Source organism: Xenopus laevis, chromosome 2L (genome assembly GCF_017654675.1).
Source record: "Xenopus laevis strain J_2021 chromosome 2L, Xenopus_laevis_v10.1, whole genome shotgun sequence".
Taxonomy (NCBI): Eukaryota; Metazoa; Chordata; class Amphibia; order Anura; family Pipidae; genus Xenopus; species Xenopus laevis.
The window spans coordinates 19,995,965-20,068,053 of NC_054373.1; the positions used below are offsets into that span (position 1 = coordinate 19,995,965).

Consider the following 72,089-nt stretch of genomic DNA (forward strand, 5'->3'; position numbering starts at 1 on the left):
GCAATGGATACATAAATCGAGTGCATACATTTACCTGGGGTACAAATGGTACAGCATCCCTGGTGGATGTAAGCAGTATTTTTGCAACTTGAAGAATGTTCCCAGTGTTGCCTCATGAAAATCAAGCTTCTCCCAGTGGTATTGTGCGCATGTAGTAGGGACATTATGGCAACTGGTGGCTCAAAGGTTTCATATGTCAACAAAGAATCAATTTCCTTCTTGCGAGTCCCGCCAGCATGATGGAGTGAGAAATCTATACATTATTAATGATTATTTCTAAAATGGAAAGTAAATGTGTTTGTGCTTAAACCAACAAATTGCCCATAATATAACCAGCTGTGCATAAGTACCCATTTACATAGTGGGAAAGCAACACCTATCTATAATTTCACCATTTTGTTAACCGATTTATTAGTTACACATTCAAATGATACTTTTAGGGAGAATTAATTTGCATTGGGAATCTGATGAAGACTCACAGAAACATCAGTCAAAGGAGAAGGAAACCCTAATTCACTGGAGGGAGCCAATACTGTATGTTAGGCACATTCCGCCGTGGCAAAACTGGGGGGGGGGGTTGTTCGGATTGTAGTATACTGTGCATGGGAATCAACATGAGTGATGCCTAAGAAGTACAGATAAGATTGCAGCACGGCAAGAAAGTTGCAGGTAAAACTTAGTCCCCTTTGTAAAATGTATAATGAAGCAATAGAATTCTTAATGAATCAGATGAAAATTGAGCGTAGGACTGGCCAGATATGGGATGACTTTGACGTAGTTGGCCAGCTTAAATATATTGCAATATATGGACAAACAATCCCTGTTTTGTTTAAAGGGTAAGGCATTTTTTCAGTAGCAGTATGCACAAAATGTCTCTGTCTTAAATATATTGATAATGGGTTGAGTGCAGAGGACTCTTGTATTTGTCAGCATGGCAATGCTATAGATATTCACCAACTCCTAGTTAGCCTTTCTTTGTTCAATAAAGTAAAACCAGGGCACTCCCTTACTTGGTGACTAACATTTGCAGCTGTAAAATGTGAAGGCACAGCTTATTATTGTGTGCTTAGAACATTCTTTCTCCACATAGCTGCATTTATAATATATGTTTTCTGTATACAGTTCTGTGATGATGTTTTAATTAGCACCTGTGGACTTGAGAGAGATAAGAGGATGTAAAACAGAAGTTGATTCAATTTTCAATCTAAGATTTGCAATTTACAGTTTCCTGGGGTCAACTTACTGTTATGGGCCTTTACTGCTGTGGGTTTTGATCTTATAACATAGGTTGAAAAAAATACCTTGTCCATTGAGTTCACCATTTTATTTCCTGTCCTTTCACATTGCAGTGGGCAATGAATTGGATAATCCATCAGGCAGGTTATTGGAACAGGTATATCCTATTAAAAAAAACAAAAAAATAAAAACAAAAAAAACTTACTTCCGCCCTCTGGCCGGCATCTTTTTTCCTCCTGTCACTCTCCTTCCCCGAGGCTCCGGGTTTGAGATTTTGTTCTTGTGAGGTGCCCTGCAGAAGCTGTAGAGAGTAAGGCCATTCACGGCCCTCGGATGTGGTTAGTTGCAATGCTGCTCATTGATGCATGCACCGGTTGGTGTTAGGATGCGACGGAACATGCTTTGGTAAAGGAATTGCAGAGTGAGAAGGGTACAGGAGTAGGTATGCTCCAACAGATCTTTGCTGGTAATATACTGTACTTAACTCGAGTTTTTTTCCAACAATTATTTTTACAGTTTGGTTTGTAAGAATGAGTTCCAGATGCTCTTACTCGGGTGCCAGGGGGTGTGCGGATGAGAGAGGACAAAGATTAAAGTTTGATAGTATCTGCTTTGTTTTGTAGGAGTTGCGGTGCAACTGCTTTGCCAGAAAAGAGATTTTGCACAAAATGCTTAGAGGAAGCAGCAGAGAGTTCATCTGGAAAAATATCAGAATTGATGTTTTGGATGAAAGAATAATTTGATAAATCCATGTCCATCATGTTGGAGAAAGTGACGGATATGGTCCTACATAATCTACAGAAAGTTGAGACCACTGGAACCCAGATTGGACAAGTAGATAATAAAAGACGGCCAAAGTGAAAACAGCTATTACTAGGGTAGCTACCTGCTATCTGTGGATGAAGGAGTTTCCCTCAAAGACGACATGGAGAGACACCAGGACGCTATTCTGAAGAAGGCAAACACTGTAGGAGGCGCATCTTGCAAATCTGCTATAGCAAAAACATCAGTTATCAGATAAGATATGGCTACAGGAATTAGAGGAATCTATCAAAAATGGCGAAGATAGAGAGGCAAACCCTTGGAGATGGTTCTAATTCTATGTGCATCTCAGTCCCAGGTAGAAGAAGTTTATGGTTAAAACACCGACATGCCGATATTCAGTCTAAGCAAAACATATGCTCCTTGCCATTTAAAAAGGGAAGTTGTTGTTTGGCACAGAACCTAAATAATTTCTAAAGTATCAGCTCGGAAATCCTCATTTCTGCTGCAAGATTGCAAATAGAAAAGGAACACGTCAATAAATTCTAGAGCTGCTTTTAAAAAGTGAAAACAGTGAAGGCCAGGGAATTTGTTTACTAGACAGTAGATTGGCAAAACTCAGCCCTTTCAGGCCAAAAGAGGGGACCTTCACTTTGTTTGTGGAAGGAGGAAGATTAGCGGAATTCAGAGTGATGTGGGTTTGAAAAGTGTTAAACTCTTGGCTACTAAATGTCATATCAGAGGGATATCATCTAGAGCTTTTACAAAACAAAAACCACAAGAGCATTTCATTTCATCAGGCAGACCACAGACTTCAGAAGCCCAGAGAGCTTTAGAACTCATTATTGAGGATCCACTGAGCAAAATTCGCGTGTGTATTCTAATATTCTTGTGAAAACAGCCAAAGAATTCAGAGTCATCCTCAATCTGAGATTTTTGCACCCGATGTTAGCGGCGCCATCATTCAAGATAGAAACTCTGAGGTCCATCACACAAAAAGTCGAGGAGATTGGATGTCGAAATTGGATTTAAAAGATGCTCATTTGCACATCCCAGTTTGGAAAAAGCACAGGAAATTCCTCAGGTTCAGAATATTAGATCAGCATTTCTCCCAGCACAGATCCCAGGGTCTTCACCAAAATCCTTGCTCCAGTGGTAGTGAATCTCAGACTGCAAGGAATTCAGATGCAGAGTTTGGGATGGATTATTGACTGGGAAAAGTCATCCCCTGGCCTATTCCAAGTAAGGAATTGTGTAAAATGGACGAGGTGCACTCAAAAATCATTCAATTCAAATTCCTTTAAACATAAATTCAGGCAGATTTGATTGTCCTGAAAACAATTTATAGTCTTCCTAGACAATCTGAAAAACAACCAGGAAAATCCCCTGAAGTAGAAGAGGATCTCTGCATGGATGGCAATTAGGGATGCACCGAATCCAGGATTTGGTTCGGGATTTGGCCAAATCCTTCTGCCCAGCCAAACTGAATCTGAATCCTAATTTGCATATGCAAATTAGGGGTAGGGAGGAAAATCACGTGACTTTTTGTCACAAAACAAAGAACTAAAAAACGTTTTCCCCTTCCCATCCCTAATTTGCCTATGCAAACTAGGATTCGGTTCGGTATTCAGCTGAATCAACCGCAAAGGATTCAGGGGTTCGGCCGAATCCAAAATAGTGGATTCGGTGCATCGCTAATGGCAAAACGGTGTATGTATGTGCTCCCAGTTACTTCTAGTATAGGGCAATTTTGTGACATATTTGGAACCCCCCCATTTCTTTTTCCAATACAGTAAAACCAAAGCCCAGGCGCCGTTTACAATTTGCCTCTGATGTAAAAAGGCACGGCGTACGATTGTGCACCCAGAACTTTCCTTCTTTGCACAACTGCATTTATAATATGTTTTCTGTATACAATTCTGTGAAACTGACCCATTAAGCTACTGATGCTCCAGTGCCAATGTGAGGAAGGTGGAGAAGCTGTAGAGTGTGCCAGCAAGAGAATTATAAAGCCAGGCACCCCCCTATGCTCCCTAACCCTAGTTCTGGCTATGGCTGCAGGTTCGGGGAAAAAAGGGTGCAGAGGAAGCAGGTTATATAAGGTTAACACATATTTGTGCTTTAATAAATACTGGAATATGTAGCCTAATTTGGGGCAGACTTCTGAATAGAATACTGCAACACTTTGCTTCTGCCGTGCCCCTCAACTGTTGAATACCCGCCAACTCCCTCCTTCCCCCACCATGTACCCAGGGTGGAGGGGCCCAAAAAGACCAGGGCCAGTCCGACTCTTTTCCAATTTCATTTATTAACGCACAATGTATACAATATCTTTTCCAATTTTATAATAAATTCGGCCTAGGCAATCAGATGAAGGGTTTGTTCCTGCCACGAACCTTGAAAAACACCATGACAAACAAATATATAACAAATTTAAAACATCACCAGAATTTCATATTCTATACAGCACATCATTAATATACAGCTAATGCACAGAATTTTCCATAATAAATTAAAAAGCGAACTCCACTGCTCTGCTCGTTATTTACAAAATTCGCACATTTTAATTCCCTGGATTTAACAAACCGTGTAACGTACAGAAAATAAAACGTGTGCTACTTACATGTAACAATCAGATTGGATTCACTGTTATTATAGAATATATTTATATATACCTGAGAATCTAGATAAAATAAAAGCCCAATAAACTCATCCTTGGTTCCAATGTGTACAGTATGTTACTGCAGGGTGTCTTCATCTTTTTAAGTCTTCATTGTTTGGATTTGATCTAAAGGTAAATATACAATTGTTTCAATAGCAGTGAATTTGTTTCAGAGTGCGTGTGTTTTTTTTGTAAGTTTTGAAAATGCAAAATAAAAACCATTATAAAAACAGTTGTTTTTCTATATGTAATATAAATCTGGTTAGATATATAATTTTTAGTCATATATCTTACAGCAGAATCTAGCTAGCCATGCACAGGCAAATGAAAGCTACGCTTTGGCTCCTTCAGACTGAGTTGGCAGTTTATTTACCCCTCTATATGAAAATCAGGCAGGTTTGAAGTAGGCATGCACCGAATCCATGATTCAGCCAGGATTCGGGCTTTTCGAACAGGATTTAGCCAAAACAGTGTGCCATGGCCAGACCGAATCCGAATTTGAATATGTAAATAAGGGGTGGGAAGGGAAATCACAAAAAAAGTTTTTCTCCTGTTTCTTTCCCTCTCCCCCTAATTTGCATAGGTATTCAGTTCGGTATTCGGCCGAATCTTTCATGAAGGATTCGGGCAAATCCGAAATAGTGGATTTGGTGCATTCCTAGTTTGAAGATTCCATCAGTTGTGGACTGCATTGGAGTGTTAAAGGGGTTGTTCGCCTTCAAACAACTAGTTGTTTGCAGATAGATCACCAGAAATAACGACTTTTTCCAATGACTTTCTATTTTCTATGTGTGGCCGTTTTTCTAACATTAAGTGTCAAGTGTAATTTATTCACCATCTGAAGTAGATCTGGGAGGGGGGTCGCCGACCTTGTAAACTGTTCTAAATTGATACATTTAGTGGATACATTTCTTATCTTTGTCCCTGCTGAGCAGAATCCCTGGGTTTCATTACAGGCAGCTGTTAAGGTGGCCATAGACGAAAAGATCTGCTCGTTTGCAGACATCGCCAAACGGGCCGATCTTTCCCCGATATGCCACTAACGGGCATGGCTATATCGGGGGTAATCTGAAAATTCGGCCCTATGGCCGAACGATCAGATTATGATGAGAACGCAATGGGCTCCGGCAGGATCGACCAAACGACCGATTTCCGCTGGACGAAAAATGTCGGGAGTCTCCACACATGGTCTGAAATTCGTACGAATCCTCGATTCGTACGATAGGATCTTTGCGTCTATGGCCACCTTTTGACTTGATACAATAGTTGTTAATACTCCAGAGATGCTGCTGAGAAATGTATCAACTAAATGTTGTAAAATTGTAATAGATCAGAGTCTGCGCCAGAATTACTGAGCTGCCAGACTCAAACACTAGAGACAGGAACATTCAACTTTACACTTAGATTTTGGAAAAACACTAAGAAATAAATAATGGAAAGTAATTGAAAAAAGTCTTTATTTCTGGGGAACAATCTTAAAACAACTGAACTGAAAAAAGTGTTTGGAAGGTGAACAACCCCTTTAATGCCGTCCTCTGCCAATAGGCCTGCGTTGGTTCTTATCATGATCTGATCCTCGGCCTAAGGGCAAACGATCAGATCCACCTATGGCCACCTATGTGCTACCCCAACTAAAAAGCCACCTATGTGCTACCTCACCACATCTTAATGTGCATGGCCATCTTTAAGGGTAGGACTACATGGACCGTTTTTTTTTGGCGCAACCCGACGAACTGCGACAAAACGCCTGTGACAAGTCGCATGCGACAAAAATAAGGTAAGTGAATGCATTGTCACAGTGTTGATCTGACACGACTGTCGGATGCAGACGCATCGTCTGCATCAGACAGTCGTGTCGCATCAAATCAACGCTGCGACACCACGTAACATTGCATCAGCTTACGTTATTTTTGTCGCAGCACATTGGATCGCGCCGAAAACGTCTATGTAGTCCAACCCTAAAACAGAAATTCAGGCAGATTGGATTACAATATTACAATGCATAGTCTTCCTAAGCAAGCTGCAAAAACAACCAGGAAAATCCCCTAAAGTATAAAAGTACAAAAGGTGAAAAATTTGCTGGCATTTAATGCGCTCATGCAAAAAAACCCACACATGCCACACACAAAGTAAACACTCATGCCAGACTTTTCAGCTGTAGGATTTCTGCCCAGATGTCAATACACAATTGTAAAATAATAACGGAGTATGTGTGCACTCCCAGTAACGTCTACTAAAGGGCAATCGCTGACTCACGACTCGCTGAAAATGGAGGCTAACTTTTACCAGTGACATGACATTAGTGACATCTACTGGCCTTTTTGGGTATTACCCAAACCAGAAATTTATGAAGATTCATTATGTCACAATCAATGACGTTTTAATGATAGAAATGCATCAGATTAACGGTAGCGTTTGAATCAGCTATTAGATACTGTTCAATACTGTTCAATTATGTCTACCTCCTCCACTAATGAGCAGATTAACTCCTTTTGTCTGTGCAGTTGGTAACTTGCTAGAAATATGAAGCTATTCATGTTGGCATTGTTACAGGGAAATACAAATGAAGTGAAAGTGTAGGAGTAGCTGGTGGCTCAGTAACTACAGGGATGGGATCTTCCTTATGACTTACATTTATGAAGATCCTTCATAGAAGCTATTATTTGGCATGCTCAGTATGCGAAGAGTTAAAGGAAGGCAAACCCTACCCTCAAAGAACAAGTGGAGCCGCCAATGCTTTAACAGCAGGAGTGATGAGGTGGTTCACCTTTAAGTTAACTTTTAGTATGTTATAGAACGGCTAATTCTAAGCAACTTTTCAATTAGCTTTTTTTTTTTACAGTTTTTTTTAAATTATTGGTATGTTTGGCTGCACCGTGAATCCTAGGATCCCAAGGGGCGGCCCTTATATTTTAAAATGGCAATTTTCTATTTATGATTACCTAATGGCACAGACTACTAGAAAAGTACATTATTATGAAAATGGTTTATTTACATGAATCAGGGTTTTACATATGAGCTGTTTTATGCAATGTCTTTTTATAGAGACCTACATTGTTTGGGGGGTATAGTTTTCCTTTAATTGCTTATAAAAGCGTATAACAGTCTGAGAGGTACCAGCATCTGTGTTGTCCCGTGTATCCTTTTTATTAGAATTGGTAGGTCAACTTGTCAGCTTTGGCCATTTCTTCTGGCAGAGAATATGCCACATGTGCAATAACCCTAAGCTTTATGTTAGTCGTTGTAGTTCAGCAATTTATATACGGTCACATGCTTCCCAATTATGAATGCTATCTAAATATGGGAAACCCTGGGAAGATTATCTGAAATACTTGTTAGAGGATCTTCTATACAGTTTGCTTGAGTATTTGGTTACACAACACATATATTCAATAGAAAGTCAACAAAGATGTCATATTGATGACACGAGGATTCAATGGGATGATAGAACTTTACTCACTGTGTGATTTGTTCTGATAGCAGGAGAAATGGAAATAATAATAAAAAAGGAATAAATGAATTGAAAATAAAACGGGGATAAAAAAAGAAAAATGGAAGCAGTTTCATGGTGATAGGAATGAAAGAGCACTGAATAAATACGTACCCTGGAGCCAGTCTACACCTTCTTGGAGGCCTTCTCCTGTAAGCCCATCACTTGCACTGGAAAAAGGTAATAATGAGAGATAAAATGCTTAAATGCAACTAAATAATGTACTGGCACAGGTATAAAATATTACTGTTACGCTTTACTTTACTGTTACACTTTTTTTTGTGACCAAAAGCCCAACCTGCTGCCCTCTAGTGGCCTGGCAATGCACAAGCACTTAAAGGACAACTAAACCCCCAAAAGTCCCCACTGCCCCCGCTCCCTGCCTCCCCCTTAAACAGTCTTACCCCTGAATTGTGTCCACTTTAGCAATAGTGACCGCACATGCAGAGTCAGAGCAGTGGAGCTCACGGGCGCCATCTTCGCGCATTTCGGTATTCTTAGGGTCCCTTCGGTTACTTTCATCAATGCACAGTTGTCTCAATGGGAAGATGGCTCCAACTGCGCATGTGCCAATACTGCTCTCACATTACGAAGAATACCAAAGCGACGAATATGGCGCCCGTGAGCTCCTCTTCACTGACCCTGCATGTGCGGTCACTATTTTGTAGAGTGGACACATTTCAGGGGTAAGACTGTACAGGGGGGGGGGGCAGGGAGGGGGGCCAGTGGGGACTTTTGGTTAAAGAGGGGTTTAGTTCTCCTTTAAGCCTAATCCAAATTCTCAATATATTTCTTAAAGGAACAGTAACAACAAAAATTTAAAGTGCTTTAAATTAATTAAAATATACTTTACTGCACTAGTACAACTGGCATGTTTGCTTCAGTAAGACTACTATAGTTTATATAAACAAGCTACTGTGTAGCCATGGGAGCAGTTATTCAAGGCTGAAAAAGGAGAAAAGGCACAGGATACACAGCAGATAACGGATAAGCCCTGTAGTATACAATGGGATTCTTCAGAACTTATCTGTTATCTACTGTGTATCCTGAGCTTGAATGGCTGCCCCCATGGCTACACAGCAGCTTGTTTATATAAACTATAGTAGTACGTATCTTATCTACTGTGTATACTGTGCTCGAATGGCTGCCCCCATTGCAACACAGCAGCTTGTTTATATAAATTATAGTAGTGTTTCTATAGCATACACTCCAGTTTTACCAGTGCAGGGCAACACTGCAAAAGGAGCTTAAGCTGCACAAACACAATGGAAACTCTTACCAAATGTGCCACGGCTTATCCTTTATGTTCTCCAGGCTCAGCAACTGAGATACTTTTACGGATGACAGCGAGTCTCTTAGGTCCATCTTGTTAGCAAAAAACAGGACTGGCATTCGCCTGTGCTTTATGTCTGCAGAATGGTACAAAAGAACAGCTTTAAATTGTGAGAATGTGAAGAGTGCTGGTAATGTGACTTTAAGGTAGCGGAACATTATTGTCCAAATACATTGATAATGTCTTTGTCCCAACCAGTCAAATGCCTTATAGGACTAACAAAACTGACTCCAGAGGGCAAAACAGTTGGACACACACATGCTCGCGACTTGGTGTTATCCGTATAAGGGATCTTTTCGCAATTCAGATCTTCATACCTTAGGTCTACTAGAAAATCATGTAAATATTAAATAAACCCAATAGGCTGGTTTTGCCTCCAATAAGGATTAATTATATCTTAGTTGGGATCAAGTACAAGGTACTGTTTTATTATTACAGAGAAAAGTTATTTTGATAAAATGGAGTCCATGGGAGACAGCCTTTCTGTATTACAGAATTTTCTGGATAACAGGTATCCGGATAACGAATCCAACAACAGTATATATATATATATATATATATATATATATATATATATATATATATATATATATATATATATATATATATATATATCTATATATATATATCTATATCTATATATATTCCAAAAAAGACCAGCAACAGCGGGATATTCGTGCATCAAATTTAAAGTGTATTCACAGATGTGCATGAATAGCCGACGTGACGTTTCGGTCCACACAGGGACTTTCCTCATGGTAACCATGCTCACATTATATCTCAATATATATATATATCAATCTATCTATCTATATATATATATCTATCTATCTATATCTATATATATATATCCACAAACCGGTGCACTCAAAAATCCTCGTTGGTCACTGCCCAGGTGCTGGTTAGAAATAATACACAAAGCTGCAAAAGAACCGCACTCACAGGACTTGTCCAAAGTGTACAAAAATAGAAAATCTTTATTTCGACGTTTCGGCTCTAAACTCAAGCCTTCCTGAAGACGGCTTGAGTTTAGAGCCGAAACGTCGAAATAAAGATTTTCTATTTTTGTACACTTTGGACAAGTCCTGTTCTTTTGCAGCTTTGTATATCTATATATATATATCTATATATATCTATATATATATCTATATATATATCTATATATATATCTATATATATAAATATTCACAAATGATGCGCACTCCGTTCCTTCATATTCTTATTTATTTTATTCCATGATATATGTTACATTAACGTTTCGGTTGTGGTCTTCAACCTTTGTCAAAATGTTCCCTGCAACTTACTAGCTGCTTTCATATATATAGCACTCACCCCAACCAGTCCCTGCCTATAGCATGTCAATATCAATCATGGCCAAAGAACAACCAGCGCAACAGTAGTTCTGGTCAAATTAACATGGGTACATATTGACTCAGGAAATTAGAGAATTAAAGGGGAAGATCATCTTGAAATGAACATTTAGCTGTCTTTTTTTTTTAATGAAACACAAAATGCTGTCTAGTTGTTAAGCTCACTGGTCATTCTATCTAGAATGCATATTTAATGGAATGCTATTAATTTTTTTGTAATTTGTTTTTATGAGACTAGATTGTTAGGGGTAGTATTACTTTATATGGCTTATACACCTATTCAGTGCTTTTCTATCCTCTGACATTCAAATGTCTGGTAGTTGCTAGGGTCTCGTGGTTAAAATCTGTAATTACAACCCTTACTTTACACTTCCACCTAGTGGTTGAAGGCAAACACTACTCCAAGACAACCTCTTACAAGTGTAAAAGTAAATAGAAATCAAATCAGAATCCCAGGATAGAAACCTCATCAGTGTGTGACTGCTAGACGGTAATTGAACGGTTACCACGTATAAGGAAAAATGGTGCTAGTGGAATGATTGAACCAAATGTTTTTACAGATATGGGACCTGCTATCCAGAATGCGAGGGACTTGGGGTTTTCTTGAGAACGGCTCTTTTAGTAATTTTGATCTCCATACCTTAAGGAAGAACTACACCCCAGTTAATCAAAAACTCCCATCCCCTTCCCTCCATTGGCCTCTCTTCCCTGCTTTCTCCCTCCATAGTACCTTACTTGACATTGGCATATTCATGCAGAGTAGCACAGCGAAGCTTTGGGGTGCCATCTTCAGTATCTTCGGATCCTCTTCTCTTTCTTTGGCAATCTTTGGAGCTTTCTGGCACATGCTCAGTAGGCACGAATACCAGATTGGGCCCAACTGCACATGTTTGATAAAACCTTGTGTCTGTGATAACTTCTGTAAGGAATCCTGAAGATGGCGCACAAGAGCTCCTCTGCATGAATATGCCAACGTTAATGCCAGGGACACTCTTTCAAGTAAGGTGCTATGAAGGGAGAAAGCAATAGAGGGAAGGGGATGGGGTTTTTTGATTAATGGGGTTTAGTTCCCCTTTAAGTCTACTAGAAAATAATTTAACTTTAAATAAGCCCAATTTAAGATGAAGTACAAGGTACTGTTGTATTATTAAAGAGAAAAAGGCAATGATATTTTTAAAAAAATTTAGTATTTGAAGAAAATGGAGTCTATGGGAGACGGAAGGTCTATGTGGAGCTTTCTGCATAATGGGTTTTTGGATAAAGGATCCCATACCTGTACTTTAAAGACCGGTGTCTTTATCAGCCTTAACTACTATGTATACACCTTTTCATCTTCCTCGAAATTGACCTGGTATAATCTGGAAAGCTGGCTAAGCCCCACAGCACCCCAGGTATTTTGTTCATTTAATCACTGCTGATTGCTTCTTGTGAGATAGTTGTCCGTGTGGCTTTGAAATGGTGAGAAACATGTTATAGGTTAAGGCACAATCCCTAGTGTGCAATAGGGTGTCAACAAAAAAGTCAGGGCTACTTGTAGAGTCTATAGTGAAGCTACTATTAGAGCTCTGTGCCACAGCCATTAGCTGACTCAATGGTATCCACTGTGAATGGTCAATACTAATAATGTCAAGGCGAACTTCCCCTTTTATAAGTAGATCTTAACAAGGGGAATGATGGCCTATTTTAATTATAGCGGACGTCTGCTTTATTTGTATAGGTGTGTATAAAAGCAATGGGAAATAATGCAGTAACATGACTGGTTAATGCCATTCCGCTGTGCTCTAAATCTACACCTGGCTGCCTCTCCCTGGGAGTTCATAGTGCTCCTGAATGAAATATGGGCACGTGGGATGGATGGAGTACGGCTCTTACTAGTTAATATTACACATGCACGAGATTAATGGGTTCCTTCTGTGAATCTTTTTTTCATGTCAGTTCTGAACACGGGGAAACAGAGACTGAGATAATAATCAGGCATGGCCAATGCTTTATGTTGAGCAGTGATATAGTGCATAGCAGGAGAGGAGGCATTCTGAGCATACAAATAATATATAAATCATCTGCTGTGTGTTCTATATGCACTTTATTCTCTCTATTGTACCATGTATATGTTACACAGCAGACAATGAGGCTGCCAGGCAAGGGGGGGGGGGTAGAGGTTTGGAGCCACTAGGGGTTACGATTCCTGCCCTAGAACATTCATAGACTATGGGAGGACTATGAGAACATAGAGAAACGGGTTCTAATATCATATACGGTCCTACAGTCACCGATAAGTTTCACAAAGTACTTGAAGCTTGATTTTCAGACACACAGAGTTCCTTGTTGGATACTTATTGGCATAATGACATTTAACAAGTCCCTGGAAGAGACACGGACAGAGTAGGCACCAGCTTTGGGTACCACTAGTAGTGAGCTGGCCAGGAATCTTGTCAATAACAAAACAAGGAAAAGTTGTGCTCACCACTAATTTTTAAAACCATGTGCTCACCACTAAATTTTAAAACTACTTTAAAACAGCTTACTTGCTGCTTTCAAAGTAAAACTCCCAAACTTGGCTGCCCTTTTATTAGACACCAGTGGGATCACCTGACTATAGTTGGGAAGGGTGGGGGCTTGCAGGTAAAACTTAGTCCCTTTGTAAAATGTATAATAAAGCAATAGAATTCTTAATGAATCAGATGAAAATTGAGCGTAGGACTGGCCAGATATGGGATGACTTTGACGTAGTTGGCAAGCTTATATATATTGCAATATATGGACAAACAATCCCCGTTTTGTTTAAAGGGTAAGGCATTATTCAGTAGCAGTATGCACAAAATGTCTCTGTCTTAAATATATTGATAATGGGTTGAGTGCAGAGGACCTCTTTTATTTGTCTACAGGTTTTCAACCCACAACCTGCTACTTCCCAGCCTGAAGTCCTTTTTCATTTTATGACCCACTCAAGGTTTCACTCCCCTTTCATGACATCCCATTATATCACCAGAGGGGGGCATCCCTTCCTGAAGTCTGACCAACTACAAACCGAAACCTGGGGATAATGTCCTTGGTCTGAACCAAGAAATAATTCTTCAGATTATCTGAAGGCCCTAAAACCTTCAAATCACTCGATCTACCATTACCATTTATGAAACTGTGGGCCCTACAACCCTACTGCAGCTTGAATGGCAGCCTCCGTCGCTACATAGCAGACTATGTATATAAACTATATAGAGATCAGGTACAGCTACAAATAACTTTACGTTTTCTGTAAACTAGTTATAGAGCCCCAAATTATGGAAAGGCTGTCTCCCATAGACTCCCTTTTATCCAAACAATACACATTTTTAAAAAGGATTTCCTTTTTAAATAAATAAAACAGTAGCTTGAACTTGAGCCCAACTAAGATATAATTAATCCTTATTGGAAACAAAACCAGCCTATGGGGTTTATTTAATGTTTACATGATTTTCTAATAAACTTAAGGTATGAAGATGCAAATTAGGGAAAGATCTGTTATTTGGAAAACCCCAGGTCGCAAGCATTCTGGATAACAGGTCCCATACCTGTATTTGGAGAGAGGGGGTTATGATGAACAACACTACACTTGAAGTAATCTACTGGCATTTTAACTGAAGCGTAAACCTTTCCAAGATGGACAGTCAAGATTCATGAAAACACAAGTATGTTGACTCCATAAAAAGAAAAAAAAATGCAGGCAGGATCCAAGCAGTGGGCCAGTAATCTGATATTTCATGTACTCATAGGCCAAGCCATATTAATATTATTGTCATTAAAGGGGTTGTTCAGCTTCCAACACTTTTTTCAATTCAGTTGTTTTTAGATTGTTCCCCAGAAATAAAGACTTTTTTCAATTACTTTCCATTATTTATTTTGTATGTTTTTTCCAAAATCTAAGTTTAAAGGTGAATATTTGTGTCTCTGGTGTTTGAGTCTGGCAGCTCAGTAATTCGGGTGCAGACTCTGAACTGTTACTATTTTGCAACATTGAGTTGATCCATTTCTCAGCAGCATCTTTGGAGTATTAGCAACAATTGTATCAATTCTAACAGCTGCCTGTAATGAAACCCAGAGATTCTGCTCAGCAGGGACAAAGATAAGAAATGTATCAACTAAACGTATCCATTTAGAACAGTTTACAGGATCGGCGACCCCCCCTCCCAGAGCTGCTTCAGAAGGAGAGAAATGACACTTTACACTTCAATATTAGAAAAACCGTCACACATAGAAAATAGAAAGTCATTGGAAAAAGTTGTTATTTCTGGTGATCTATCTGAAACCAACTAGTTGTTTGAAGGTGAACAACCCCTTTAAAAAGAAATCTAGGAAAATATAGGATGCCACCCAAGAATATCCTAGATTTCTAATGAATGACATGATCAATAAGAAAGAGAGTAATAAAAATACTCCAGTTGGACAGCCGTGGAGTAAAAATAATTACCGTATATACTCGAGTATAAGCCGAGTTTTTCAGCATCCAAAATGTGCTGCAAGTCTACCTTGGCTTATACTCGGGTCAGGGCAGTAGATGAGATTGCAGTCACTTTTAATCATTCCTATACCAACAGTTCACTTGGGGAGAGACTGCAATATCCCACAATGCCCTCTGTTGGTTATATGAAAGAATAACAGTGCTCCCTCTGTTGGTTATATGAAAGAATAACAGTGCGCACTCTGTTGGTTATATGAAAGAATAACAGTGACTGCAATATCACACAGCACCCTCTGTTGGTTATATGAAAGAATAACAGTGCGCCCTCTGTTGGTTATATGAAAGATTAAAAGTGACTGCAATATCACACAGCGCCCTCTGTTGTTTATATGAAAGAATAACAGTGACTGCAATATCACACAGCGCCCTCTATTGGTTATATGAAGGATTAACAGTGATGGGAATATCACACAGCGCCCTCTGTTGGTTATATGAAAGAATAACAGTGCACCCTCTGTTGGTTATATGAAAGATTAAAAGCGACTGCAATATCACACAGCGCCCTCTGTTGTTTATATGAAAGAATAACAGTGACTGCAATATCACACAGCGCCCTCTATTGGTTATATGAAGGATTAACAGTGATGGGAATATCACACAGCACCCTCTGTTTTTTATATGAAAGATTAACAGTGACTGCAATATCACACAGAGCCCTCTGTTGGTCATATGAAGGATTAACAGTGATGGCAATATCACACAGCACCCTCTGCACATGGTAGTGGGACAGTGGGACAATGCACACAGTAATCCGTTTGGCAATTCTGTCACCATCAACTTTGCAAAGAAGTCCGGTTGATCACTGGGGGGGGGTCGCTTTGGCGGAATGTGCGCTGCTGGGAGACAGGACTTTAGTTGTGTCTAGGCTTATACTAGAGTCAATAAGTTTTCCCAGTTTTCGTAGGTAAAATTAGGTACCTTGGCTTATACTCGGGTCGGCTTATACTCGAGTATATACGGTACTTCATTCTTAATCTGTAAAGGGATTGTTCACATTTGAGTTAACGTTTAATATGATGTAGCGAGTGATAGACAATTTGCAATTGGTTTTCTATTTTTTATTTGTGGTTCATGAGTTATTTAGCTTTTTATTCAGCGGCTCTCCAGTTTGCAATTTTAGCTAGAGTCCAAATTACCCTAGATACCATGCATTGATCTGAATAAGAGACTGGAGTATGAATAAGAGAGGCCTGAATAAAAATACGAGTAATAAAAAAAAGCAATAACAATACATTTGTAGCCTTACAGAGCATTTGTTTTTTAGATGGGGTCAGTGACCTCCATTTGAAAGCTGGAAAGAGGATATAATTAAAAAAAAAAAAACTATACAAAATAAATAATGAAGACCATTTGGAAAGTTGCTTAGAACTGGTCATCCCTTTAAAGTTATTTATACACTGAGAAGATATGTGGGGTATGAATGTGTATGGGGGGAGCATAGAAGAAATTATGACACATTTGATAATAAAGTGGAATAATCGGGATAAAGCAGTCCATTACCAAATACAAAACAAGAAAGAAAAAAAAAAAGTACTTTCCTTTCACTTTTAGTCATGAGGGAAAAAGGGATTTAAACATCAAAGAAACTGACAGAAACAATTTACTTCAGGCTGAAAGTTTTCATCCACTGATGCCCATTACGTGGGTGACCTGAGCTCACTTGTGAGTGTGAGAGTGCCGAGCGTATGGGGTGTGGGTGCAGAATTCAGGAGGAGGAGGTAGTACTGAAGAGAAACAGCCATGAAGCACAGGAAATAAAGGGGTTTGATAGACAGGCAGGCTCAGGTAATGCTTATGTACAACACACCACAATATTTAGCTCTGTCTGTTTCTAGTCATTAGCCTTTGTCACAGAATGAATTTGCTCAGAGGAAGGGCTTTACTGGGCTGATGTACAAGTACCAGGCAGGTAGAGATATGTAAGGGCGGCAATTTGCCACCAATGCTAAAAGAGGTAAGGTGACATGCACCACTGCATTACCCAGCTGTTCACATTAGAGTGGGCAATAAATCGACATTTGGATTCACTGCTACATTTTTAATAATTAGTAATATGCTCAGATTTAATTCTTACAGGGGTGGTCCACCTTTAAAGGAAAACTATACCCCCAAAATGAATACTTAAGCAACAGATAGTTTATATCAAATTGAATGACATATTAAATAATCTTACCAAACTGGAATATATATTTACATAAATATTGCCCTTTTACATCTCTTGCCTTGAACCACCATTTCGTGACTCTATCTGTGCTGCCTCAGAGATCACCTGACCAGAAATACTACAACACTAACTGTAACAGGAAGAAGTGAGGAAGCAAAAGGCAGAACTCTGTCTGTTAATTGGCTCATGTGACCTTACATGTGGTTTGTATGCACAGTGAATCGTACGATCTCAGGGGGCGGCCCTTATTTTTTAAAATGGCAATTTTCTATTTATGATTACCCAATGGCACATACTACTAAAAAAGTATTATTATGATAATGGTTCATTTACATGAAGCAGGGTTTTACACATGAGCTGTTTTACTCAGTATCTTTTAATAGAGACCTACATTGTTTGGGGGGTATAGTTTTCCTTTAAAGGAGAAGGACAGCTATGGAGGCAATTTATTGCCAATAGATTAGCTGCAATAGAGCAAGCTTGAATGCTATATTTATTCTGCAGAATGTTTTACCATACCTGAGTAAACAGCTCTAGATGCGCTCTGTTTGTTTAGGATAGCAGCTGCCATATTATCTTGGTGAGACATCACTTCCTGCCTGAGTCTCTCACTGCTCACTCATAGCTCTGGGCTCAGATTACAGCAGGGAGGGCAGAAGGGAGGGGGAGAGGAGCAAACTGAGCATGCTCAAGCCCTAGCCCTGGAGGTTTATGCTGAAAACAGGAAGTCTGATACAGAAGCCCATGTGTACACAATAGAAGGAAAGAAATGTGTTTCTTTTGACAGAGGACTCAGAGCAACATTACTTTGAGGGTTTACTGGTATATTTAGGTGGACCTTTCTGATAAGGCTTACTTAGTTTTACCTTTCCTTCTCCTTTAAGGTAACTTTTATTATGTTATAGAACGGCCAATTCTTAGCAACTTTTAAATTGGTTTTATTTATTTTTTTTTGTAAGTCTTTATTTTTCAATTTTCAAGGGTACAGAAGAAAATGGGAAGGGGGGGTAATAAGCATATGAGAAGCATAATAGTAGTAAGCAGTAACCATAGTAGCATAGTATGCCGTTGTATACTTTATATAAAAACATGGTATTCAATCTTGCCAGTGCTTATCATATCATCCTATCATCACATACATTTTCATTGCTGTTCCACTAGTCTCTATGCTACTGCTGATTGATAAAGAGGGGGGGGGAGGGGGGGATGTTGTAATAGGGGAAGGGAAAATATGGGGGGGGGGTAAAAGTTGGAAGCAGGTAGTAACATTAGTTATATCTTCACTCTTTATTACATCTGTATTTGTATTTATTTGAATTCATTTGAATTCCCACTGCATGGAACTGTTTGTAATCTTTGTACAGTTTGGTACAATTTGATTATCTCTAATCTGCTTTTTGAAGTATATTCCAGTCTTTCCATGTTTTTTCGAACTTTTTCATAGTACCATTCTTTATAGATGTCATTTCCTCCATTGTCTTTGTGTTTTCCACTTCTCTTATCCAGTCGATTCTCTGCGGTGATTTTGTGGTCTTCCAATATTTTGGGATAACTATTCTGGCTGCTTGTAATAAGTGTAGGATCAGCTTGTCTTGTATTACTTCTCCTGTAAATTGGTTTAAGTTTAGGATTACAGTTTCTATGCAATTGGGGAACATTTGAGGTCTTAATTTGTTAATTACTTTAAATATATCTTTCCAGTATTGAGTTAGTTTTTCGCATGCGTACCAGATATGGCTATGTGTTCCAGTCTGGGTCTCACATCTCCAGCATTTCTCTGATGCCGTATCGTAAATTTTATGAAGTTCACTCGGTGTTCTGTACCATCTGCTTATCAGCTTGTAGTTTGCTTCTTGATTTCTGATTGATCTAGACCCTTTATGGGCAAGTGTCATAATGTTTTTCCAAACTTTATTGTGTAATTTTATCTTGAGTTCTTTTTCCCATTTGGTCTTAAACCCCATCTCATCATCATCACTTTTGTTCTCTATCAGAAGTTTGTAGAATTTTGCAATGGGGTGTACTATTGTATTTTGGTTTAGCATTGTTTCTAGATCTGTTTGGGGTCTCGTTATTTTCTCTATACCGACCGATTTTACGTATTTAGATATCTGGATGTAGTTCCAAAAGTCTCTTGGGTGGGTTCCCCATCTCGAGTGAACTTTGCTCAAGGAAAGTAGTTTCTTTCTTTTAATGAAATCTCTAAGTTTCGTAGGTTTGTCTTTCCATCTTGCCCACCTATCTAACTGTCCTTTCTCGCAACTGGGGGGGAAGCCTGGGTTATCTAACAATTCCAGATCTGGAGAAGGGAATGGTGCCGCTTTATAATTTTTTTGCAGTTGGTTCCACACTTCCAACGTTGCCCCTATTGTGGGGTGTAGTTTTAATGGTTTTGGGATGTCGTCATATTGTACATGAATGGCGTTTCTCAGGAGAATGTGGGACTCGTATTGTTCCACCTCTTTCCATAGTTTAAAATGTTGTTCTTGTTTCCATAGCCACATTCTATGAAGATGGACTGCATAATAATAATGTATCGGGCTAGGTAAGGTTATTCCTCCATCTGGCTTTGTTTTAATTAGATATGCTTGTTTTATTCTAGGTTTCCCTTTTTTCCAGAGAAATTTTGTGAATATTGAGTTCAACATTTTGAAGAATCGTTGTGGTAATTTGATGGGTATCATCTGGAACAAATACAGTATTTTAGGCATTATCATTGTTTTTAATATATTGAGTCTGCCGAACCAAGATATGGTTTTTTGGGACCATTCTTGTAGTAGGGTTTGTATTTCTTTTACTAACGGAATGTGATTTTCTTCATATAATTTATCTGGGTGGGAGGGTAGCTGAATTCCTAGGTATGTTATTGTTCTGGTGTTCCATTTGAATGGAAAGGCTGTTTCCAGTTGTTTAGCTTGCTTTTCTGGTATGTTGACATTTAATATTTCCGACTTGGAGAAGTTTATTTTGAAGTTTGAGACTTCACTGAAATTATTGAATTCTGTTACCACTTTTGGGAGGGTGGTTTCTGGGTTAGTAATCGTTAACAGTAAATCATCAGCAAAGGCCGCTGCTTTATGTTCTTGTGTACCTAGTTTGATGCCTGCTATTTCCTTATTGTGTCTAATAGATGATATTAAGGTCTCCATCGTTAAGATGAACAGTATAGGAGACAGAGGGCACCCCTGCCTCGTTCCATTGGTTATCTCAAAGGGAGGTGACAGTATGCCGTTGACCTTTATTCTGGCAAGAGGGGAGTGATATAGTGCCATAATTTTTGATATTAGCTGGGGGCCGAAACCAAAAGCTTGTAAAGATAATTTTAGGAACGACCAGTCTACTCGATCAAAAGCTTTTTCCGCATCTGTTGTTAGCATTAGTAAAGGGATTTGTTTGCGTATAGAGTATTGCATCAGGTTGATAAGTTTAGTTGAGTTGTCTTTCCCTTCTCTTCCTTTCACAAAGCCTGTTTGTTCAGGGTGGATTAATCTCGGAATGATGGATTGTAATCTGTTGGCGATCATTTTTGCATATAGTTTCTGGTCCAGATTTATTAGTGAGATAGGTCTGTAACTGCCGCATATTGATGGATCTTTGTTCGGTTTGTGCAAAACTGTAATCTGTGCCTCTTGGGCTTGTTTATGGAAGTGTTTCTGATCCGTTATGGAATTAAAATGCTTTAGCAGTGGTGTTACTATAAGTTGTTTAAATTCTTTAAAGAAACCTGCGCTGTATCCATCAGGTCCCGGGCTTTTGTTTGGTGGGGCATCTTTGATTACTTTTAGTAGTTCTTCTACTGAGAAGGGGTCTTCCAGTCGTTTTTGTACCTCCAGCGGTATCTTCGGTATCTGTGACTTTCTTAAATATTTCTCTATTTTTTCTAGTTTGCTATGATTTTGCGGTCCTGGATTTAGATTGTACAGTGAACTATAAAATTCCTGGAAACATTTTGCAATCCCTGGGTAAGTATGGTATATGTTTTGTCTAGCGTCTTTCATTTGTGATATAAAAGTTTTGTTTTTTTGGGCTTTTATTATTTTTGTCAGTAATTTGCTTGGTTTGTTTCCCATTTCATAATACTCTCTCTTACATCTCAAATAAGCTTGTTCCGAAAACCTATCTAATAATTGTTTCAGTAGAACTCTTTTATTCTCTAATTCTCCTTGTATTTTTCTGGATAATGATTCTTTATGGCTGTTTTCTAGGGTTTGTATGTCTTGTAGTAATGTTTTTATTTTTTTTTCATGTTCTTTTTTTAATTTAGAACTCAGTGCAATTAAGTTGCCCCTAGTGACTACTTTTACCGTTTCCCAAAGAGTCGATGGGTCCGTCCCAGGTAAGTCATTGTATTGTAATGTATCTTTTATGAAATCGGAAATGGTATCTCTGTTTTGTTTATTAAGCAACACTCTTTCATTAAATTTCCATATAAACGATTCTTTCATGGTGTCCGGGAGGACAATCTTAGTGATATATGGGGCATGGTCTGAGAGAATTATTGGACCTATCTGTATATCCTTAATCAGATGAAGCCACTTCTGATTTATAAAAAAGTTATCGATTCTCGAGTAACAGTTCCTTGGATAGGAGAAAAATGTATAATCTTGTCTTTTCGGGTTTCTCGTTCTCCATATATCTACCATTGTAAGTTGGTTGAGATATGTTTTCATTTTCTTTATTGCTCTATAGGTGATAGACGATTTTTGCGTGGAACAATCTATTAGTGGATTAAGGGTGGTGTTTAGGTCTCCTCCTAATAGGATGATACCCTCTGCAAACTCTGTCAGATGAGATGTTATTTCTTTCACATATTTTGTTTGGTCATTGTTTGGTACATACATCGAGCATAGGGTGCATAGTATATTGAATAATTTTGCCTTCACCATAACATAGTGACCTTCAGGGTCTGCTTTGGAGTCTACTAGTGAGAATGGTATATCCTTGTGAATTAATATTGCTGTACCTTTTACCTTCTTGTCCGGATTAGTGCTCTGGAAAACCTGCTTATACCATCTATTTTGTAATATTGTCTCATGGTTTCTCTTGATGTGAGTCTCCTGTAAATAGATGATTTTAGCCCCTTGTTTATGGCAGTTATTTAGGATTTGTGCTCTCTTTTTTGGCATGTTGATCCCATTAACATTTTGGGACCATAGTGTTAATATCATATTACGTCCCATATTTACAGTTTGTTATATTGCGATATATACGCATCCTGCTTCCTTGTAGTGGGGTTAGGTAAGGTAACTGTGTATCGTACATTAACTCCAACTTTATAATAACTGGGGAATAACTCATATTCGATTGTAAGAACAATGTCTATGTCTGTTTCTAGTGGGTCGGATCTGCTTCACCGCACTGCTATACTGCGGTCGACCACTGTGGGGGGGGGGGGGGTAGTGGTTTTTGGGCTCAGAAGATTAAATCTGCTAACATGTGGGATATCCCACTGACCTTTCCTGTATTTTATATGTTCTTCGAAGGACATGTTTAACGTAACCATATAGTAAACATGCAGTATTCAAACCTTATAATATATATATATACGTATTCAATAACAACATATTAACATCGTGTAATCATATAGTAAAAGATACTTAAAGTTCTTGAAATGGCAGGTTGGGTCGCTTGTGAAGTCGTGTATTCAGGTGTCCGCCCAGTCCTTGTTCGGGGTTCTTTTGTTTGGTGTGTAGTTTTTGGCTGCTCTGCTGCGTGCTGTCTTTGGTGTTCTTTGTATCTGTGGAACATCTTGCCACACGTTGTCCATCTCTTGGGTATTCCCTATTTGGGTAGTCTCTGCTTCATGCCATCCTGGTATGTGTATTTCTTCTAGTTGAAACTTGTCCAGCATCTCTTTAGTATCCTCTGGGTGGCGAATGGTAGCTTGTTTTCCTTCTTTGCTAGCTGTCAGGCTGAAGGGGAAACCCCACCTGAATTGTATTCCTTTTTGTTTCAGTTGGTCTGTTAGAGGTTTTAGTTGCTTTCTTTTTATCAGTGTAGTTAGTGAGAGGTCTTGTAGGAGGATTATGTTGTTGTCCCCAAATGTAAGTTTTTTCTTCATCCTGGCTTTAACTATAATCTCCTCTTTCAGGGGGAAATCATTTATGCAGCACAAAATGTCTCTTGGTGCCTCTGGAGGTACATTCCGTGGCTTAAACACCCTGTGCGCCCTGTCAATAGGGATCGCAGTGTTGGGATCTCTTTCTAGTACGCCATTAAAGATTTGCAGGAGGGTAGGCACTATCTCCTCTTTTGTTATTGATTCAGGAACCCCCCGCACTCTAATATTATTCCTGCGACTTCTGTTTTGTAAGTCTTCAATATGTCTGTGAAGTTCTGCTATCTCTCTTTCTTGTTTAGATATTACAGTGTTAAGTTGTTTTTGATTACTCACTATTTTCGTTTGGTTTCTTTCCAGTGTGTCGGTTCTGGCGCCCATGCTTTCCAGCTCGTGTCGGATGCCTTGGAGATCCGTTCTAATCTCCTCCGTCATCGAGTGTAGCATTGCTTTAATGTCTTTCTTGGACGGCAATTGTCTTAGGTAAGCTTGCATGTCCATTGTACTGTCCGTGTCACTTTCTGCGTCAGACGAATCTTGCACTTGGTAATCCGCGGCCTCCCTGGTCTCCCTCTCTCCGGGCCTAGCGGGCGCCATCTTGGATTGTAGCGTGTCTCTGTTTTTCTTGCAGAAAAGTGTTGGAATGTCTTTTTGTTGCCCCGACTGCTTCGGGGTCTTGTTGGTTTCTTTAGTCGGTCGGGTGCCGTGTGATTTACCCATGTCCTTGGGTTATTGTCTCGGTCAGTGGGCTATATCTGAGCGGAGCTCACCCTTATGCGACCATGCCCTTGCAGCGCTAGCCACGCCCCCCCTGGTTTTATTTTTTATAGATTTATAATTTGCCTTTTTCTTCTAACTCTTTGCAGCTTTCAAATGGGGGCCGCGCAGTCCTAGCGGCCGCCTGCACTACCTAGCGCCCGCCCGCACTACCACTACTACATCGCGTCCCCAGTGCTCCCCATAGAGTGGCTGGGCGGCATGCCGTCCCCAAAAATGTGCGCCCTAGGGCTGGGCCTATGTGGCCTCGCCACAAATCCGGGCCGGTGAACGCTCCTCCCCATGGAAAACTTTTTCATATGCCTCACAGCAAATTGCAGCTCGTACAGTGAGTTTTAAACAGCACATTCAGTCACAAAGAGATAAAATGTTTGTGAAAAATAGCTTAACATGCTTTGGGGACCATAATCTATTGTTTTCTGGGAAGCAGTGAGGAAAGGTGAACAACCCCTTTAAGCAATTCTTTAAGCAACATTTGATCTTTATTATTTATAGTTTTTGAATTATTTGCCGCCTTCTTCTGACGCTTTCCAGCTTTCAAAAGGGGTCACTGACCCCCTTCTTAAAAAAACAAATGCTACAAAGTTATTGTTACTATTTATTTCTCCTCTTTCAAGTCAGGCCTCTCCTATTCATATCCCAGTCTCTTATACAAATTAATGCATGGTTGCTAGGGTCATTTGGACCCTAGCAACCATATTTCTAAATAATGCAAACTGGAGAGCTGCTGAATAAAAGGCTAAATGGCTCAAAAACAATAAACTAATAAAAATAAAAACCAATTGCAAGTTGTCTCAGAATATCACTCTCTAAATCAGTGATCCCCAACCAGTAGCTTGTGAGCAACATGTTGGTCTCCAACCCCTTGGATGTTGCTCCCAGTGGCCTCAAAGCAGGAGCTTATTTTTCAATTTCAGGCTTGGAGGCAAGTTTTGGTTGTATAAAAACAAGGTGCACTGCCAAACAGAGCCTCAATGTTTGTTGACAATCCACATACGGGCTGCTAAATGGCCAATCACAGCCCTTATTTGACACCCCAGGAACATTCTTCATGCTTGTGTTGCTCCCCAACTCCTTTTACTTCTGAATGTTGCTCACGGGTTCAAAAGGTTGGGGATCCCTGCTCTAAATCATACTAAACGTTCAAATGTTTATATCCAGATACCCATGACCTCCGTGCCCCGCATTACTGAACATGCTAGTTACAGGAGAATATTAGAATTCAAATTAAATTTTTGAGATATACTTCACACTATGGCCCTTTAAGAACGCAAATTCGACTATTCCCCACCGAAAACTTACTGAATTGCTGTTTAAGTCAATGGGAGAGGTCCAGGGATCAATTTTGAGTTGTTTGCAGCCTTCCTGACATTCGAGTTTTGAATCAAGTTTTTACAATTTTAATCAAAATCGATTTGAGTTTTCAGTCGATTCCATTTATCCGAGTATAAAAAATTTGAATTTTTTAATAAATTTCGATTCTCAAAAATTTATGGGAATTTTTAAAAACTCACATGACTTCGAACTTTGATAAATGTGCCTCTTAATATTTTACTTCTCTGTAGTCCCCTCCCATGTTCTATCAGACTTTTTCCCAATCTCTATGCCTTTAAACAATCTCTTAAACCCATTTTGTTAAAGAGGCTTAACCCCCACATAGCTTTCAGTATAGTTCATTTGTCCCCACACCTGCTAAATGTAATATTCAGTGCCACATCTCTCACTTTATTGACTCCTGATCTTGCCCATCCCCACACTTTGTTCCTCATACTCCCTTCTCCTTTAAGCATGTAAACTCAATAGAGCAGGGCCCCCTATACCTACTGAATCAATCAATATTGTGTGCTTAATAAATAAGTGTTAATAACAATAATAATATATAATAATACCACTAGCTGTCACACAGTGTTAAGAGTAACGTGTAAAGATCACAGATTAACTAGCTGTAATTATCATTTTAGTTAGCCAATAAAGGTATCAACCTTACACCACTTTTGTTAGGTTTAATATCAAAAGTTTTACCCTAGATGATTATTTTAATACATACAAAAACAAAACCCCTTTTGTCTCGTATTTGTTGGAAGAAGCGCCACAGAGCTGCTCCGCTGAATTTAGAGGCAAACGTGCTGAGCCGCAGGGAATATTACAGATGGTATTGCAGCTGCAGGACACCATGCGCTTTTATAAAGTGCGGAGCTTACAATGTATGTGTGTAGGTGTAAAACTAATTTGTATTGACTGGAAAAAAAACACAATTATTCATTTTAAAAATAACAGGCTTAGGTTAACTTGGTATGGCCCATTAGAAATCAGGACAGTAAAACGTTGCCAGGTTGAACATATTGCAATACATGGACAAACAATCCCTGTCTTATCGGCTGATTAATTTGCTTTTTGCATAAGTTGTCTTACTATAGCTTCTGTAGAAAAGGTGCATAAACACTATCTGAACTTCCAAACTACAAAAAAAGGTATTTCTTTTTTTATACTACATACCCGATTCCACAGATTAAAAGGAAAGCTAGATAGCTTGTAATGGTTGGGCCTAGTTTACTCACTCCCCTTAGGCTCACAGTGTAATGCAACCCATCCCTGACAATGTTCATTTGGGAACGAATGGATTCTGGGACTCTTGAGAGTCTGTGCATCACCCACTTGAAAGCAGAAGGCCTTCAAGTCCCAAAATCCATCAGGGAGGGGTTGCATTACACTGTGAGCCTAAGGAAGGGAGGGACAATAGTTTGCCAGTGCTCACAGGGACAGTAATGGATTCCTTTCAGTCTGTGGAATCAGATGTACATTTACATTTATTTGTGGAAGTTCAGTGCTTGTACAATTTTGTTACATAAGCCCAACCGAATGAGCCCATATAAAAAGGGGGGGGGATATCATTTCCTTTATAAATTCAGTGATCTAGGCCTCCAGAATTACTTGGAGCACTTCAATAAGCACAGGAAGAAAGCAGTGCTCCAAAGGCCCCTACAAGAAAGGCAATGTTAAGAAATGCTAAACTGGAAACTTAAAGGGATTCTGTCATGATTTTTATGATGTCGTTTTATTTCTAAATTACACTGTTTAGACTGCAAATTATTCACTGTACGATATTAATTTTCATTCCTGAACCAGCAAGTGTATTTTTTTAGTTGTAATATTAGTGTGTAGGTGCATCTCAGGTCATTTTGCCTGGTCATGTGCTTTCAGAAAGAGCCAGCACTTTAGGATGGAACTGCTTTCTGGCAGGCTGTTGTTTCTCCTTAATGTAACTGAACGTGTCACAGTGGGACCTGGATTTTTACTAATGAGTGCTGTTCTTAGATCTACCAGGCAGATGTTAGCTTGTGTTAGGGAGCTGCTATCTGGTTACCTTCCCATTGTTCTGCTGATAGGCTGCAGGGGGGGGGGTAATATCACTCCAACTTGCAGTACAGCAGTAAAGAGTGTCTGAAGTTTATCAGAGCACAAATCAAATGACTGGGGGAAGCTAGGAGACAATATGTCAAGCCCCAAAATTTCAAAATTAAATATAATTTTTTTTGCTCTTTTGAGAAATGTATTTCAGTGCAGAATTCTGCTGGAGCAGCTCTATTAACTGATGCATTTTGAAAAAATATTTTTCCCATGACAGTATCTCTTTAATGTGTAGCAAATATCTCTGGTTCCTGCAAGCAAGAACAAAAATGGGGCACCTACAATGATGTCAACTTGATGTGGAGTAGGCTCCTTTGAAATGGGGGCCCTGCACTGGATGGCTTGCCCTAGGCACCTAAACAACCAGGAGTGCCCTGTGTCTGTGCCCCCCCCCCCTTGGTTCATACAAGGTTACAGGTATATAAATACATTCCTGAATTTCACCCTCATGAACCTTCAGGAGGGTCTTTCAGGTGTATTTAGGAGAATAAATAGTAATTGCCCACCAAATCTCCCCAAACTAACCTTCAGACTGCACCCCATCCCCTTTCACTGCTCCTGACAAGCCCAGGGGGACCAAATAACTACTACTCTGGGGTCTAAGCATCTACCCTATATCAAAGAAGTGGAGTTAACCATCACAGATGAAAAATAATAAAATTAGGAGTAAGTGTGTGGCTACTTTGAATGAAAAGATTGCGTGGTGTAATATATAAGTGGTAAGAGAAAGCCATGATGTCAGGCACTTACGCAGTGCTTTAAAGAGGTGCTTCACCTTTCAGTTAACTTTTAGTATGTTCTAGAATTACTAATTCTAAGCAACTTTTCAATTGGCCTTCATTATTTCTTTTTATAGTTTTTAAATTATTTGCCTTCTTCTGACTCTTTCCAGATATCAAATGGGGGTCACCAAATACTCTGTAATGCTACACATTTATGGTTGCTTCTACTTTTTAATTACGCATCTTTCAATTCAGGCCCTCTCCTATTCATATTCCAGTCTCTTATTCAAATCAATGCATGGTTGCTATGGTCATTTGGACCCTAGCAACCGGATAGCTGAAATTGCAAACTGGAGAGCTGTTGAATAAAAAGCTAAATAACGCAAAAACCATGATTAATAAAAAATGAAAACCAATTGCAAATTGTCGCAGAATATCACTCTCTAAATCAGTGATCCCCAACCAGTAGCTTGTGAGCAACATGTTGGTCTCCAACCCCTTGGATGTTGCTCCCAGTGGCCTCAAAGCAGGAGCTTATTTTTCAATTTCAGGCTTGGAGGCACGTTTTGGTTGTATAAAAACAAGGTGCACTGCCAAACAGAGCCTCAATGTATGTTGACAATCCACATACGGGCTGCTAAATGGCCAATCACAGCCCTTATTTGACACCCCAGGAACATTCTTCATGCTTGTGTTGCTCCCCAACTCCTTTTACTTCTGAATGTTGCTCACGGGTTCAAAAGGTTGGGGATCCCTGCTCTAAATCATACTAAACGTTCAAATGTTTATATCCAGATACCCATGACCTCCGTGCCCTGCATTACTGAACATGCTAGTTACAGGAGAATATTAGGATTCCCGTTTGTCAGGTGCTGAACTTGCATGCGTAGCAGTCACAGCTGAGAAAGCCAAGATTAAAATCAGTCAAGAAAGACTTAAGGTATTTGAACCGCTGACATATATCATTTGAGCTGAGTGCTCTTGAGTCACAACCATCAGCAGCCACACTGACAAGATGAGTTTTTCTAAAATGCCTGATGAGAGGAGAGGAGGTGGGGGGAGATGGAGCAATCTTACCTGCGTGATTTAACAGGGTCTCCAGTTCTTCCTTGGCCACAACCATTCTCAGCTTGTCACTGCTGTCAATGACAAAAATAATAGCCTGCCCTTCCCTGCAGAGTGGGGAGAAGGGGAATAGATTTATCGTTAAGCAAATAATTCACTACAGGAACAGGTTCAGAATAAAGCAGTTTTATCACCACCGTTCCTATTAACCAGCTCACCTCTTGGAACCCCTCGGTAGGAATATTTGGCCTTTATCTGATAATATTACTAGTCTGTTCGCTGTATACACTGGGCAAGGAATAACATTTTATAAATCTTATTTCCTTGAAGTGATACTGATCCAGATTGTTTGATTTTCTGTATTCAAATATTTGTATTCACAGTAACCAATCGGCAATTAGCATCGACTGATCAAAAGTAATAGCAATAAAGCAGAATTCCAATTGGTTGCTAAGAATTCCAGAGTAAAAGTTACTTTAGCTTTGTAAATCTGTCCCAAATTAAAGTCACTCTGATACACACGACAGAAATGAAAGGTTACGAGAATAAAGGGCCACGTGTTATGCCCCCAAATTGCCCCAACTCAGCGGCACTTATAGGCATAACAATAGGGAGAGAGAGAGCAGCTTCCATTGATCATGTTGGGCTTTGGGGGACCAATCCTTCCATAAGATGAAGTACAAATGTAAACAATAATTGTGGGAGATACAACATGGAGCTGGCCACTGCTCATGTATAAACTATAACAAACAAGGGAAAGTTGTGCTCACCGCTTTTTAAAACAATTAAGGAGTGCAAGCTGCACCCGTGCTTAATGGTTTTAATAATTAGTGGTGAGCACAACTTTCCCTTGTTTGTAATATATATATATATATATATATATATATATATATATATATATATATATATATATATATATATATATATATATATATATATATATATATATATTTTTTTTTTTTACAAAGCATCTGGCAGTCTTTTCAGAAGCGATTTTCTTTTCAGTCTTGCAAATGTATTTGACTTATAGCCTTTATGAGAAGGGCAGCCACTTCAATCATTCAGCCTTTGAGATCACCAAGCGAAACTATGGCAGAGTGATATAAATCAGGAGACATTTCACAGAGAGTAAAAGGTATTAGAAACGGGTTAAAACAACGGTGGCCTTTCAAGGACTTCTAAACGTTTCTGTGATCTGATCTGTTTGATAACGGTGTATTGCTCTGATTATTCATATTGCGCTGCTTCTGACATTTTGATGGCTAGGAGCTTAGAAATAGACGTTTATAATGGGCAGGTAAAAACAATTAAATGTCTGGTACATATCCCTTATTGTTTCTGAAAGAGATTAAGCAAAATTAAAATTCAGCAAAATGTGATATTATAACTACTTTCCCTAATTGTAGAGATAAAACAAGGGAATTATCACAGTTTATGATCAATCTATTGCAGAGTTAGATAATAGTTACTTTGGTCTGTGCATATTCTAAGGGAACAGGGAGGGGGTTGAATCAGATGTTAGGGAACATAACAAATGCAGTTGTTAAAGGTAGAATGCTTGAATATATTATTCTGGATATCCAGAATGCTCGGGACCTGGGGTTTTCTGGATAACAGATTTCTGTAATCTGGATCTTCATACCTTAAGTCTACTAGAAAATCATGTAAATATTAAATAAACCCAATAGGCTGGTTTTGCCTCCAATAAGGATTAATTATATCTTAGTTGGGATCAAGTACAAGCTACTGTTTTATTATTACAGAGAAAAGGGAAATCATTTTTAGAAATTTGGATTATTTGGATAATAATGGTAGACGGCCTTTCTGTAATTTGGATCTTTCTGGATAATGGGTTTCCGGATAACAGATCCCATTCCTGTAATACCAACTGGCAAAAATCAGAACATTTTCTGAATGAGCTTAAGTGGTTTCCTCCAGGTACTCCTCTCACACTCCAAAAACATACAGGAAGGGTTAACAGCTTCTGATTACATGGACCCTAATGCTTGTAACTGTGATAAGGCTTTGGATTGCAAGCTCCTCTATGGCAGGGACTTTTGCAAACATCTCTGAAACGTGCATAAAGACGTTGATGTTGTATGTATTGTAGACTGTGGTGAGCAGTGTAATACATACATTAAAGGGGTAGTTCACCATTAAGGTAACTTTTAGTATGTTATGAAATTGCAAATTCTAAGCAACTTTTCAATTGGTTTTCATTATTTTTAGTTATTTGCCTTTTTCTTTTGACTTTTTGCAGCTTTCAACTGGGCGTCGCTGACCCCTTCTAAAAAACAAATGCTCTGTATGGCTACAAATTTATTGTTATTGCTACTTTTTAATCACATCTTTCTATTCAGGCCTCTCCTATTCATATTCCAGTCTCTTATTCAGATCAATGCATGGTTGCTAGGGTAACATGGACCTTAGCTACCAGATTGCTGAAACTGCTGGAGAGCCGCTGAATAAAAAGATAAATAACTCAAAAATCTTAAATAATAAAAAATGAAAACCAACTGCACACTATCTCAGCATATCATTCTCTACATCATACTAAAAGTTATCTCAAAGGTGAGCAACCCCTTTAATTCTCTCGCTAGGAGTTAGTTACGTCATATAAATCCAAACCTGGCCCTCATAATTGTTGTCAGCTTTTCTTTGTAAGCAATGGGTGCTGTGTAGTTCCTGGATAGACTAACATGTGTCTATATGTGCCCTGTAGCTTATTCGTAAAGGACTTTAATGGGACCTTGTAAAACACAGCATAGCAAAACAAGACATAGGGACTTACTTGTAATAATGCTCCCAGAGATTTCGGTATCTCCCCTGTCCGGACATATCAAAAACTGTAAACGACAAGCTGAAAGATAAAAGATAGGGGGGTAAGGTGTTCAAATTTTATGCATAAATTACAGTTTTATCAATACATGGCTTAAGATGTCAACAAATTCATTTGAAAAAAAGAAAAGGGTAAGTTTAGGGTTCAATGAAAAAAAATATTCATGGAATTTGTATGTTCTCCCTATGTCTGTGTTGGTTTCCTCTGGGTTCCATGTTTCATCCTACGAAAAAGGGTAAGTTTAGGGTACGATGAAAAAAAAAAAATATTCATGGAATTTGTATGTTCTCCCTGTGTCTGTGTTGGATTCCTCTGGGTTTCATCCCACGCTTAGAGGCACATGTATCAAGGGTTAAATTTTGAATTCATTTTTTTTTTTTTTTTTAAACTCCCCTAAACTTGAAATTCGACCAATCGAAAATTTATTATAAAAATTTAACTTTTTAAACTCGGGTGAATAGGATCGACCCAAAAACTCAAATCAAATCGAATTTCAAAAACTCGATTCGAGTTTTTTTCGGAGAAAAAAACTGGAATTGAGTTTTTGAAATTCGATTTGATTTGAATTTTTGGGTCGATCCTATTCATGTCAGGAGGGCTGCAAACAAATCCAAATTGACCCCTGGATGTCTCCCATTGTCTTAAACAGCAATTTGGCAGGTTTTAGGTGGCGAATAGTCAAATTAGAGTTCTTAAAGGGCCAGTGTATGATAAATCTCGAAAATTAAATTCGAATTTGACAGTTTTGACCGTCAAAAAAACTTGAAAATTCGTATTTCGAATTTTCAATTCGACCCTTAAACACGCAGGCAGGTTAATGGCTCCTCATAAAATGGACCATAGTGTGTGTTAAAGGCACAGCATCTCTGTAGACACATTTATATTTAATGCACCATTATATGTTGGTGTAATACATATTATATATTTGTAGTCACACAGCATATCAGGCACAGAGTGGAAAAAGAATGTACATGAAAGTGCTATCACTATATAGTTTTCTCCCAGCAACACCTTAATCCAGCATTATCCCTGAAAGTGATGTGAGCTGCGGGCAGGCTGAATGCCGATGAACAATGCCGATCAAAACAAACAAATGAATCCCACTGACATCCATATCATTACTGTACCTTGTAAACTCGCTTTCTAAATTAACCATCTGAGATTCAGGACTATTTCTCTGCTGCTCTCTAACAAGAGCCAACTTTTCAGCAATACGTATAGATTATTCAGATTTGCACTGAAGTTTTCGAAAGAGAGAGAAATTAAATAAATGCATTTGACATGTCTTCAATGTGCTCAGACAAAACAAAGTAGTGCCAACTTGAAACATACGTAGGGAGCACTAGTGACGAAAGCAATTGTGTCCAGGGTCTGGTTATGCTCTATACATAGGGTTGATTGGACATAGAGTGGGCAGTAAGTAGAGAATTCTGTAGTGGACTATCCCAGCTGACAGTCTCTATATTGTGCATCTAAACGATGATCCCAGATTTACGGGGCACACACAGGTCTCTGGTAAAGTGCAAAGCAGGGTGTAGATGTGCACAAAACATGGTGGTTTGCCCTCACGTTTTGCAATGCAATGCATGTACTTTGTAAATGACCCCTTACATCTTAAAGGGATACGGTCAAGGGAAAACTTTTTTTCCCCAAAATACATCAGTTTATAGTGCGGCTCCAGCAGAATTCTGCACTGAAATCCATTTCTCAAAAGAGCAAACTGATTTTTTAATATTTAGTTTTGAAATCTGACATGGGGCTAGACATATTGTCAGTTTCCCAGCTGTCCCCAGTCATGTGACTTGTGCTCTGATAAACTTCAGTCACTCTTTACTGCAAGTTGAAGTGATATAAGCCCCCCCACAGCAACCTAACAACGGGAAGGTAACCAGATAACAGCTCCCTAACACAAAATTACAGCTCCCTGGTAGATCTAAGAACAGCACTCAATAGTAAAAATCCAGGTCCCACTGCAACACCTTCAGTTATATTGAGTAGGAGAGCCTGCCAGAAAGCAGGTTCATCCCAAAGTGCTGGCTCTTTCTGAAAGCACATGACCAGGCAAAATGCCCCCAGATGGCTTCCTACACAACACTATTACAACTAAAAAAAAAAATATATATACTTGCTGGTTCAGGAATGAAATTTTACATAGTAGAGTGAATTATTTGCAATGTAGACAGTGTAATTTAGAAATAAGAACTACATCATAAAAATCATGACAGAATCCCTTTAAAAAGTCTTAATATTCCCAAGCGATTCTGATCATTGTTGGAGGGGCAGTAGGTTACAGTCAGACTGGTTACATGACTGATGGGCATGAACATGGCCGAATGATTTTAACTTTATCTCAAAGATATGTGTAAAGTGGTAGATCTCTCTCTCAGTATTGATGTGTTAACCCACCTGTAGGGTACACCCTATGTACAATACAGCAGTCTCCCCCTAAACCTATAGCACCTAGACCCCTTATAGGCACACTATAAAAGAAAACAGAACCACCAAACCTTAACGTGACGATATAATTTAAATAAACCTGAACTTTTCTACAATCTTTTCTATAATCTATTATAGTAAAGGCCAAAAGGTATGTACTCAAGGGGCATGCAAAGAGCAGCGAATCGTTTTGCATGTGAAATTGAGCTGTTGGCTGCCAGCACCAGAGGAGAATGCACAGAGGGTTGGAGAGAGAAAGCTGATTTGATTGCACAAAAACCTCTAACAATAGCAGCTAATATTGTAAATGCAGCTTAAAGGGGTTGGTCACCCTTGAGATAGTATGATGTAGAGAGGGATATTCTGAGACAATTTGCAATTGGTTTTAATTTTTTATTACTTGTGGTTTTTGAGTTATTTAGCTTTTTATTCAGCAGCTCTACAGTTTTCAATTTCAGCAATCTGGTAGCTAGGGTCCAAATTACCCTAGCAACCATGCATTGATGTGAATAAGAGACTGGGATATGGATAGGAGAGGCCTGAATAGAAGGATGAGTAATAAAAATTAGCAATAACAATGCATTTGTAGCCTTACAGAGCATTTGTTTTTTAGAAGGGGTCAGTGACGCCCATTTAAAAGCTGCAAAGAGTCAGAATAAAAAGGCAAATAATTATAAAACTATAAAAAAGAAATAATGAAACCCAATTGAAAAAGTTGCTTAGAATTGGCCATTCTACAACATATTAAAAGTTGCCTTAAAGGTGAACCACCACTTTAAGACAGTTATCAGAAGGGAAGATGGTTTTCTAGTTTTCGCGGCCCCATTCTTATCATTATTTGGAACGTTCTAGTGCCAAAATGGACAGTGACGTACACCTATGAAAGCTCCAATAGCACATTTAGTGCAAATAACCGATTCCCCTATAATATTGTTTTCATTGTGCTGTTACTAGATCCTATACTGGAGTTTCTTCATCTCACACTTTAACACATGATGATAAGTTGAAGCATGTTGTAAGCTGTAGGCCAGAAACATGTGGAGACCCAAAGTTTAAGAATACTTTAATTGGATAACTCCCCCAACTTAGCCAAGGGATGAGGGATAGGGTGGGTGGCAGGCTATACTATCATAGTCCTCCCCTTTGTTATCATCATGCTAACCCCACCATCACATTCTTTTTGATATTATTGACTGTGATTAGTCAGGTGAAGGTTAAAAAAAAAATGGAGGATTATTCTAAGGGAGGGCTGAGCATTGGTCAGTAAGCAGCAAATCCAAATAGAAAAGGAAGGAGAACTCCAGCAGACTCTCTGCAAAACTTTTATTCCAGGTTGTGGCACCACAACCTGCTGGAGTTCTCCTTCCTTTACTATTTGGATTTACTGACACGGAGTACTTGGCACAGAGCAACTTAATTGGAAGCAGAACATCCAATTCCACAACAGCTGTACAGATCACCAACAACCTTCGCACATCAGTAAGCAGCAGGCTAGGGTTAAGTGTGAGCTATAAAAATGTATCTCAGCCACCACTACTACGCTGTACATCCATAAGGCTGCCCTGACACCCACCTGCCTTACTATCCCAAAGCTGCCACCCTATCCCATGAAAGAGGGAAATGACAAGTAATGGAGTTTCTGTGGGACTAAAAAAATGTAGGGACTATTGATTGCTCAGCATCGGACTGGGGGGGCCCGGGGGCCCACCGGGGCTGCAGCCTCGGAGATCACCATCACCCCCAAGCCCGCCAACCCAGACACAAAGCTCCCTCTAGCCCCCTCCTTGAGCTGAAATACTCCCCCTTCGGCCCCAACACTCTTCTTTTTCTTTCAGCCACGCCATGGGCCAGCGAGGGAGGTCTGAAGCTACTTCCGGCTTAAACTCAAGGACCGAGTCTGGGCTGGTGGGATACACCTGTTTTTTTCTCTGTGTCCCGCCGGCCCAGTCCGACACTGCTATTGCTTATTAGACCCCTCTTAGACAACTCTCACCAGTAAGGATAATTAAAGAAAATGTGTAATCAAAAAACATTTTAATCATCTTTGTTTCATGGTATAAAAATACAGGTATGGGACCTGTTATCCAGAATGCTCAGGACCTGGGGCTTTCTGGATAACGAATCTTTCCATAATTTGGACCTTCCTACCTTAAGTAAATCATGTAAACATGAAATAAACCCAATAGGCTGGTTCTGCTTCCAATAAGGATTAATTATATCTTAGTTTGGACCAATTACAAGCTACTGTTTTATTATTACTAGGGATGCACCGAATCCACTATTTTGGATTCGGCCGAATCCCCGTCTTCCATCTTGGAAGATTCGGCTGAATACCGAACCGAATCCTAAATTGCATATGCAAATTAGGGGCGGGAAAGGAAAGTGGAAAACAATTGGTTTGCTTCCTTGTTTTGTAACAAAAAGTCGCGTGAAATCCCACCCTCCCAACAATTTGCATATGCAGATTTGGATTCGGTTCGCTAGGCAAGAGGATTCGGCCGAATCCGAATCCTGCTGAAAAAGGCAGAATCTTGTCCGAATCACGAACCGAATCCTGGATTCAGTGCATCCCTAATTATTACAGAGAATTTTTATTTTGATAAAATGGAGTCCATGGGAGAAGGCCTTTTCGTAATTCCGATCACGGATAACTGTCCTGAGCTGTCTGATGCTGTATTGATGTACTCAGTGTTGGGGTGCACCTAATCAGTAAATGTTTATCTTCTGATAGGAGCATTACATGGTGGTCTAGATATGGTGGCTCCAAGGGAAAATTACCGAACAGGCATATATTTTGTTTAATAACTTGGTGAACCAATCGCATAGTTATGCACTAAATACGACAAATAAGACAGGAATTCACTGTCTTCAAACATTTATACTGCGTGTTTAGCATCATTTCAGTAAATTGCTTTACAGCGATGCCAAGGCAAACACTAGTGTAATACCCAGCAGGAGATCACAGGGAGACGATCCGAACACTTTTAACGTGTAAATATTGCATTAGTTTCCAGCGTTGCAAAAGAGAAAAACAGGATCTGCTGAAATTATGGTACTCTTGGTCTATTCTTCCCTCTCCATTCAGTAGAAAAGAAGCCCATAGAATTTAGGGATATTATTCAATGAGATTTGATATTATTCAATGAGATTTTGCAAAGGGAGGGGTACTGAAAAATAGAGCAGAATAAAAAGCTTCCAGATCAATACCCAAGCAAACAACAACCAAATTATAATTAAACATTATTAAGACAGCTATAAATGGTAATAAAAGCTGAAAATAAGTCAAGGGTCTGAATATATTTCCAAGGCACTGTAAACATACTCATATATAGATATTAAAGGGGTTGTTCACCTTTAAATGAACCATTAGTATGATGTAGAGAGTGGTGTTCTGAGAAAAATTGCAGTTGGTTTTTATTTTTTGTTTTTGTAGTTTTTGAGTTATTTTGCCATTTATTCATCAGCTCTCCAGTTTGCAATTTCAGCAGTCTAGTTGCTAGGGTTCAAATTACCCTAGCAACCATGCATTGATTTGAATAAGAGACAGGACTATGAATAGGAGAGGGCCTGAATAGAAAGAGAAGTAATAAAAAGTAGCCAAAGCAATAAATGTGTAGCCTTACAGAGCATTTTTTTCGATGGGGTCAGTGACCCCCATTTGAAAGCTAGAAAGAGTCAGAAGAATTAGGCAAATAATTAAAAAACTATAAAAAAAAATTAAATAATGAAGAACAAGTGAAAAGTTGCTTAGAACAGGCCATTCTATAACATACTAAAAGTTAGCTTAAAGGGGTGGTTCACCTTTAGGGCTAGTCCACACGGGGAGATAGCGACGCGTTTGCGGTCGCGGCGACAAAGCGTCGCGACAGTCGCCGCGACCGGCGCAGGCGACAGTTTTGTATGGGCGCCTATGTAAAAACGCCTGTGCTAACCACACGAGGCGATGCGCTTTTCAACAGTCGCCTGAAAAAGCCTGGCGAGGCATTTTCAGGCGACTGTTGAAAAGCGCATCGCCTCGTGTGGTTAGCACAGGCGTTTTTACATAGGCGCCCATACAAAACTGTCGCCTGCGCCGGTCGCGGCGCTTTGCCGCCGCGACCGCAAACGCGTCGCTATCTCCCCGTGTGGAATAGCCCTTAAGGTAACTTTTATTATGTCATAGAATGGTCGATTCTAAGCAATTTTTCAATTGGTTTTCATTATTTATTTTTTATAGTTTTATAGTTATTTGCCTTTTTCTTCTGACTCTCTGCAGCTTTCAAATGGGCGTCGCTTACAGCCTTCTAAAAAACAAATCTACAAATGTATGGGTTATTGCTACTTTTTTATTAATGATCCTTCTATTCAGACCTCTCCTATTCATATTTCTCTTATTCAAATCAATGCATGGTTGCTAGGGTCCTTTGGACCCTAGTTACCAGATTGCTTAGTTTGCATATTGAAGAGCTGCTGAATAAAAAGCTAAATAACTTAAAAAATGAAAACGAATTGCAGATTGTCTTAGAATATCACTCTCTACATCATACTCAAAATTATCTCAAAGATGAACAACCCCTTTAAAGTGATACTGACGTGAAAAAACTACTTTTTAAAATATGAATGTACATTAAAAGTTACCTATAGGTCATGTTGATGGTTTTAGCTGAGAGGTCTGTTTTTGTAAATAATATTTAGTTGATGTTCCTAAACCTGACTGTTTTGCCAAACTGTCTGTCCGATCTCTGTCAGTTAGTTTCTAATGCTAACGGCCTTCTGCTGCACAAATATGGCAGCCCCCTCATAGAAGAGCACGGGGAGTCAGATGGGTACTGTAAAAACCTTTGAGCAAATACTTTATGGCAAAATCATAAGTAGCAAACAAAGCCAATACTATGATAGATGTTTAATTTCAATTCCTTTAAATTAGATTACATACCTAGATGTTTTGAATTTCTCTATGCTGAATCCAATGGTCGGGACTATATCATGGGTCTGCGCCTTTGGAGACATAAGAATGAAATAGCCAAGCATGAGATTCAGATCAGTGTTCTGTAGGTGTAACTCATCAGTACATACAGCAAAAACATCTTTATGGTGTTAAACTTTTGCAGTGATCCCCAACCAGTAGCTCGTGAGCAACATGTTGCTCTCCAACCCTTTGAATGTTGCTCCCAGTGGTCTCAAACCAGGAGCTTATTTTGGAATTCCAGGCTTGGAGGCAAATTTTAGTTTTATAAAAACCAGGTGCACTGCCAACAGAGCCTCAATGTAGGTTGACAATCCACATAGGGGCTACTAAATGGCCAATCTCAGCACTTGTTTGGCAACCCAAGAATAGTTTTCATGCTGGTGTTGCTCCCCAACTCCTTTTACTTCTGAATGTTGCTCACGGGTTCAAAAGGTTGGGGATCCCTGTGTTAAAGGGATCCTGTCATCGGAAAACATGTTTTTTTTCAAAACACATCAGTTAATAGTGCTACTCCAGCAGAATTCTGCACTGAAATCCATTTCTCAAAAGAGCAAACAGACTTTTTATATTCAATTTTGAAATCTGACATGGGGCTAGACATTTTGTCAATTTCCCAGATGCCCCTGGTCATGTGACTTGTGCCTGCACTTTAGGAGAGAAATGCTTTCTGGCAGGCTGCTGTTTTTCCTTCTCAATGTAACTGAATGTGTCTCAGTGGGACATGGGTTTTTACTATTGAGTGTTGTTCTTAGATCTACCAGGCAGCTGTTATCTTGTGTTAGGGAGCTGCTATCTGGTTACCTTCCCATTGTTCTTTTGTTTGGCTGCTGGGGGGAAAATGGGAGGGGGTGATATCACTCCAACTTGCATTACAGCAGTAAAGAGTTATTGACGTTTATCAGAGCACAAGTCACATGACTTGGGGCAGCTGGGAAATTGACAATATGTCTAGCCCCATGTCAGATTTCAAAATTGAATATAAAAAAAATCTGTTTGCTCTTTTGAGAAATGGATTTCAGTGCAGATTTCTGCTGGAGCAGCACTATTAACTGATTCATTTTGAAAAAATGTTTTTTTCCCATGACAGTATCCCTTTAAGGAAGGAATAGGAAGGAAAGAATGTGAATATAAAGAGGGGCTAACCAAAAGTAAAAACAGAGCGAATACCTTATCCCTTCAAATACAGGGTGACGTTTGCTAGATCTATTCATTATTTACTTTCGCAGCCGGTAACATATAGGTGCATGTGTGTATAGTACATTTCTGACATAATATACATTCGGTGTGACAATAAAAGCATGATTTATACATCTATCTGTGAGTCGAAGCAAGAATAAAGTTTAATATGTGTGCTGTCTAGATTCTCCCTTTTTGTAGCTTATATTTGTATATATAAACGCTAAATTAGAATGCACCACTGAGATGGGACCGGAAAATTGTGACAAGACGGATTTTCCTTCATCGCTCTTTTCTCATGGGAGGACAGCATCAAAAATTCTTCTGCAAGCTGTTTGATGGGGGGGGATGAGCGCCGGAGAGCCAGGCACCGCTGTGTAGAAAAGCTTGAAAAAGAACATCAAGCGTCTCCAGAGAATGCAGCATCATAATGCAGTCTGTCCGTATTACAGGAAAGCGCTTTAATTTTTATACAAACTGTGCAAGTTCTGTGCTTCTTATTAAATCAGCAGCAGCGGCTCGGCCACCTTTTCATTGTGTTATGCAACATTACCTGATGCTCTGCCAAGCTTGCCATTACAATAGGAAGAAACACAACAGTTTAGCCAGATTTTCTACAATCTCCATATCTCACAGGGAAATTAGAACCTGGAAAAGTGCAGTAAAAAGGATTAGAATAAAAAAATTGTGTGCCCCAGACATTGTTTGCTTTGCGTATTTGCATTTATGCGTCAAAGTAGGGATTGCCCGACTGCTGGCCATTTGCAGAGGAATTCTTTTTGGACTGTATGTAGGCTAATAACTGCAACAGTTTCTATAATTAATTATAGGACTGGGTCTGTTTAAAGGGATTCTGTCACGGAAAACATGTTTTTTTCAAAATGCATCAGTTAAAAGTGCTGCTCCAGCAGACTTCTGCACTGAAATCCATTTTTTAAAAGTTTTTATTTTTCTATTTAATTTTGAAATCTGTTATGGGGCTAGCCATGTTCTTAGTTCCTATGTGCCCTCAGTCATGTGACTTTACTGTTTACTGATATCATCCCCCTTTCCCCCCAGGAGCCTAGCAACAAAACAATGGGAATGTAATAAGCTAACAGCTCTTTGACACAAGATAACAACTCCCTGACATAAGATAACAGCTCTCTAATATAAGATAAACCCTGACATAAGATAACAGCACCCCGACATAAGATAACAGCGCCCGACAAAGGAGAACAGCGCCCGACATAAGAGAACAGCGCCCGACATAAGAGAACAGCGCCCGACATAAGAGAACAGCGCCCGACATAAGAGAACAGCGCCCGACATAAGAGAACAGCGCCCGACATAAGAGAACAGCGCCCGACATAAGAGAACAGCGCCCGACATAAGAGAACAGCGCCCGACATAAGAGAACAGCGCCCGACATAAGAGAACAGCGCCCGACATAAGAGAACAGCGCCCCACATAAGAGAACAGCGCCCCACATAAGAGAACAGCGCCCCACATAAGAGAACAGCGCCCCACATAAGAGAACAGCGCCCCACATAAGATAACAGCGCCCCACATAAGATAACAGCGCCCCACATAAGATAACAGCGCCCCACATAAGATAACAGCACCCCACATAAGATAACAGCACCCCACATAAGATAACAGCACCCGACATAAGATAACAGCACCCGACATAAGATAACAGCACCCGACATAAAATAACAGCACCCGACATAAAATAACAGCACCCTGACATAAAATAACAGCACCCTGACATAAAATAACAGCACCCTGACATAAAATAACAGCACCCTGACATAAAATAACACCTCTCTGATATAAGGTAACAACCTGACATAGGATAACAGCACCCAACATAAGATAACAGCACCCTGACATAAGGTAACAGCACCCTGGTAGATAGAAATAAAAATTGATACAATAAAACGCTTGACAGAATCCCTTTGTGATTGTAGGATTGGTACCTACAAACAATGTAAGGCACACCCCCATGAACTAAAACCACGTAATTTCTATCCCAAAATGCTGCTTCTCTATCTCCATTCTTGCAGGTATCCATTGCTCCACCCTGGGCAAGTGCATTTTGATGACTTTATTGTGTTTAGCATGATCTCAGCAACCAAACCACGGGTATCTGGGAAAAAATAAGCCAACTAGCAATTAGACTTGGCCTATGTATTGGGTATATAACTAGCAAGGAACTGAACTTCCAAAAACATCTGATAAAAATCCAGTGTGTTTGATTTGGCTGACTGGGAGGAGTCGGCTAACTTTTCACAAGATGTGCCCATGAGGCACTAACATAAGGGAACTAAATCCCCTTACAATTAACCACCCTCGCTAACTACATAAAACAGGATCAAGTTGCCTTATGGTTTTCATATTCCTGCTTGGCCATCTCGGATCCTGGGATCAAAAGTGGCATCACCAAATTTCGTGGCTGCCAACCATGCTGTGCAGCTCTACATTTTGCAAATGGGGCACACCCCAAAGCTTTATTTGATTTCTTGACACAAACACGAGGGACTCGATCCCCTTGCAACTGCCTTGAGTGCTCATGCCTTATCCCCAGAGGATCAAGCTTCTGACTATAGTTATTTTAGAGGTCCGAGAGTACCCATAATATTTTGTTGTGGTTCAACTCTACAGATACAAGAGAACTGTTTTTTATAAAATCCAATTTTTACTTTCTTTAATGAAAAAGAAACCTAGCTCCAATATACTTTATTAAGAATGTGTAACATTTTTATAAGAAACCTGACTGTATGCAGTGAAATTCATTTACTGCTGTGGATAGGAATTGTCAGATGGTCCCTAACTGCTCTGCAGGGAAACAATCATACTTATGAACAGCAGGGGGAGCCCCACCTAACTTCCCAGCCATGCAGAACTCAAGCAGCTTTGTTTGTTTCCCTGTAGAGTAGTCAGCAACTGTGTAGAGATTTGTTCTGGATTTTATTTTTGACTTTACATCCCCTTTACTGTTTCCAACTCCAGTGGCAGGGACAAAGATCATGGAGCCAGATTTAAACAGGTAAACTGGAGGATTATTTTGCTGCAATCACTGGTTCTGCAAAGATGTTTAACAAAGTTACAAGATGGTGACCCCCCCTATGGCCAACTTTGAAAGAATAAATCATTTGTTTGATTAGGCTTGTGGTGCCGTAAATTCATGTTTATGTTTTGTATACAAAATACAGCATTTCTAGCCTTATTCTATTTTAGACTTTACTTCCCCTTTAAGCAAGATTAATACTAAACGAGGCATGCCTGCTTGCGGCACGAAATACCATTCATTCAAGCTGTATGCATAGAGGCGTGTGTGTTTCCTGCAATCCTATATGTCACACCAGAAGGATGTATTGGAGATTGTCACACAAAGTATATGTGAGGTGAGAGGCCTTAGTCCTGCCCTAAGGATGAGCAGAAAACCGAATACATCATATGCCCCTCAACAGAATCAGCATTCCTTTTCATGGAACATTTTCCACCCACGAATGATCATTATATACACAGATTTATTTCCCCCTAAAGTCTTTGGTTGCAGCAGTAAATGGTCTGCATTTAAATTATGCAAACTGATAAATGATAATCCAGAGGAAGAGATTTCTTGCCTTCGTTTTAGGTTTATTCTTATTAAAACAATTAGTGTGACTCTGTGGGATCCAAGCTTAGCCCGCGTTTCAATTGTTCCCAGTGATGCCATTGTGTGAATCTGTGCAATCATTCTCACAGGGTCATCAGTGGAAGCAGTTAAAGCAATAGGAGGCTTCTAGTCTCACTGAGCAGGGTGGAACATTAAAGGGGAACTATTACGAAAATGAAAATTTATTATAAGCTTCATCATACTGAAATAATAAACTTTCTAAATACAATCAGTTAAATAGTCGGCATTGTTTCTGAAATAATCACGTTTATGTTCACTATCCCTTCTCAGCATCTGTTTCTCCTCATTCTGTCTTCATTCAGCAGTTGGGTGTCAGATATTCATTGACAGTTAGATCCAATATATCTTATAGAGGTGGCTTCCTTTCCTAGCAGATGTATTAGAGCTCACTCAAATAACTGATTCCAGTACAAACAAAATATAACGAAATAACTGCACAAATTCTGCATGTAGAGAGACATGATGTCTGGTGATTTTAATAGAGTGAGCTCTAATACATCTTCTAGGCAAAAGGAGCACCCTATAAATTATATTGGATTATTCATCTGTCACCCAACTCCTGAATGAAGACAGAATGAAGACAGAAGGAAGAGAAACAGATGCTGAGAGAGGAATAGTGAAGATAAGCTTGATTATTTCGGAAACAGTACAGAATTTTTAATTGATTGTATTTAGAAAGTTTCTTATTTCAGTATGATGACGCTTATATTAAATTTTCATTTCCGCGATAGTTCCCCTTTAATCCATAGCGGGCATATGGTGCGTAGCGGTGATTGAAGCAGACGAATATATTCGGAGGATTTTGCTTATGCTGGGCAAAGTGTGCAGGAGATAATCCCCTCTCTAAGTGGAATTTTCTAGGTCATAAATGTAATGCAGCGCAGTGGTCCGTAGAATATACCCAGCATAACAGGATCAAGTGGAACATGATAAGGGCACTCACATTGGCAGGTTTCAGTTTGTTGATTATTGTAGTCTTCCCACTGTTGTCTAATCCAAGGCACAAGACATGCACTTCTTTCTTCTTCAGGCCCAGCCATCCTGCCAGCTTGTCAAACAATCCCATGGTGTTCAGCCAACAGCTCTCTTTGTACCTGGCATCAAAAACACAGAAGACGACCGTCAAAACAGTAACCGTAAACCGGGGGTATGAATAAAGGCACAGCCACTAGTTAGGTTTCTCAAAGGCAAAGAGACACTGTCAAGGCTGGAAGGAAGACAGCTTTAAGCTCATTAAAAGAAAAGGCTCTGCCTTCTAATCAGACTGACAGCATCTGGGAAAGCGACATATGCTGCACAATGTGCTCAGTTGGGTTGCCACTGCTAATACAGACTTGTGGATCTACCACCCACACCTATATGCATGCCGATCATTTATAAGGACAATTATACAATCAGTCAGCCAGAAATATTTAAAGGGGTGGTTCACCTTTAAAGGGGAACTCCACAAAAACACAACTTGTGCTTTTTGAAAAGTAGGTCAAAAGAGAGAAAGCATGGCCCATAGGTTTGCAACCTCCCACTGTATCAGTCAGAATTTCCACCATGAAATTAAGATAAAACTTAACCTTCACTCATAATCATTTAAAATAGTATGCCGAAAATCTTAAAGGGAATACATCTATGGTGTTAGGGTCTCCAAGAAGTATGAAGGTTACTCACCACTCAGGGGTGCACAAACCGACGAAACCAATATGGAGCAGGCACTCAATAAGGCAAACTTCCACCAGGCAAATGTTAAAGTGAAAAAGGTTTGTGTCCACAGCCTCACGCGTTTCGTGTCACAAACACTTAATCATAGGCTTGGCCCCGGTCTATGATTAAGTGTTTATGACACGAAAAGCATCAGGCTGCGGACACAATAAACCTTTTTCACTTTTGACATTTGCCTGGTGAAAGTTTGCCTTATTGAGTGCCTGCTCCATATTGGTTTTGTCTGAAAATCTTAAAGGGGTTGTTCACCTTTGAGTAAACTTTTATCATGATGCAGTGAGCCATATTCTGAGACAATTTGCATTTGGTTTTAATTGTTTATTATTTGTGGTTTTTGAGTTATATAGCTTTTTATTCAACAGCTCTCCGGATTGCAATTTAAGAAATCTGGTTGCTAGGGTCCAATGTTGAAATGTCAGTAATGCCAGTATAAAACCACTGCTTTTAGTATATCTGTATAAAACCAGTTGATCTGGGGACTTTGCTCTGCCTTAGAGGAACAGGAATACTAAAAATGATAGTATTTTATAGGAATGACAATATAATGTTCTGGTGCTCAGCACTATTTGGTTCAAGCGATCCCTGCACTGTATACCTGCCACTGACCAAGCAAAACAAAGTTTTGGTACTTTTTATACACCAACTAACTCATGCACAAATAGAGAGTGTGTAAGGAAATAAACAATGGTGCCCATGATGATGAGGACACAACTTTTAAGAGATTTATAGTATAGTAGTGTATATATAGTATTCCAGCCACGGTATTGCTTGTGTCTAATGGCAGGCACAGCTTAAATAAAGGGAAAGCAGGGCCTATGGCTGCTGGAGGGAGCAGAAGATATACTGTAGATGCCTGACCAATAAACTATTTCATGTATCCATTTACTTTATTCTGGAACTTTAGGGTGCCCTGAATTGATCACATAGACCGCAATGCATTCATAAACCATAGGAATTTGCAGCAATACCAAAAAGTGCAGGGCAGTGTGCAAAAACCATGGCAGTTTACGACCATGGTCTGCACTGGGTGCCCTGCAGTTTGTATATGACCCCTTATATCACATCTACTTAATTCCTGTACTGCATGGGCCACAATCAGATCCCCATGGGGAATGTCGTCTTTACTGAAGGAAACAAGTTGACCAATACCAGGGAAATAGACACCTGTCCTCACTAGTATAAAGGGATCTATCAGCAGCAAAAAGGCACACTTTTTGCAAAAAGGGTTTGTTCACCTTTCAGTTAACTTGATGTAGACTAAAGAATAAAATTCTGAGACTTTGCAATTGGTTTTTATTTTATATTATTTTGTGGTTTTGAGTTATTTACTTTTTATTCAACGTCTCTCCAGTTTGCAGTTTCAGCAGTCTGGTTGCTAGGGCCCAAAATACCCTAGCAACCATGCCTCGATTTGAATAGGAGACAGTGATATAAATAGGACAGGCCTGAATAGAATGATAAGTAATAACATGTAGCAATAACAATACCTGTGTAGCCTTACAGAGCATTTGTTTGTGACCCCCATCCCCAAGCTGGAAAAGAGTTAAAAGAATATGGAATAACAAAAACTATACGAAATAAATAATGAAGACCAATTGAAAAGTTGCTTAGAATGAAACATTCTATAACCCCCGAGTTGCAGATCTGAGTAATTAACATTAATGATGTTAAATAAAGTCCTATTCTTAGCAACCTTTATATCGGTCCCAGGGGCACGTTTACTAAGTATCACCAGTAATGTCGTCGCCCAGCGCAAATAGGGTTGTCATCTGGCCAGTATTTTACCGGCCTGGCCTGTAAAAATGATGGCTGATCCCAATGTTATTAATAGGGAAAAAAAGTTAAATATATAGGAAGGCCGGTATTTTCTTCCAGAAAAGGTGGCAACTAGGGATGCACCGAATCCAGGATTCGGTTCGGGATTCGGGGCTTTTTCAGCAGGAATCCTTCTGCCCGCCCGAACCGAATCCGAATTTGCATATGCAAATTAGGGACGGGGAGGGAAATTCCGCAACTTTTTGTCACAAAACAAGGAAGTAAAAACATGTTTTCCCCTTCCCATCGTTTCGGTATTCAGCCAAATCTTTAGTGAAGGATTCGGGAGTTCGGCCGAATCCAAAATAGTGGATTCGGTGCATCCCTAATGGCAACCCTAAGCACAACCGATCAATCAGATCTTTACTTTTATTTTCCATTTTGTAGGTGACTGTTCAGCTCTAATTGCTGATTGGTTGCTATGGGAAACATCCCCGGTGATCTGTATCTCCAATGTTAGCAAACACAACCCTTCCTTTTTTTAACTCCCTCTCAGTCAGCTGCAATTTGAGTTTAGTTGTTACTTAGTTTCTTATTCTGGCCCTCTCCTTGTTTCTCATTGGAGCCACTGTTTCGTTGCTAGGGTAACTTGGTCCCTTAGCAACCAGAGAGCTGCTGGAAAAAACAACCAAACGAAGACCAATAGCAAATGGTCTCAGAACTAGACTCTGAAAGCTCATTAAAAAGCGAACGACCTATTTTTAAAGTACGCTACACCCTAATTCGGTTCATTAAACAATCCCTTCCAAACAATCCTGAGATCATACAACATGAAACAAATAATAAGCGCGTACCACCGAACAGTCCCGCTATTCCCGGGACAATCCCGATATTCTCAACAAAGCTCGCTGTTCCGAATCGCTGTTTATAAGCCCCGAGGTCCTATTTAGATGTGGCTCCTTAACTCCTGCCGGGCAGCGAATCCAGACGTCTCGAACGACATCTCGCGAGATCGTGACGTCACCTGACATGTGTGTATATAAACGCAGTGACGCCGAACATGGCCGCCTTCCGGGAGTGGCGAGCTTCAAAGTTGTTGTCCTGGTAACGAGCAGCGCCTGTATTGGCCAAGGCAAGCAGGGCGGCAGGGTCCCGTACAAGTTGTGTTTTGCCTGTTTGTAGCTCCGATTTTTGCTGGGAAATCTTTTCGTTTTGGTATTATTTGGCAATAATACCTGTCAGCACAAGAGTCCCTGCTCCCATTATTAAAACTCCAAAACGGCAAGAATATAGGAAGGCCGGTATTTTATTCCAGAAAAGGTGGCAGCCCTAAAGTTTGAACACATTTCTGTGGTTTTTATATGTTATTACAGTTTTGCAAATGAAGGTGAATTGCCCTTTAGGCTAAGGGCACACCTGGTGATTCTGGGAGATTTAAGGGCAGTGTCGGACTGGGCCGGCGGGACACCGGGAAAAACCCCGGTGGGCCCCGGGCTCTTGTGGGCCCCGCCGGCCCAGATCCGCTACTTAGTGGGGCGGCGCGACCCCACTTTGTTTGGGGTCACGGTAGAATAGAATGGCTGCGCATGCGCACAAACGCGGCGCCGCGCGCATGCGCACTAGCCCCCTGCAGCACTCCGGAGCGGCAGTGGCGGCTGGAGGGGGCCCTGGGGCAGTAGCCCCGGTGGGCCCCATGCCTTCCAGTCCGACCCTGTTTAAGGGTCACCGGGCGACTAATCAACCCGAACGGCTTCCGCCGGCTATAATGTAAAACCACTTGCAGCATGGCACACGCGGCGCTTCGTTTTCCGAAGTCGCACAAAATTGCCTCACGAGGAAACTTCGGGGCGACTTCGGGATACGAAGCGCCACGTGTGCCATGCGGCAGGCGTTTTTTCATTATAGCCGGCGGAAGACGGGGAAGCCGTTCTGGAAAATTAGTCGCCCCAAAGAAGAGGCGATTAGTTGCCAGGCGACTAAATCACCCCGAAACGCCAGGTGTGCCCTTACCCTAAAGCTGTAAGTCTTTGTTCTTATCTTTTCAAACTGTTACAAAAGTATGTATTCTGGGCTGTCTGCCAAGACCCAATTAAGTTAGAAACTGTATTTGTTTCTAGCTGCTCAGTGCAACAGATCAAAGAGAATCTCGGACTTAGGGTAGGACTACATGGACGTTTTCGCGCAATCCGACACACTGCAACAAAACGCCGACGTCAAATCCCAAGTGAATGCATTGTTGCATGGTGTCGCAGCGTTGATCCGACGCAACACGACTGTCCGACAGTCGCGTCGGATCAGCGCTGCGACTTCATCCAACATTTCCATTACTTACCTTATTTCCGTAGCATGCGATTTGACGCCGGCATTTTAATGCAGCGGGTCGGATCACGCCTAAAAAAGACCATGTAGTCTTCCCCTTATCAGTACAAATCCGTGAGCTGGTTGAGCTGTCAAAAGCGGGACTGTCCCGCTCAAAACGGGACTCTTGGGAGGTATGCCCAATGTTATTAATAGGGAAAAAATAGAAATATACAGGAATGCAACTAGGGTTGCAACCTTTTTAAAAATCTTTTACCGGCTGCTGGGGGGCGGGGACACAAAGGGGCGTGCCGTGATGTCAAAATGGGTGGGGCCACGCCACAGACGCTAGAAGAAGTAAAAGAAAAGGTAAGTTCCAGGGGATTGGGGGCAGGCCGAGGGCTCCTTTTAATCGTATTACAAATTTACCGGCAGCTACATTGCCAGCAAATTTGTAATACCGGCCCCGGCCTTGGCAGGTATTTTACCGGCTAGGCCGGTAAAATACCGTCCGGGTGGCAACCCTAAATGCAACCCTACTCGCAGTACAATTCCTTTAAGCTTTTTTTCTTCAAGGTGGCATTACAGGGACCCTTTCATTTTTCACAATGTATGGGCTGAAAAGCTCTGGTACAATGACTGAAATTGGTCAACGGTTATCTTGGGTTTTTAGGCTCTATACTTCACAGTGGCATCTGCGAGAAACTAGAGCTGGTGTTTTCACAATTTAGGGGCAAATTTAGAAGTGTATGAAATTGAATTTTGTTTTGAGTTGTTTTGGAACGACTGAAAACGAATCGCTCCAATTGCCATCCAGCCGGTGATTTAGATTCTAGCCGATGGGGAGGCAGTTCGGGGAGATTAGTCGCCCAAAGAAGAAGCGATTTATTTCGTGCGACTAATCTCCCCCAGTATCTTTGTGTGCCCCTGCTCTAATAGTACTACTCCAGCAGACTTCTACACTGCAATCCATTTTTCAAATGAGAAAATTGCTTTTTTTATATTTATTTTTGAAATCTGACATATATAGATATATTGTCCGTTTCCCAGGAGCCCCCAGTCGTTTGACTTGTGCTCTAATAAACTTCAAGGAACAGTTCAGTGTAAAAATAAAAACTGGGTAAATAGATAGTCTGTGCAAAATAAACATGTTTCTAATATAGTTAGTCAGGCAAAAAAAACTGGATGTCTAACATAACAGAACATAATCCAACTTCCTGCTTTGCAGTTCTCTCTCTCTTAAATCAGTCAGTGACTTGAATGGGGACCACATGGGACATAACTGTTTAGTGAGTTTGTAATTGATCCTCAGCATTCAGCTCAGATTCAAAAGCAACAGTTATAACACATGGCCCCCTCAAGTCACTGATTGGTTAGTGCCTGGTAACCAATCAGTGGTAACCAAGACAGCTGCAAAACAGGAAGTAGTGTTCTGGCTATTATGTTAGACATCCAGTCACTCCAGCCTTTATACATTACATTTTTGCCTAACTAACTATATTGGAAACAGTTTTTATTTTGCACAGCCTATCTATTTAACTAGCTGTCACTGGGCAATTCCTTTCAGTCACTCTTTACTGCTGCACTGCAAGTTGGAGTGATATCACCCCTTACCTTCCCCCCACCAGCAGCCTAACAACAGAACAATGGGAAGGTAACCAGATAACAGCTCCCTAACACAAGAAAACAGCTCTCTGGTAGATCTAAGAACAACACTCAATAGTAAAATCCAGGTTCCACTGCGACACATTCAGTTACATTGAGTAGGAGAAATAATAGCCTGACAGAAAGCAGTTCCATCCTAAAGTGCTGGCTCCTTCTGAAAGCACATGACCAGGCAAAATGACCTGAGATGCACCTACACACCAATATTACAACCAAAAAAAAATACACTTGCTGGTTCAGAAATTAAATTTTATATTGTAGAGTGAATTATTTACAGTGTAATTTAGAAATAAAAAACAACACCATAAAAATAATGACAGAATCCCGACAGTTAACTTTTAATTTGATGCTGAGTCATATTCTGAGATCATTTGCAATTGGTTTTCATTTTTTATCACTTGTGGTTTTTGAGTAATTTACAAGTGTAACTCCACACTCCATCTGCGAAAAAAGGTGAGTGTTTATTTTAGTAACTTCACATGATGCCGAAATCACACAAAATACAAGGTTTCAGGATGTGTGTAACCCGGTCCCTTCCTCAGGTGTAACTGAACATTAGGATTCGCTGTATAAAGTATAAATACACAACGTCAACATTGGCCCCTGGTGTCCTTTTAAGAAAGTCCATAGAGTAGTCTTTAGTTTATATCAACATTTAGGGGGTTCTTTATCAAAGGTCACGTTTTGTTTTCCCGAAATATTCGAGTTTTTCATGGGTAGTTTTCAGTCAAAAAATAGAATTTTCAGGTTAAAAAAAACCCTGTAATTTTTCGGGTTTCTGTAAAAAAACACAACATTTTCGAGATTTGTTATACCCCAAATCTGGAAATAGCTTGACTCTGAAAATACTCCAATTAAAACCTGTCAAAGTCATGTAGGAGTCAATGGCAGAGGTCCCTTGAACCATCTAAAGATGTTTTAGCCTTCATGGTTAAAAGCCTTCATCAGTATTCACTGATTCAAGTTTTTTCTTAAAACGGAAAACATTTGAGTTGTGAGTTCATTCAAGGTATAAAAAAGCTCACAAACTTCTAAAACTCTACATTTGATTCATGACCCCCTTAAAGGGGTGGTTCACCTTCTGATTCTTTGCAGCTTTCAAATCGGGGTCACTGACCCCATCTAAAAAACAAATGCTCTGTAAGACTACACATTTATAGTTATTGCTACTTTTTATTACTAATCTTTCTATTCAGGCCTCTCCTATAATATTCCAGCAAATCAATGCATCAGTGACCCCCATTTGAAAGCTGGAAAGAATCAGAAGAAGGCAACAAATCGTTCAAAAACTATAGAGAATAAATAATTATTGTTTTATTAATATAGCGCCAACATATTTCATAGCACTGTAAAGTAAATGTGTTTATACAACTAAATCACATGAATTACATACATAGAACATATGGAGTTACATACATCACAATCAATACCGGTACAAAAGGTGAAGAAGGCCCTGTGCAGAAAGAGCTTACAATCTAAAGGGAAGGGAATAATACATCAGGGGTTGGAGTGGGCAAGATCAAAATTAAGTGGGTGAGCGATGTGGTACTGTATGTGGTATTGCATTTGGTAGTTAAGAGTGAGGGTAGGCTTCTCTAAAGAAGTGCGTTTTAAGAGATTTCTTGAAAGCAGAAAGGTTGGGAGAAAGTCGGACAGACAGTGGGAGAGAATTCCAGAGCAGGGGTGCAGCCCTTGCAAAGTCTTGAATGTGAGCATGTGAGGAGGTAATGAGAGAAGAGTTGAGTAGCAGATCAGTAGAGGAGCATAGTAATAATAATGCATAAGAAAATATGAAAATAATGAAGACCAATTGAAAAATTGCTTAGAATTGACCATTCTATAACACACAAAAAGTTAACTTAAAGTTAAATCTCCCCTTTAAACACCTTTTTGATATCCTTAGAGTGTAAATCATAAGTACTAATAAATAGTGTCTGTTTTCTTTCTTTTTTTACTACTTCCTGCTTTGCATCTCTCTTGGTTTCCACTGATTGGTTACCAGGTAGTAACCAATCAGTGACTGGGGGGGGCACATGGGTGAGTTTACAACGATCCTTAGCATATAGCTCAGATTCAAAGCAAACAGTTATGACCCATGTGCCCCCCCTCAAGTCACTGATTGGTTACTACCTGGCAACCAATCAGTGGAAACCAAGAGAGATGCAAAGCAGGAAGTAGTGTTCTGGCTATTATGTGAGACACCCAGTCACTCCAGCCTTTATACATTACATTTTTGCCTAACTAACTAAATTAGAAACATTTTCTATTTTGCACAGCCTATCTATTTAACTAGCTGTCACTGGGCAATTCCTTTCAGTCACTCTTTACTGCTGCACTGCAAGTTGGAGTGATATCACCCCTTACCTTCCCCCCACCAGCAGCCAAACAACAGAACAATGGGAAGGTAACCAGATAACAGCTCCCTAACACAAGAAAACAGCTCTCTGGTAGATCTAAGAACAACACTCAATAGTAAAATCCAGGTTCCACTGCGACACATTCAGTTACATTGAGTAGGAGAAATAATAGCCTGACAGAAAGCAGTTCCATCCTAAAGTGCTGGCTCCTTCTGAAAGCACATGACCAGGCAAAATGACCTGAGATGCACCTACACACCAATATTACAACCAAAAAAAAATACACTTGCTGGTTCAGAAATTAAATTTTATATTGTAGAGTGAATTATTTACAGTGTAATTTAGAAATAAAAAACAACACCATAAAAATAATGACAGAATCCCGACAGTTAACTTTTAATTTGATGCTGAGTCATATTCTGAGATCATTTGCAATTGGTTTTCATTTTTTATCACTTGTGGTTTTTGAGTAATTTACAAGTGTAACTCCACACTCCATCTGCGAAAAAAGGTGAGTGTTTATTTTAGTAACTTCACATGATGCCGAAATCACACAAAATACAAGGTTTCAGGATGTGTGTAACCCGGTCCCTTCCTCAGGTGTAACTGAACATTAGGATTCGCTGTATAAAGTATAAATACACAACGTCAACATTGGCCCCTGGTGTCCTTTTAAGAAAGTCCATAGAGTAGTCTTTAGTTTATATCAACATTTAGGGGTTCTTTATCAAAGGTCACGTTTTGTTTTCCCGAAATATTCGAGTTTTTCATGGGTAGTTTTCAGTCAAAAAATAGAATTTTCAGGTTAAAAAAAACCCTGTAATTTTTCGGGTTTCTGTAAAAAAACACAACATTTTCGAGATTTGTTATACCCCAAATCTGGAAATAGCTTGACTCTGAAAATACTCCAATTAAAACCTGTCAAAGTCATGTAGGAGTCAATGGCAGAGGTCCCTTGAACCATCTAAAGATGTTTTAGCCTTCATGGTTAAAAGCCTTCATCAGTATTCACTGATTCAAATTTTTTCTTAAAACGGAAAACATTTGAGTTGTGAGTTCATTCAAGGTATAAAAAAGCTCACAAACTTCTAAAACTCTACATTTGATTCATGACCCCCTTAAAGGGGTGGTTCACCTTCTGATTCTTTGCAGCTTTCAAATCGGGGTCACTGACCCCATCTAAAAAACAAATGCTCTGTAAGACTACACATTTATAGTTATTGCTACTTTTTATTACTAATCTTTCTATTCAGGCCTCTCCTATAATATTCCAGCAAATCAATGCATCAGTGACCCCCATTTGAAAGCTGGAAAGAATCAGAAGAAGGCAACAAATCGTTCAAAAACTATAGAGAATAAATAATTATTGTTTTATTAATATAGCGCCAACATATTTCATAGCACTGTAAAGTAAATGTGTTTATACAACTAAATCACATGAATTACATACATAGAACATATGGAGTTACATACATCACAATCAATACCGGTACAAAAGGTGAAGAAGGCCCTGTGCAGAAAGAGCTTACAATCTAAAGGGAAGGGAATAATACATCAGGGGTTGGAGTGGGCAAGATCAAAATTAAGTGGGTGAGCGATGTGGTACTGTATGTGGTATTGCATTTGGTAGTTAAGAGTGAGGGTAGGCTTCTCTAAAGAAGTGCGTTTTAAGAGATTTCTTGAAAGCAGAAAGGTTGGGAGAAAGTCGGACAGACAGTGGGAGAGAATTCCAGAGCAGGGGTGCAGCCCTTGCAAAGTCTTGAATGTGAGCATGTGAGGAGGTAATGAGAGAAGAGTTGAGTAGCAGATCAGTAGAGGAGCATAGTAATAATAATGCATAAGAAAATATGAAAATAATGAAGACCAATTGAAAAATTGCTTAGAATTGACCATTCTATAACACACAAAAAGTTAACTTAAAGTTAAATCTCCCCTTTAAACACCTTTTTGATATCCTTAGAGTGTAAATCATAAGTACTAATAAATAGTGTCTGTTTTCTTTCTTTTTTTACTACTTCCTGCTTTGCATCTCTCTTGGTTTCCACTGATTGGTTACCAGGTAGTAACCAATCAGTGACTGGGGGGGGGCACATGGGTGAGTTTACAACGATCCTTAGCATATAGCTCAGATTCAAAGCAAACAGTTATGACCCATGTGCCCCCCCTCAAGTCACTGATTGGTTACTACCTGGCAACCAATCAGTGGAAACCAAGAGAGATGCAAAGCAGGAAGTAGTGTTCTGGCTATTATGTGAGACACCCAGTCACTCCAGCCTTTATACATTACATTTTTGCCTAACTAACTAAATTAGAAACATTTTCTATTTTGCACAGCCTATCTATTTACCCAGTTTTTATACACTATTTATACCAAACAATTCCTAAATGGCAGATCATTACGAGGTAGTGAGATTAGAAACCCTATAGATGTTGGCATGAGCATCAGCCAGATACAGTGTGTCTGTGTTTGCTGGCGTTTCCTACCATCCAACACATAATAATCTCTGCGCATAAACTCTCCTTCATACAGTGGCCTCTTTTGTTTATTTCTAGCTGTCACAGTAATTGTTTGAGCTATAGTTTGAGCCCTCCCCACGTGGAACCTAGTGATTTTTCTTTTTAATATAAAAACATGGATATGTCACTAGGGCCTTAAGGTAGGACATATAAGATCGTGGGGAATTTTCAGCTTACCAAGAACTGTGTTTTTTTTCTGTAGTTCATAAAGCACAAATTATTTGTTTCTGTACGCAGGCTTCTGTTGAGACCTCTGCCAGTACGCTGTATTGTGTGAGCTAACTGTACACAATCTCCTTGCAATTACTTTCCTAAAATGAGTTTGGAGGCTAAAATGCTTTTGTGTTAAGTGCTTGTTAATCATGTATTTATTCTCTGATTGCAGTTCTGTTCCACTCTATGATCTACAGTATGTACTGGACCAGTTTGAGGGCAAGGGTCCAGAGGCCCGTAACTATAGAACTAGCAGACCCTGCGACTGCACGGGGGGCCAGGAGGTATAGGGGCCCCACGAGGCACTAACTCATATGCATTTTCAATAAATATTGGTAAAACAAGTCAACCTCTAAGCATTTTGGGGGCCTGAAAAATTATTTGCTGTGGGGCCCAGTAATATCTAGTTACACCATTGGCTGGTATTAAAGGAGGTCGTTCACCATTATGTTAAATTTTTATTAAATGACCAATTCTCAGCAAGTTTTCATTTGGTCTTCATTTTGTTTAATTATTTGCTTTCCTTTTCTGCCTCTTTCCAGCTCTCAGGTTGGGGTCACTGACACCAGCAGCCAAAAACAAATGTTCTATAAGGCTACAATTTTATTGGTGTTGTTATTTTTTATTACTTATCTTTCTAGTTAGGCCCTCCCCATACATATTCCAGTTTCTCATTCAAACCACCACCTGGTTGCTATGGTAATTTGCACCAAGCATCCAATAGCAGGCAAAACTGCATAGACGCTAAACCAAAAAAAGTATATTAAAGGAGAAGGAAAGGCTAAAATTAAGTAAGCTTTATCAGAAAGGTCTATATAAATACACCAGTAAACCCTCAGAGTAATGCTGCTCTGAGTCCTCTGCCAAAAGAAACACAGCATTTCTTTACTTCTATTGTGTACACATGGGCTTCTGTATCAAACTTCCTGTTTTTAGCTGAAACCTCCAGGGCAAGGCTTGAGCATGCTCAGTTTACTCCTCTCTCCTCCCTCCTCCCATCCCTGCTGTAATCTGAGCTCAGAGCTGTAAGTGAGCAGGGGGAGACTCAGGCAGGAAGTGATGTCACACCAATGTTATATGGCAGCTTCTATCCTAAACAAACAGAGACATTGTCTAGAGCTGTTTACTTAGGTATGGTAAAGCATTCTGCAGAATAAATATAGCATTCTAGCTTGCACTATTGTGGCTAATATGTTGGATATAAACTTGGAGCTTTCCTTCTCCTTTAAAAAACTAAAAACCAACCAAAGACAATTTATGAAGGCCAATTGAGTTTCGGTGCATGTGCAGATGTCGCGAAACAGAAAATTGCTCCAACTGCACATGCACCACTCCACCGGTCTCATACCGAAGATTACCGAAGTGAAGAAGATTGCACCTGTGAACTCCACTGAACAGAATCTGCACGGAGGGGTAAGTAAAGGATTAGGGGCATTTGCCTGAGGTAACACTTAGGCTGGGGGAGGAGGGAGGGGGGTCTATGTAGGGAAGGGTTTTTTTAACGTTTGGATTTGCGTCTCCTTTAAAGAGTCATACACTAACCCCCATATGTAATATAAGGCACTAAGTTTGCCCAGGAGCAGTAACCAAGAGCAACCAATAAGATATTTGCTTTTAAGCAGGTGACCAGTAACTACAACCTGCTAATTGGTTGCTACAGGTTACTGCACCTAGGCAAACTTAGTGCTTTTTCTTGAATGAACCCATAAAGCTTTTTTTTGCAGAATAGTGCTAAGTATAGGGAAATATCTCTCCTAGCGTGCATTTATGGTGTGTCTCATTATAGGCTACCTTCTAGTACAGTGCCGCAATGACAGCATTTCTCATCATAGAATGACAGGTCATTCAGCTCTTCTGGATTCTTGCAGTAGGGTTATAACATAACAAAAGGACTATATATAGTGATAAGAGGGTTATGCTCAGCCTGTCAGAGATTTGGGTTTCTTGGGTAAAGCTAAAAATGCATGCTTGTAGAAATAAAGCAAAAAATAAATTTGCAGTCACAAAACGAAGCTTTATATGTACATTTATGAGACCTGTTATCCAGAATGCTTGGGACCTGGGGTTTTCTGGATAACTGATCTTTCCATAAATTGGATCGTCATACCTTAAATCTAATCATGTACATATTAGATGAACCCAATAGACTGGGTTTGCTTCCAATAAGAATTAATTATATCTTAGTTTGGATCAAGTACAAATTACTGTTTTATTATTACAGAGATAATATTTTTTGGATTAAATTAAGTCTATGGCAGATGGCCTTTCCGTAATTCGGAGCTTCTGGCTAACAAGTTTCCAGATAGCGGATCCCATACCTGTACATGCGTAGATACATGTATAGCAGTGAGGTGAGTCCAGCATAATGCCATGTGTCTCCACAGGCACCTCAATACTTAGTCCTTGCACTAAACCCTGGTTGTGCTTTGCTGAATACAATTTAAAGGAGAAGGAAAGGCTTTGTGCGCGTGGGGGTGCCAAATGTTAGGCACCCCCAAGTGAATGTATTGATTTACCTGAAACCCCGGGCCTGTGCTCCTATCAGCAGAAAACTGCACCTGCCCGGGATTATACCAGTGAGCACCACGGAGCGATCCTCTTCTGGCTTCTTTTTTCTTCAAAGTCCCGAGCCAACGCATGCGCAGTTGAGCGAAATTGCTGACTTTTTAGTTAAAGTTTGGCTTTCTGTTCTACTGCAGCGGCACAAAGAAAGAGGAAGCCGGAAAAGTATAGCTCCGTGGTGCTCACTGGTATAACCCCGGGCCGGTGCAGTTTTCTGCTGATAGGAGCACCGGCTCGAGGTTTCAAGTAAGTCAATGCAATCACTTGGTGGAGCCTAACATTTGACACCCCCACACGCACAAAGCCTTTCCTTCTCCTTTAAGGTAGAGGCACATAGAGAAAAAATAAGACATTCTGTGTGTGTTGTGTCTTTACATTTAACTGACCTAATGAATCACACACTTTTACTACTTGCTTGCATCAACACCTGTATTGCATAGCAGCAAAATGTAAACACAACTCGGGTATTTACCCCTTTAATTCGCATCTGCTCAGGTAACTCATGCACAAGTTATGCTGCATTGTAGTGGTCACCGCAAGTCACCCTAATTCTGGGGAAAACTGCACCTTTATGGGTGGAAAATGGCAATTTGTGTTAATTTTATGATTGGTGCATTCAGAAATAAGCCCTTATATCAGTAACCTTGTATTTTGATATACCTTGTAACTTGCTACAATATCATACACCTCTTTCTTTGTCTCTTTCCACTACTCACATTGCACAGCATATATCAAAGGAAACTCCAGAACCATAAAAACTGTTGCCTCAACATGATGGTATATTAAAGGAGCAGTTCAGTGTAAAAATAAAAACTGGGTGAATAGATAGGCTGTGCAAAATAAAAGATCTTTCCAATATAGTTAGTTAGCCAAAAATGTAATGTATAAAGGCTGGAGTGACTTGATGTGTAACAGAACAGAACACTACTTCTCTTGGTTTCCCCTTGGTTTACTACCAGGCAGTAACCAATCAGTGACTTGAAGGGGGGCCAAATGGGACATAACTGTTCAGTGAGTTTGTAATTGATCCTCAGCATTCAGCTCAGATTCAAAAGCAACAGATATGACCCACGTGCCCCCCCCCTCAAGTCACTGATTGGTTACTAAATGTTTTTTTCATGCACCAGTTAATAGAGCTCCTCCAGCAGGCTTATGCACTGAATACATTTTTCAAGAGAGCAAACTGATTTTTTTATATTTCATTTTGAAATCTGACATGGGGCTAGACATATTGTCAGTTTCCAAGCTGCCCCCAGTCATGTGACTTGTGCTCTGATAAACTCTTTACTGCTGTATTGCAAGTGATATCACCTCCCCCCCCCCCAGTAGCCCATCAGCAGAAGAATGGGAAGGTATCCAGATAACAGCTGCCTGGTAGATATAAGAACATCACTCAATAGTAAAAATTCATGTCCCACTGCAAGACATTCAGTTATGTTGAGTAGGAGAAACAATAGTCTGTCAGAAAGCAGTTCCATAGTGCAGCATTGGCTTTTTCTGAAAGCCCATGACCAGGCAAAATGACCTGAGATAAACCTATACACCAATATTACAACTAAAAAAAATGCATTTGTTGGGTTAGAGATGAAATTTTACATGGTTGAGTGAATTATTTGCAGTGTAAACAGTGTAATTTAGAAAATAAAAACTACATCTTAAAATCATGACAGAATCCCTTTTAAGGACAAACCTACAGACCCTATCTCTTGTATGTAACCCGGGCACTGCCTGTATTACTAAAATCCTCAAATTTACCAGTATCTAAAATGTGTGCTGTTCAATAAACAAATACTTACAAAAAATGTATAGCTATATCCAGGGAGAGAAAGCCCTCGCTGTATAGAGCCCAGCTTACTTTAAAAACAAAAAGAAAAAAAAGGGCGGACCAGTACTGATACAAGAGTGGGGTTGTAAGAGGGGGGTTGTGGGTGCACTCCTAAGGCCATATAAAAAAAAATATTTAAATACAATAAACCTTAGGCATAGAGGCGGGGCAAGCAATTACTTTCACTTTCCATTCAGCATTTCCCAGATTTCACTGCTCTCCCCACATTCCCCCAGTTCTCTTAACCATTTAATTGTGTAACCAGTGCCTGGGGATGGACATCAGGTCCCCCATTCTGGTGCACAAACAAGATTCTGAGAAGATACAAGGCTTGTCTTAATAACTGTGTCCACAAAATGGCTCCTGTCTGCTTGCTATGATTATGAGTTCCCAGTAGAGTTGCCACCTGGCCGGTATTTTACCGAACTGGCCAGTAAAAGTGATGGTTGATCCCAATGTTATTAATAGGGAAGAATGATAAATATATAGGACGGACGGTATTTTTTTCCAGAAAAGGTGGCAACACTAGTTCCCAGACTAATGGAAACAATTTTGCTTGACTAACATGGTAAAATAGGATTTGAAATTTTTTTGACGGGTGTGACTGGTCCCCTTTGAAGGGGTATTTCGCCTTTAAGTTAACTTAACTGACCCCAGCAGCCAAAAAACAATTGCTTTGTGAGGTTACGCTATACCGTATCTATTTTATTGTTACTTTTACTTTTCATTACTTTTCTATTCAGGCAAAGAATGAGCAATTTCTTATGAGAACAGCACTTCTCAGACATGGGCTTAACCTTGTTTCGTGAATTGTTTGCATATATGAGATTATGGTTATTTCACATTCAGCTATATAGAATATACTGTGCATGAATTGGTTTGATGTGTGTTTCTGCCTGTTTGGTTAATTTCTATTGCAATATATTGTAATATATTAATTCAATCATTTATGACATTGCCCTTTAAAAACTGATACTTTTATTCAAATGAAATTTAATGAACTCTTGCTTCTTACTAGACTGAGCCTGTCAGTACTTGGCAATATTTAGAAACAAAACGGAATAATTCATTATAAAACACGACTTATCTATTTCCTCTCCTGATATGTAAGTGACTCATCTTATGGTCTTAAGCAGCTTTATCTGGCAAATGATTACAGGATATTAATATGCCATTCTCATTCATTCCGATTAATTAACTTCCATGGTTTCCAAGGCACCTGTGAGCAGTCATAATGACTAAAGGTACGAGCACATTAAAGCTGCCGACATTGGTCAGCTTATCTGCCCCTGCATGGGGCTTCCAACGGGTCCCCCCTGATCGATATCAAGCCAAAAAATCAGCCTGATATAGATTGGGCAAGTTTGATTTTTCCTGCGACCGAGAACCGCATCGGCTAGTTGATGCAGTCCTATGCTAGTATGCTAGCGAATACCGCTCTGACTCACCGTTATATGTCTGTGAAATGCAGGCAGTCGAAAAACGTGTATCCGGGGGCTGGACTCTACGAATCCTCGAATTTGTGCGTCTATGGCCACCTTAAGGCGGGGGCTCCCCCTGCTGTTCATAAGTATGATTGTTTCCCTGCTCAGCAGTTAGGGACCGTCTGACAATTCCTATACACAGCAGTAAATGAAGGGAGAATTTCACTGCATACAGTCTGGTTTCTTATAAAAACGGTACACATTTTTTAATTAAAGTATATTGGACATAGGTTTCTTTTTCATTAAAGAAAGTTAAAATGGGATTTTATTTTTTTGCCTTTACATGCCCTTTAATCTCTGTATATTCTAGTTCATTTCCATGTTTGTCCTCCCGATGTGTATATTGTAAAATTGTACAGCACTGCACATTATAGCAGTACAGGTATGGGATACGTTATCCATAAACTCCGAATTATGGAAAGACCATCTCCTATAGACTCCATTTAATCCAAATAATCCAGATTTTTAAAAATGATTTCCTTTTTCTCTGTAATAATAAAATAGTACCTTGTACTTGATCCCAAATAAAATACAGTATAATAAATCCTTATTGGAGGCAAAACAATCCTATTGGATTTATTTAACGTTTACATGATTTTCTAGTAGACAAGGTATTGAGATCCAAATAATGGAAAGACCCCTTATCAGGAAAACCCCAAGTACCAAGCATTCTGGATAACTATAAAAATACATTTGTACACATATATGCTATAACATTAGAGAATAACTTCATACCTCCCAGCTGTCCTGTTTTTCGCAAGACAGTCCAGATTTTGACAGCTCAACCTGCAGTCCCGGATTGTTACTTTCTCTTTGATCTCCTGCACTGAACAGCCAGAAAAAGATACAAAGTTTCTAAAACTTAATTGGCTTTGGCAGAGAGCCCATAATATGTGGCAGGTGCTTTAAGATAAGCAATGCAACAATTGTAACAATTTAAGCAGGTCTCTTGGGGAAACTGTGACTTAAAGGGCAATTCACCTTCTTTAGAAAACCTGTAATAACACATAAAAACCACAGAAATGCGTTCAAACTTTCATAACCTGCCAAATTTTGTAAAATGAACATGGTAATTAGGGGGTATGGCCACAAAAACGGGCATCCCTCTTTCTGTTTCCAAAATGTTGGGAGATATGTAACTTTTTACTTAATATGAGTGGAGGTCCCGTCCAGCCTAGTCTTGAGTTTATACTGATGTGTATTGCTTTTATGGGGGATTCATTTTAAATACAGCACCAATAAATAATCTAATGTTTTTAAGAGGTGGTATGTACGGAAGAGCACTGGGGCCAGCAAAAAAAAAAAAATTATGGTGAATTATGACTTTAAAAAGTCGAAATTATGATTTTTAATCTCATAATTATGACTTTTAAACTCATAATTATGACTTTAAAAAGTCGAAATTATGACTTTTATTCTCATAATTATGACTTTTAAACTCATAATTATGACTTTAAAAAGTCGAAATTATGATTTTTAATCTCATAATTATGACTTTTAAACTCATAATTATGACTTTAAAAAGTCAAAATTATGATTTTTAATCTCATAATTATGACTTTTAAACTCATAATTATGACTTTAAAAAGTCGAAATTATGACTTTAAATCTCATAATTATGACTTTTAAATCTCATAATTATGACTTTAAAAAGTCGAAATTATGACTTTTATTCTCATAATTATGACTTTTAAACTCATAATTATGACTTTAAAAAGTCGAAATTATGACTTTTATTCTCATAATTATGACTTTTAAACTCATAATTATGACTTTAAAAAGTCGAAATTATGACTTTAAATCTCATAATTATGACTTTTAAACTCATAATTATGACTTTAAAAAGTCGAAATTATGACTTTTATTCTCATAATTATGACTTTTAAACTCATAATTATGACTTTAAAAAGTCGAAATTATGATTTTTAATCTCATAATTATGACTTTTAAACTCATAATTATGACTTTAAAAAGTCAAAATTATGATTTTTAATCTCATAATTATGACTTTTAAACTCATAATTATGACTTTAAAAAGTCGAAATTATGACTTTAAATCTCATAATTATGACTTTTAAATCTCATAATTATGACTTTTAATCTCATAATTATGACTTTAAATCTCATAATTATGACTTTAAAAAATCGAAATTATGTCTTTTAATCTCATAATTATGACTTTTAAATCTCATAATTATGACTTTAAAAAGTCAAAATTATGACTTTAAATCTCATAATTATGACTTTTAAATCTCATAATTATGACTTTAAATCTCATAATTATGACTTTTAAATCTCATAATTATGACTTTAAAAAGTCGAAATTATGACTTTAAAAAGTCGAAATTATGACTTTTAAATCTCATAATTATGACTTTTGCAGTCCTGCTTGCAGCTGAGCTTTCATCTACACAGGACATTACAGGCAGGGCATTTGGCTGCAAGCAGGACTGCAAAAGTCATAATTATGAGATTTAAAAGTCATAATTATGAGATTTAAAGTCATAATTATGAGATTTAAAAGTCATAATTATGAGATTTAAAGTCATAATTTTGACTTTTTAAAGTCATAATTATGAGATTTAAAAGTCATAATTATGAGATTTAAAGTCATAATTTCGACTTTTTAAAGTCATAATTATGAGATTTAAAGTCATAATTATGAGATTTAAAAGTCATAATTATGAGAATAAAAGTCATAATTTTGACTTTTTAAAGTCATAATTATGAGTTTAAAAGTCATAATTATGAGATTTAAAGTCATAATTATGAGTTTAAAAGTCATAATTATGAGATTAAAAGTCATAATTTCGACTTATTAAAGTCATAATTATGAGTTTAAAAGTCATAATTATGAGATTAAAAGTCATAATTTCGACTTTTTAAAGTCATAATTATGAGAATAAAAGTCATAATTATGAGATTAAAAGTCATAATTTCGATTTTTTAAAGTCATACTTATGAGTTTAAAAGTCATAATTATGAGATTAAAAATCATAATTTCGACTTTTTAAAGTCATAATTATGAGTTTAAAAGTCATAATTATGAGTTTAAAAGTCATAATTATGAGTTTAAAAGTCATAATTATGAGATTTAAAGTCATAATTATGACTTTTAAAAGTCATAATTCACCATCATTTTTTTTTTTTTGCTGGCCCCAGTGCTCTTCCGTAGGTATGGAATACTGAGACTATAGGCAGTACTCGTTCTGTTATATTTTCAGCAGTTGACAAAACAGTAGTGGGTTATTTATAATAGTCTGAATTTATCTCAATATTTTCTGCTACAAACTCTGATCAAATCCACTCAGGTTTTTTACAATTATTTATTATTAAATTTTCCCGAAAATTTGCGGGAAAAAATCATATTTTCACGATTTTTTCATCTATTTTATCAGATTTTTCACTCGAAAATTCAGATTTTTGACAGAAAACTCCGAAAACTTAGGGGTATTGCAAGAATCCCAGCGCACATCAAAAAATCATTGGGACTTCTGCCATTGACTTATATACAACCTCGACAGGTCTGAGATTTTCTGATTCAGACTTTTCCATCCTCGGAGTTGAATCAATTTCCGAAATTTTTTTTTTTTTTTTTAAAAAGTCAGATTTTGTTAAAAAAATCACAAATTTTTCATGATTTTAGCATTCAGAGGTTATTAAATAACCCTCATAAAGTTTCACTCGTAACAGAAGTATTTATGAAATTTAATCTTACTTTGAAGACGTCTTAAAAATGTCAGCAATAATGTACCATGTTTTAGCCCCAGGCGGGCACATTTATAAGGGAAGGTTTGGATCTAAAATAAGCAGCGGAGTTTATTTGTGTAATGTACTGTAATGTGACAATAAGGCATGGCAGAACTATTCAGCGGCAGACTCTTTATGATCTGTACTTGCAATAGCTTTGGGAACATTAGCTGCTGCTAATCTCACGATTACACTACAGGGGAGTCTGGAAATGATTCTTTAGACATAAACCATTTCTGAAAGTGACTTTCTACCCTCCAGTCTCAATAAAAGCAGGGTCAGAGAGCAACATGGAGGCATCACAGTCAGACTTTAAAGTGCAAGAATGCATGTCCCTTTCTTAAAAGTAGAACTAAAGATTAACAAAGAAGTAGGGTAGAAATGCTATAAATTACGGATCATTTAACTCCATAACCACAGTTGCAGTCGTGAAAAATGGATACAATCATTGCAGGCATTAAGGTTATTTATTAAAGGTACCTGCGTCCAAAGATGCTCCTTGGACTTCCTTATAGTTGCACTTGTTGCCAGTGCATCCACCCCTGCAAGTCTGCCACCTTCAAGTTTGTGGCAATCCCAGGGTTCCTACATAGGAACAGCAGCCTTCTACTTAAAGAACCACTCTCAGGGGCAGATTTATCAAGGGTCGAATTTCGAGGTGATGGGAGTTTTTTAAAACTCCCATCACCTCGAAATTTGAATAAAAAAAATACCAACCGAAATGTATTTAAAAAATAATAATAATAAAAAAATTGAATTTTTTAACTAGGCTGTATTCAAATTCGAATCAAAGTATTTTCAAAAAAACCCGTCAATTTTTCCGCTAAATGACACCAAATAGGTTCTCAGAGGTCCCCCATTGGCTAAAACAGCTATTCAGCAGGTATTTTAGAATAGTCGAAGTCGAATTTTTAAAGAGATATTCGGATTTTCACATTTTTTATTTGAATTTGGACTATTCTCTAGTCGAAGTACACTAAAATTACCTCGAAATTCAAATTTAAGAATCCTAATTTTCACTTCGACCCTTGATAAATCTGCTCCTCAGAGTGACAACTACAACTACATCCAGTTCATCAACACGTGCCACAATAGTAAGGGGGTTATTTTTCAAAGGTCAATTCTTTTAATTTGATGTTATTCAAATGGTATGTTATTTATGAAAAAAGTTGAACTTTTAAAATTCGATCGAATAGTCCTGACCCGAGAACTCGTATCCAATTTGAATCGAGTTATTCTCTGGAAAAAAAACTTGACTTTTGCATGCCAAATTTTTTTTGACGAGCGACAATTTTTTTTTTGACTCACAACATTTTCTCCCATAGGAGACTATGAGGCGTCATTTTCGCAGTGAAACTTGGCAAAAAATTTGGTTCATCACTACAATTAACAACTTCAAATAGTTCAAGGGACCTCTGCCATTAACTTCTACATGAACTTGGCAGGTTTTAGGTGCCCCCAGTAATTCCCCACCTTCTTTTCTGCTGCATTTACACTGCTGCTGTCACTTACCTGCACTTAGGAACCAACTCATAATATACTATATATACATATGATGTGACAGGGCTCATTAAAGGGGTTGTTCACCTTTAAATTAACTTTTATTATGATCTAGAGAGTGGTATTCTGAGACAATTTGCATTTGTTTTTCATTTTTTATTATTTGTGGGTTTTGAGTTATTTAGCTTTTTATTCAGCGGCTCTCCAGTTTGCAATTTTCAGTAATCTGGTTGCTAGGGTCCAAATTACCCAAGCAACCATGCATTCATTTGAATATGAGACTGGAATATGAATAGGAGAGGGACCTGAACAGAAAGGTGAATAATAAAAAAAAATAATAACAATAAATATGCAGCCATACAGAACATTTGTTTTTTTTTTTAGATGGGTTCAGTGAGGCAAATATTTCAAAAACTATAAAAAATAAACTACGTCGGCCAGTTGAAAGGTTGCTTAGAATTAGCCATTCTAAAACTTACTAAAAGTCTATTTAAAGGTGAATCACCCCTCAAATATATTTTATATTTCCAATTTTACAAGTTGATCCAGGGACTGGTCCGACTGCCATCTTGGAGTTAGGAAGGAATTTTTTTCCCCTCTGAGGCAAATTGGAGAGACGTCACATTTTTTTTTTGGCTTCCTCTGGATCAACTAATAGTTAGGTAAGTTATATATAGGTTGCAATTGATGGACGTCGGCCTTTTTTTCAACCTAATTTACTATGTTATTTCTGGCTGTCTTTAGGTCAGATGCTGCCCTAGGCATCGGACCTAAACACGCCCCTACGTCGTGTGCGCTGACATCACTTGGCGTGTATTGACATCACGTGTAACATCCCTTCTGCATTCTTCCTCGGCCCCCCTACCCCTCTCCCAATCAGATCCATCACCGGATTTCCTATGGAAATCCATGGCGGAGGGTGGGGAGGGTTTAAAAAAAACAAAAAGAATAGGCACCCTGAGGGCCTCCCCCAAAACCATGCCGCCCTAGGCACAGACCCTCGGGGGCCTATATATAAACACAGCCCTGTGCAGAAACTGCATCAGCAGTACTTTCACTTCTTGAGCTTGCCTCCCATGATACAATAGGTGGAATAGATAATTCAGTTATAGTGTAAAGCAGTGCTGTCCAACTTCTGTGGTACCGAGGGCCAGAAATTTTTCTGGCCTACATGGTGGAGGGCCGATAATGGAAGCCAGTGATGTTTTTAGATCACACCCACTTTAAACCACATCCATGTTACCACAAGACTATGTCCACATTAATGGTGGTACCACACCAAAAGACCAAATAATTGGTGCTCACTGCAGGGATATCATTTATTACTCATATGTGGAAAAAGTTGTCAAATTAAAGGAATTGTTCAGTGTAAAAATAAAAACTGGGTAAATAGATAGGCTGTACAAAATAAAAAATAAAACATGTTTCTAAAATAGTTAATTAGCCAAAAATATAATGTATAAAGGCTGGAGTGATACCTTTTAAAGTTTACACATGGTAAGCAGGCAGACTTTCATGTGGGCGGCCACACAAGGGGAGTCACAGGCTGCCAGTTGGATAGTCCTGGTGTAAAGAGTTTCATGGTTAAAGGGGAAGCCCACTGTTTTGCTAACATATCTTCAACTAGTGCCTTTTGGTAAAATAACAAAAAAATAACAAAAACACTACTTTTCTAATGAAACTAGCGATTTCATGATTTTGGGTCCAGTGCTGACCTAGTAGAGACGAGGGGTCACAAAACCTAATGAGTTCTTTTTATTTATAAAATATCACTAAAAAAAGTATTATCTTGAATGAAGCAGTTCGGAGGATAAAAATGGGTTTTCTGAAATACTATTTCAGCTGTAAAGATTTGCTGCTCCAATTAATCTTGAGTCAATATATAATCCATTTGGTATAACGGCTTAGTATAAAACTCACGCTTGTCCTCAGTTGCTCTGTTGGGAAAAATGAATCAATGTAATTTCTTCCGAATATATTTATGTGTATCAGCGAGAGGGTCAATCCACCTCATTTGAGCGGCAAATATTGGCGGATGGCAAGTATACAGGGGACATTAAGTAGACAGCGATCGCTATGAACTTGGGTATTTTTTTAAATTGACCTCCTCTTACCTGCTAGACCCACATTAAATTAATCACTTTCCTCTTCTGCCTTGGGTTCCACCTGCCTTGGCTCATGTGACCTAACAAGTATGGTTTGTTGGTATGTTTGTGTGCACCGTGAATCATACGATCCCGGGGGGCGGCCCTTATTTTTTAAAATGCCAGTTTTCTATTTATGATTACCCAATGGCACATACTACTTAAAAAAGTATATTATTACAAAAATGTTTTATTTACATGAAGCAGAGTTTTATATATGAGCTGTTTTATGCAGTATCTTTTTATGGAGACCTACATTGTTTTAGTGGTATAGTTTTCCTTTAATATGAAGTTTTTACAGATATAGACAGTTCTGCATCAACAGAAATCAGGGAGCCCAACAACCTTTGCTGCATGACCTTTATTTTCCCAGTAACAAAGTGATGATCCAAATTCCTGGCACCCATTCAAACTAACCCAAAGTTGACGGTGTCCTTTTATACCCAAGATCTGAGGAGACCTCCAACCCCAAATGCAGACCTATGAAATAGTGTTATCATTTCTAACAGATGAGCATGAACTTTGTATCTCTCTTCAACTTGGACTCCGTTTGTTACTCAGCCTGAGTCTGGACTGTCCGCTGTCGACGATTCATTGTGCGGCGCTTGATTTCTCCTTCTCCTGTCGCGGTTTCTGAAGAGAAGCGCATGCAGAGAATCGGTAAGTAATTTCTTAATAAAAGATTTATAAGTTAAAACTGTCTTGGTGGGTTTTTTTTTTCGTTACAAAGAAACAGGTTTTTTTAAAAAAAAAAAATAAATTATGTTACTGGTCCTTTAAAGATACTTGTTGTAGAAAGTTTGCCCAGTAATACAGTATAAGAACATCAGGGATATTTGATTCAAATAACTGTCCCAAAATCTTCTGAATTTTACTTATTTTATTATATATATATATATATATATTGTAAAATAAAAACCATTATAGAAAACCCCCTGCATCATGACTTCTGGTCTTCTACTCTCTGGTGGTGATCACTGATTAGGAGCATGCACACTGGCAAACAAAAGAGGTCATTTTTTAAGGGGGTTAATAACTAGATCTCAAATTTTAAAATAAAAAAAATTATTGAGATTTATTTTACCCCGATGCTGCAAAAACCCCAAATCTGAAAATCCACATTGTCAGATCTTTTGAGGTCCTGCATAAGTCAAAGTGAGAGGCACCTATCCCAAATTGAAGTTATTACGGTCTGAGCTGGGTTTAGCTTGAAAATCCACCTTTTTCTGGGTTTTTGGACAAAAACACAAGCTTTTCTGGAGAAAAGCCTGAAAAATTGTACAATTTGGGTTTTCGCTCAATTTTTTTCAAGTTTTTTACTGATCGGATTAAATAGAATGAATTTATTAATAAATAAGGCGAAATCAGGCATTGGAGTTTGGTCAAGCTTTTTTTATTGGGAAAATGAAATAAATTTAGATTTAAGTATATAACCCACTAAATGTAAGGGAAGCATGCAAAGTACAATTTTGGCCAAGCTTTCAGTTGCACTTGCAAGTTGTGTCTATGGTTTTCAAATTGGGGCTTTCATCAATTGTGGAGTGTGCATTATAAACAGCATTTGCACCTGGTTCATTGGATGCAGGGTCTATTGATACAGCCTGCTGTGGGAACCCCCCTGGATTTACTGCCAGATTGAGGGTCTCCAGCTACAAAAACAACCATTTGGAAGAATGTTTGGAGGCAAGTACTGTATATTAA

At 39.0% G+C, this 72,089-nt stretch overlaps 1 protein-coding gene across 3 annotated transcripts; it reads right to left on the reverse strand.

The window, feature by feature from the left end:
• Window positions 1-4,287: 4,287 nt before the first annotated feature.
• arl6.S (ADP ribosylation factor like GTPase 6 S homeolog) lies at window positions 4,288-49,090 on the reverse strand. Of its 3 annotated transcripts, XM_041580815.1 has the most exons (9): window positions 48,928-49,090; window positions 45,549-45,699; window positions 39,733-39,794; window positions 32,334-32,402; window positions 29,555-29,649; window positions 9,430-9,559; window positions 8,265-8,320; window positions 8,121-8,133; window positions 4,288-4,786 (listed from the first exon to the last, which is right to left on the reverse strand). In XM_041580815.1, exons 2-9 carry the CDS (start codon window positions 45,669-45,671, stop codon window positions 4,753-4,755), a joined length of 582 nt encoding a protein of 193 aa, XP_041436749.1. In that variant the 5' UTR covers window positions 45,672-45,699; window positions 48,928-49,090; the 3' UTR covers window positions 4,288-4,752. The 3 variants fall into 3 exon arrangements, with proteins under 3 accessions (XP_041436749.1, XP_041436750.1, NP_001165384.1); XM_041580816.1 differs by lacking the exon at window positions 8,121-8,133 and having other exon boundaries at window positions 48,928-49,089; NM_001171913.1 differs by lacking the exons at window positions 8,121-8,133; window positions 48,928-49,090 and having other exon boundaries at window positions 4,761-4,786; window positions 45,549-45,671.
• Window positions 49,091-72,089: the final 22,999 nt, after the last annotated feature.

Bases quoted from the DNA above. Each gene is read 5' to 3' on its own strand.
- arl6.S (XM_041580815.1), bottom strand. From the start codon at position 45,671: ATGGGATTGTTTGACAAGCTGGCAGGATGGCTGGGCCTGAAGAAGAAA. The intron at 9,560-29,554 runs GTAAGATTGCTC...ACCATTCTGCAG, and splicing joins GACCCTGTTAAATCACGCAG to ACATAAAGCACAGGCGAATG. The intron at 8,321-9,429 runs GTAAGAGTTTCC...ACCTTTTTCCAG, and splicing joins GATAAGCCGTGGCACATTTG to TGCAAGTGATGGGCTTACAG.